This window comes from Acomys minous, assembly GCF_964271855.1.
Source record: "Acomys minous genome assembly, chromosome: 14".
Taxonomy (NCBI): Eukaryota; Metazoa; Chordata; class Mammalia; order Rodentia; family Muridae; genus Acomys; species Acomys minous.
The window spans coordinates 49534886-49595406 of record NC_140496.1 but is presented as its reverse complement, the minus strand read 5'-3'; the positions used below and the strand labels follow the sequence as shown (position 1 = coordinate 49595406).

General features: G+C 46.0%; 1 protein-coding gene across 11 annotated transcripts; it reads right to left on the bottom strand.

Moving 5' to 3' along the window:
- Positions 1-2688: 2688 nt before the first annotated feature.
- LOC311582549 (transmembrane protein 184C-like) lies at positions 2689-52763 on the bottom strand. 11 transcript variants are annotated; one of them, XM_084755711.1, is made up of 16 exons: positions 46779-46875; positions 46038-46672; positions 28452-28585; positions 27747-27905; positions 21345-21523; positions 21104-21252; positions 20563-20779; positions 16466-16596; positions 16339-16375; positions 14335-14540; positions 12398-12472; positions 10893-10986; positions 9593-9705; positions 6134-6233; positions 5361-5532; positions 2689-4931 (listed from the first exon to the last, which is right to left on the bottom strand). In XM_084755711.1, exons 6-16 carry the CDS (start codon positions 21133-21135, stop codon positions 4528-4530), a joined length of 1581 nt encoding a protein of 526 aa, XP_084611837.1. In that variant the 5' UTR covers positions 21136-21252; positions 21345-21523; positions 27747-27905; positions 28452-28585; positions 46038-46672; positions 46779-46875; the 3' UTR covers positions 2689-4527. The 11 variants fall into 11 exon arrangements, with proteins under 11 accessions (XP_084611837.1, XP_084611840.1, XP_084611834.1 ...); XM_084755714.1 differs by lacking the exons at positions 46038-46672; positions 46779-46875 and adding an exon at positions 52708-52763; XM_084755708.1 differs by having other exon boundaries at positions 46038-46884.
- Positions 52764-60521: the final 7758 nt, after the last annotated feature.

The window sequence follows — 60521 nt, the reverse complement described above, 5'->3', positions numbered from 1 at the left end:
TGTCCTCAGGACCTGATATTGTTACCACTGCATGGCCCTTTGTATTGCTCTTTCCACAAGTCTCTTTATTTCAGTTACTGACATTTTCATTTCTGTTGTTTGGGTTTTTTCACTGTTTCTGTTTACTAGGTTCCATTTTCATAGCTTATACTGACCTTCTTTCACTCACTGTTTTCTCGGAATTCAGGAATTTGTGTCTTCCGTTTTGTTTTGTTTTTTGATAATGTATTTGTAATTATTCATTTGAGTTCTTTGAGGTTTCAGTTAATGTGCTCTCACTAGGTGCAGTTACTGTAGGTTTGGTAGTTTTTACATAGCTTTATTGCCTTGTATTCCAGTTTCCTGTGCTTTTGCCTGAACCTAAACCACTGTTGTTAGGTGGTTGGCTGATCTTTTCCTTTTTTGGTATTGCCTTTGCGCTGGAGACATGGTCCAGCAGTTAACAGCACTGGGGTTCTTGCAGAGGACTTTGGTTCCAAGCCTAGAACCTACATGCAGCTCACAACAGTCTGAAATTCCAGTTCCCGAGGATCTGATGTCATCTTCTGGCTTCTGTGGGCACCAGGCACGTGCATGTGCTTAGATTTACATGCAGGTGAAATGTCCATATACATAAAATAAAAAGTACGACTGGAGAGACAGCTTTGCAGTAACATGTGCTGTTCTTGTAGAAGACCTGAGTTTGGTTCCCAGCACCCACACGTGCCTCACAACCATCTGTAACTCTAGGTTCCAGGGGATCTGACCCCCTCATCGGACCTCAAGCACCAGGCACACAGGTGGTGCACAGTCATATGTACCGTCATAAAAATAAGCTTAATTTTTTAAAAATTATGTCTTTATCTGGGTGTGGTGATTCACACATTTACTCCCAGCACTCAGGAGGCACAGGCAGGCAGTTTGAGGCCAGCCTGGTGTATAGAGTGAGTTTCAGGATAGCCAAGGCTACACAGAGAAAGCCTGTCTCAAAAACAAACAAACGAACAAAAGCTAGGTGCTATCTTTTTCTGCTAGATTGCTGTTGCTGGCCTGCTCCCCAGAGTAGTCCTCTGACAATAGTGTCTACAGTAATGGCTATCAAGGGGTAGGCCAACTGTGAAAATACTGTAACAGCCAAATAAGAACCAACCATCCCTTAAACGCCATTTTATGAAGTAGAGCGGCACGGATATTTGCTACCATCAGTATGAAGCGGGCGGAAAAGAGCAAGAGTAGTGTTGAGATTTGGGTCAGTAGAGGTAGGGGAGAGGGTGATGAGAACAAGAAGGGGGAGATGACAAGGTTTGTATGAGGTAACAGGACAACCCCAGCTCTTAGGAGGCCGACACAGAGGCCCCACAAACCTGCTCAGGCCGTGCTGTGAGAAGGGAAAATACATAGGAAGGGGGAAGGAGTAGATGCAGAACAACAGCAGAGTTGGCAGGAAGTGATAAATGGTGCGGTGCGCGATGGGGGCAGAGGATGGATGAATGCCATCTGTCCCGTTGGCTGGATCCAGTCTCGTCTAGGCATTTCTGTCCTGTTTGCAGAAGCCTGCTGCGCTCCTGCGTCCTTTCACTGCTAAGTCCTAGCTGTTGGCCACAGGCCTGCGTGTTGCCCTCCACCCCCACCCCCACCCGCGGGGATCTTGTTTGGAGTGCTGCTCTTGCTTCTGGGCGTCCCTTTTGCAGGCTGGGTTACAGATGCTCTGGTCAAGCCTTCGGGAACCTGGTTGCCAATATTGACCCTGTTCTTGTCTATCCAGTGTGCAGCATGCTTATTGCGGTTAGACCAGCCCCAGTCCCAGCTTGCCTCCGCTGCTTGTAGTTAGTTCTTTGTGTAGGGTTGAGGCCTTATGGGCTTTTCCTTGTCCAGTTTTGTCTGTTGTTGCTCAATTCATGTTCGGGCAGTCAAGCTGATGAGACTTGACATTACTTATTAGGAGACACAATCGCACAGCGAACTCCCAGGTCCTCTGCTTCCTACAGTCTCTGCTTCACAATTCTACTATGTTCCCTGAGCCTTAGGTGTTTTGTAGATATATCCTTTGGGACTGGGCTCTACAGCTCTGCATTTTGATTGGTTATGGTTTTCTGTAATTGTCTCTGTCAATTGGAGAGAAGTTTCCTTGAGAGGTAAAAAGGACCCTGATCTATGGGTGTAAAGAGAAAGTTTTTATATATATATATATAATATATATATATATATTTTTTTTTTAGGGAATATGATGGCTTAGTAAATTAGTGTAGATTCTCCTCCAAGAATCCCGAGCACTAAGCAGTTAGTTAGGTTTCCAGTCCAAGGCAGGTTTTCCTCTTGTTGAGCAGGTCTTAAGTCTAATTAGAGAGCTGTTGGTTACCGCCAAGGTGTGCATGCCACCATTGCACCCTTTGGGCTATCCTGGCACGCTAGCTAGTGATGTAGTTCTGTCCTAACTGTGTAGGACTTTGGAAGCTTGCATGGTGCCTTCTGGTTGTGTGATAGTCTGAAAGTCACTGCCAAGGCCAGTGGTCCAAGGGCTTCTCTTCTCGATTTCCCATTTGTGTCTCTTGCGCAGTGAGTTGATTTTGGTGTCTGGTGTAAAATAGGGGTCAAGTTCCATGTTTTGGTATGTGGAATTCAGATTTCCTGGGATAATTCTCTTGTTGCAAGCTGCTTTTTCTTAGTGTTCTGGGGTCCGCTTGGATCCAACACAACTCAAACACCAAATCAATGCAGAAAATAAAAGTTTATTGTAATCAAGCCACTAGTGGATCACATGCAGAACAGACTCAGTAGCCAAGCTGTGACCCCAAGCCAGACTGCTGTAGAGCCTTTAAGCACAGACGGCACAAAAGCCACAGTCATCTGTGCCAGGTTAGTTACATTTTCCACCAACTGGGTTCAGGGATAGGGGACTTTGCTGGGGACATGTCTTTGTGGTGCACTTATCCTGTTCTCATTGGTTTGCTCGACTCTCCTGGGATGCCTTGCCCAGCATTCATGTCTCAACTTGCCAACCAGAATGTCACTCATCCAGGAAAGTCTTGGGGACTTCAAATTTGTTTGAGCCCTATTTGCAATGGAAGTTTATTAGTTGCATTAGTATGCCCACTTGGTGCTCTGGTCAACGATTCTGAACTTCCCATTCTGTACCTTTATTTTTGTTAGCACCACACTTTTTTCCCTTAAAATATTCAGTTTTTATTATTTGGTTGGGTGATTTGCCTATGTGTATGTCTGTGCACCAGTGTGCATTCCTGGTGCCTAAGGTCGAAAGAGGACATTTCCCAGACCTGGAGTTACAGAGGGTTGTGAACTATCATGTGCTGGGAATCAATTCTGGGTCCTCTTGAAGAGCAGCTAGTGTTCTTAAATGCTGAGCTGACTTTCCAGCCTGCCATATTGTAATCAGTTTTTTCTTAAGGCAGAGGGTTCTCTGTTGCTTAGGCTGATCTCAAACTTTTGGGCTCAAATGACTCTTGTGCCTGTGCCTCATAAGCTGGGATTGCACCCAGCTTGTATTTCAAATGAGGCAGTGGTCCAGCATTTCCTCAGAAGTGATTTGGCCATTCTTTTATATTTCTATATGAATTTAGGATTGTCCTTTATCTAAATAATGCCACTAGGATTCTGATGTCTATATATTCATATGAGTAGTCTGAACATTCTAATAAAATGATTGATTCTGATTCACAGGACATCCTTTCATTTATTTTCATTTTCTGTTTTTTTGATCAGTGTTTCCTGATTCTGTTTTTTGCCTAGACCAGGTTTCCTGAAACACATTGAGATCTGCCTGCCTCTACATCCTGAGTGCTGGGTATAAAGGTAGTATACACCACTAAGTCTAGTTCAAATCTTTTTAAAATTTTTGTTGGATTTCTAATCAAGCTATTTTTGTTAAAGTATTAAGATTTAGTTTGTTTAAGGAATAAGACACACACACACACCAGAGTAAGACACAGCTAGATGATGGTGGTGCACACCTTTAGTCCCAGCATGGCGGAGGCAGAGGCAGGTGGATCTCTGAGTTTGGGGCCAACCTGGTGTACAAAGTGGGTCCAGGACAACCAGAGCTACAAACCCTGTCTTGGCAGGGGGTGGGGGGTGGTGATGGGAGAAAACAAAAGAGCAAGACACGTTAAGAGTTTTAGATTTTTGAAAGTATAATTACATAAACTTAAATGGCACATGGTTAGGATTACATTAAATTCAATTCATCTGAATTTTATATTTACATTTTCAGTCCAGAGCATTGCATTCATGCAGTGGCAAGAAGCACTGATTTTCTTTTTTTTTTTTTTTTCTTTCTTTTTTTGTTTGTTTGTTTTTTTAAGTCTGTACTTTTGAGAAATTCAAGAGAATTTTGCTAAAGTTGTTACCTACTATTTGAATATATGATATTCTTAAAAGTTTAAGAAAGCTAAAGCTAAGAAATTTAAATGTTGTGATATAGAAAACATATATGTATTAGTAAAACCTGTATGTATTAGTGTTATAGTTGTATATTATATATAGTAGTTATACTGGTTTTGCCTGTATTTTGAAAAATGTATTGTGGCAGGTTTAAGGGTCTGTGGATGATTCAGAAGGTACCAACAGATCTTCTAACATGCCTAGGATAATGTGGTGACTTGGCTTGGTTGGAACAAGTATGATCTGTGTGTCAGAGTCTGAGCCGGAAGTCATCTGGTCCTCTTCAGGCATGTTAATCCTGATGCCTGCTGCAAGAGCCTTTCTGTTCTTTTCTTGGATATCACTCATGAAATCTTCATATAGGCGGTCTATAGAAAGTGGACGTGGTGATGTAATTGTATGTCCGAAGCCTTGGTACTGGCCCACTGGCGAGGATGCTCTTGAACTACTAGAAACTCTATCTTGCGGAGAAGAAGAAAGAAGACTTGAATGCTCTGTATCATCCGGGTCGCCAGGAAAAAACTTTTTTTTTGGATAACCTCGCATTGTCCTCCCTTTAAGACAATATAATTTTATTAGCCAAAAGTTATTTTTTCTATTCTAAACATATGGTTCTTTAAAAAGCTCCCCCTTTCCCCTTTGTCTTCCCCAAGTTTGAAGAGCCTGCACAATGATACTACTACTTTAACTACTGAACGGCCACAGCAGGAGACGTACAAAACCTGCATATTTGGGCAGGGGTAACACTGCAGTCTGTAAAGAGCTTGCCACACAAACACGAAGCACCTGAGTTTCCTCCTCAGCACAAGTAAGAAGCTTGGCCTGGCTTTGTGGTGTGGTCAGACAGGAGGGTCCCTGAGGCTCCCTGGCCAGCCAGACCCTGTTCTAAAATCCAAGCTGAACAGCTCCTGAGGAGCCCTGCTTAAGGCTCATGCCTGCCGCGCCCCCGCCTCACACTAACAAGTTGAATTGCTGTTACTTACCCACACGTCTCACTTGTTCAGAGATGTCATCTCTGATATCCGACTCATCCCACATAGGGAGTAAGGAGTCGAAGCAGGAGCCCTCCTCTGCTTCGTGCACATACGGTTTATAAGAAAACGAGTAGTGATGGGCGATGGCTGCTAAGAACATTTCTACGCAGATTATAAAGTCCTGCAAACAGTAACCAGCACACCAGGCATCTTTGGGATTAAATCTAGTTTTCCAAACTACAAACTTCTTCAATGTTATTTAGGGTATAAATTTCTTTTAAAAGTTTCAGATTATATTCATTTTTCAAACATTTTTTCATTTCTTCAAAGTATGACAAGCCAAGATTTATATCTCTTGCATTTTCTCAGTCAAGTATTTTTTCTTCTGTTTTTAAAAAAGATTTATTTAAGTATACAGTGCTCTGCCTGCATGTACACCTGCGCACCAGAAGAGGGCATCATATCTCATTACAGATGGCTGTGAGCCACCATGTAGTTGCTGGGAAATGAATTCAGGACCTCTGGAAGAGCATGCAGTGCTCTTAACCTCTGAGCCACCTCTCCAGCCCCGCTCAAGTATTTTTCAATCTGTTACCCAACAGCTGCAAGGTAACATGCAGTTATAAGTGAACCAGGAACAGAATAATTACCAGTCAGTACCTATAGCTCATTTCTCTCAGTTTCCTGCCCCCATTGTTTGCACGTTGGCCCGCTCAGGGGCAATACTGCATCAAATGCCTTCACAGTAAAATTCCTTGAGTTTCAGAAACAACACTACTTACCTGCAGGCCTGTGGCCACAGCTTCTGGGCTTTGCCAGTCCCAGGTACGCTTTTCTGAAATAACGCCAACTTTAACCAACAGAGCAATAACTACTTCTTGCCTGTATGTCAAGAAAAGGTCAGTGTCAAATCTAAATAATGAAACGACCAACTGTTCTAAAAATATGCAACTAGGGGCCGGGAGGTGTCAGAGCCCAGGTAAGGCTGTGGTAGCACACATCTGCAATCCCAGTGCTCCTCATGTTGAGCTGGGAAGTAGCAGAGAGGCTCCCAGGCCGGCCGCAGGCCAGCAAGCCTGATGTATGTCTGCGGAGTGAACACTTAGGAGACCTGTGTAGCTGGCCTTGGCTACTTTGTGGCTGCTTCTTTCTGCCACCCTTCTCCACCCCTTTCCTTCTTCCCTTTCAACCCCTAACACTAGGAAGAAGGGAGGAGGGAGAGGAAAGGAAGAGACCCGTGAATAAAGCCAAGGGCTGGAAAGGGGGCGGCATTATCATTAGACGACTGCCTGCTGATTAGGGGCTTTGAGCTCCTTGGGGCAATTTGGTCTTTGCCATCAGGATATCTAATTTCTTCTTGTTTCTTTTCACACCAACAGCGACTAGCACCCCCATCCCCACCCCCAGCATTTATATATCCTCCGAAAAGCCCCTAGAATTCCAAAGGTCACACAATCACAGACACTATCTGCAGTTGGCAAAGTGAAGTCTGTCGCCAGCGCACCAGACACATGAGTCCGCTGCTGAGAAGCAGCCCCATACCCGACACCTGGGGCTAAACGAGAACATATTCTTATAATATTTCTCTGTTTCAAAGGAACCCAAAATTCCAGGATTCTCACTACAACCCTGTCTCAAATGAAAGGCAAGGACTGACCCCCAGAGTTGTCCTCGGACCTCCACAAGCACAGACAGCATGTACATGCCGCCGTTCACACAATAAACACATATCATACAAAAAAGATTTAAAACAGCTAATGCCTCACTGCACCCTAGGGCTCCCCATTATCCTGCCTTCAGGGCATACTCCCAGTTGTGCTTATGTTAAGTATACTCACCTTGCCTTACAAATTTATTAACTTCTTAAGATGAATTTCATGATATGTTCTTGGAACTTCATTATTTAGTTTATTTACCCTTCCTCCCACTTTGGAACCATGTACAAAGAATCAGATTCCAAGTTCTAACAGCTTGTCAGTAAAGGCCTGATACTCCAGTATGTTTACACGTGTATCAACTACTAGGATTTTTATTTTATTATTTATTTATTCATTTACTTATTTTGAGACAAGGCTTTTCTATATAACTCTGGTTGCTCATAGAACTTGCTATGCTGAGCAGGCTGGCCTCAAACTCAGAGATATGACTGCCTCCACTTCCCAACTGCTGAGATTAAGGGTGTGTGCCACCATGTCTAGATAATTAGGTTCAAAGAAATTAATTTTCGGCTGTTTACGTACACACATGTAACATGTCTTTGTGTGTGTGTGTGTGTGTGTGTGTGTGTGTGTGTGTGTGTGTGTAGGTCAGAGGACAGCCTGTGGGAGTCAGTAGTTTTCATTGACCATGTGGGCTCTGAGATGGAACTCCAATTGTTGACACTTGGTGACAGCAGGCATCTTTCCCTACTGAGCCACCTCATAGGCGCCATTGTTTTCCTCTGCCCCTTTTAAAACCTTACTTCTTTACATGGGCTCTGGGCATCAAACTCAGTTCATTAGGTTGCAGGGCAAGTGCCTTTCCCTGCTGAGCTATCCTGCCAGGCACAGATTATCTGAACTATAATACTGCTGAGTCCCAGAAATTGTTCTAATATGAGCTACTTCTATAGAGGACTGTGTATGATGTGTGCCCCCAGATGCTAACATAACTTCTGGCAGTGCAGTTTCATGAATTCTTTTTTCTCCTGACTGCTTTGCTAAGCTAAATATACTTAACTTGTTACCTACCCTGTCACTAACCTAAGGCCATGTCTAGTTCTGCTTTGTGACACTGAGGACAGACAGTAGGGCCTGTAACACTGCAAACACACACTCTACCTCAAGGCTGTATCTCCTTGTGCTTACTCACTGATAAACATTTCCTCACATCATTAAATGTTCTCCCAAATTGATACTATTTTATTTACGGCAGAATCATAATATTAAGTAACGTTTTCATTTTGAGGTAGGGTCTCTGGCTGGCCTCAAACTTGCTATTATAGACCATGCTAGCCTTCAACTCACAAAGATCTGCCTGCTTCTGTCTCCGTGGGAGTGCTGGAATTAAAAACACCACAACTAGCAGAACCTTCATTTTAATGATACTATCAAGATATTTAGGCTATCTCAAATGATCTTCATCTTTTAAATGTCAGCCATCATCTGACTCTCTCTTTGATTGATCAGATACAAGATCACACAGATTAGAACTTGTTATATAGCCCAGGATGTCCTCACACTCATAATTTGAGATACTCTTGCCGAGTGCCACAACTACAGGTACGTACCACCAACACATGGCTAAGAATATTTGTTTTTGTAAATCTTTTTAAATGGTAACATTTATTTTTATGTGTGTGAGCTTTGCCTGCATCTATGACACCTGTGCAGTATTTGCAGATGTCAGAGGGGCATTAGAACCACCTGGAATTGGAGTTACACAAGGTCCTGAGCCACCAACCTTGTGGGTGCTGGAAACTAAATCCAGGTCCTCTGCAAAAGGAGCTCTTATCTGCCGAATCACTTTCCCAGTCCTGTTATTATAAATCTTACAAAAGACAAATTAAAAAAAAAAAAAGTTTTTCCTTAGCTGAGAGACATGGCGCACACCTGTAATCCCAGCACTAGGGAAGGGGAGGCAGACAGATCTCTGTGAGTTTGAGGCTAGCCTGGTCTACAAAGTGAGTCCAGGATAGTCAGGGCTACACAGAGAAACCTTGTCTCAGAAACAAACAAACAAAACAAAAGAAGACAAAAAGATTTTCTTATTTATGTGTATGTGTGTCTGATAATCTGAATATGTGCATGTGCCCCAGAGGCTAGGAGAAAGTTCCAGATTCCTTGGATGTGATCCGGGTGCTGTGGACCTCTGGATATGTAGCAAAGTCTCTGAAACGCTATTTCTCTAGCCCTAAGGACTAGCTTTTGTTGATTTTGTTTTTTAAGACAGGGTTTCTGTGTAGCTTCTGTTGTTCTGGAACCTATGCAGACCAGGCTGGCCTTGAACTCAGAGATCCACCTGCCTCTGCCTCCTGTGTGCTGGGATTAAAGGTGTGTGCCACCACTACCCTGACATAGGGCTAGCTTTTAAAAGTGTGAGTAATAGCATTTTAGTTCTCCTCCTATATTAACACTTGTAGTTTGTAGCTTCATAGCTCAGGCTGGCCTTGAACTGGTAGTCGTGCCTCTCAAACTCTCTTAACCAACAGTTTAATTAGCATTTAATATTGAAATATTCTCGTAAGAGAAAGCAATACTTACCAAAAGGAAACGAAAACAACAAGTTTCACACAGAGAAATTTGCCCACAGGTTCTATAGGGCTGAGCTCTTCTTTTAGCACTTGATAAAACAGCAGAAGGCAGTACATGGCAAACTGGAAACAAAAGCAACAGTTAACATTCTGCAGTAGAAGACAGTAGCAGAACTCTTGAAGCCGAAACCAGAGCCTGCTCTACAGTGGCGCTCCAGGCACAGCTGAGTGCTACTCGGCCAGTGGTTTAGATTAACAACAGGCTTTTAGTGTTTTGCTGCAGATGCACAGAAGTGGAATTTCGCAAGGGAGATATGTAATGTTTCCCCTAAATATGTTTCTACATGTTCACTTACTGGAACTAAAGCAATATACAAATAATATGAATGGGACAAAAGGTTTCCTTCAGTCAAATAAAAGCAAACACATCTATTATGCTTTTAAAGACAAATCACTACTACTTTTATAAGCTAGTCTCTTGCGTAACATTTATACCACACAGTTTATTTAATTTATTTAACTAATGCCAGGTGGTGCAAGCCTTTAATCCCAGCACTCAAGAGGCAGAGGCAGGTGGATCGCTGCGAGTTCGAGGCCAGCCTGGTCTGCAAAGTGAGCTCAGGACAGCCAAGGCTACACAGAGAAACCCTGTCTTGAAAAACAAACAATTAATTGTTTTTTGCAAGACAGAGTCTCACTATGTAACCTTGGCTGTCTTGGAACTTGCTCTGTAGACAAGACTGGCCTCAAACGCAGATCTTCATGCCTTTGCCTCCCAAGTGCTGGGATTAAAAGTGTGTGCCACAACCAGAAAATTCTTCCTTTACTTAGAAACTCTATCCTATCAATATGCCAATTAGACCTTTTCTTCTTACGGAGTAAGTCTCTGTACCTTTTGTTTATTTAGGAGGTACACAATGCATATACTCACAGCCATGCAGAAACGACAGCAAACAACAGGTCTGTGTGTAAGTCACTAAATCATTCATAAACATACTACTATATGTTTATATTGTATAAAACTATACATTAAAGCTGCCTCAGATTCCATGTACAAATTAAAAGGTAATATTTGTTCTTAAGAAATAGTGCCTGATAATATTTAGTAACAGAAACTAATTCAGTACAATTAAGATCATTATTGCAGGGTGTGGTGGCACATACACACACTTCACTTCCAGCACTCGGGAGGCAGAGGCTGGCAGATCTCTCTGAGCGTGGTCTATAAAGTGAGTCCAGGACAGCCAGGGCTACACAGAGAAACCCTGTCTCAAAAAACAAAACAAACAAACAAAAGAGTATTTACTCACCAGTTGTGACAAATTATTTATTATAACCAGGTAGGTCCAAGCATTGGAGAAGCTAAAGTTTCCCTCATCATATACTCCAACGAGCTCACATACCCTGAAAAGTGACAAAAGTCAGGCAACTTTATGACGAACCAAGGAGACCTGTATCTTAATATATATCCTTTAGAGATTTATTTTTTTTACGTATGAGTGTTTTGCTTGCATGTACGCCTGGCGTGATGTGCATTCAGTGTCCCTGGAGGCCAGAGGGGGACACTGGATACTCTGGAATTGGAACTGGAATTAACAGATTGTTGTGAGCAGCAATGGTGGTTCTAGGAACCACATCTCTGCAAAAGCACCAAGCGCTCTCAATCACCAAACACCTTCCAGCCCTGAATACACACTTAGGGCACAGCGGTAGTAAAACTTAAAATCTATAACCAGTTTATCTCAGAAAGCCTAAGGACGACCACTTGCCTTTGGTCACAGATGGTGGAAAAGCTGACACGAGTCACATCTTTCTAGAAATACATGGTATGATCATTACTTTTAACTTAAATTATAAACAACCATTAAACCACAGAACAATCATGACTTTCCTCATTTTAGAAAGCTTGGTTGATAAACATGACTACAGCTCACTTTCCCTCTAAATTAACTTAGCGGTAAATATTTGAAGATTCAGATCCCCCGAGTAAATTCTAATACAAGTATTAAGTTATATGCTCACCTAGTTTCTAAGCAGCAAAGCAATAAAACATACTTCTATAAGTATTTCTGGCACAGGCAGGATAAGAAGTATTGTTACATGGCTTGATTCTACGCTGTGGTCTGCAGAAACTCACATTTTGGAATTTTTATTGAAACTTTAATATTTTGGCATCACAGTTTGTGTGTGTGTGAGAGAGATGTAGTCTCTCTATGTAAACCAGGCAGGCCTTGAACGAGATCTACTTGGCTCTGCCTCCTCAGTGCTGGGATTAAAGACCTGCACCAGTTTAAAACAGTATTAATAAACTCTTAAATTAACAACACACACACACACACACACACACACACACACACACACACACACACACACACACACACACACTCTGTGTGATTAACCCAACTAAAGTGTTTTCCTCTGATGATTTTTCTCATGTCTGCTCTCAAAAGGATGTGAATCTTGTGGCAATGCCTTGCACTGTTTGTTGTTACGGAACCCAGCTTTTATATATGTGGTTTTGTAGCAGGCTAGACTTACGCTATTAATCAATACCCTTTTCCTACTTGCTTTCCCATGTAAGAACACAGATCTTTAAAGACAGGGCCCCAGGTGGCCTTAAATTCTCAATTCTCCTGCCTCTACCTTGCAAGTGCTTGGATTATTTCTCATGAACGACTACACTTGCCTTCTGAGGGGCTGGGGATTAAACACGGGGCTTTGTTCATACAAAGCAGTTACCAAACTGAGCTACATTCCCAGGCATGTAGCATGAAGATTTGAAACAATAAAAAAAATAAAGGAGAGTCATACTTACAAAGCAGTAACAGTGGTGACTGGTCTGACCACAGTATACTGTAACACTCCTAGTTTGCATCTAAAGAGCAGCATTCTGCAAAAGAAAGAGACCATCTTAGCTATTCAGTGGCATCAAAACATCTCAAAGCCTCCAAATGGAAATGACTCGGTCAGATGACAACTATATTCATTCAGCCAATTTTGTCCTAAATGACAGGCGGATAAGAGTGTGGATGGCAGCAAGGAAATCTAAAGCCCACTTTGAAATTATTTAAAGACTTATTTATGTATTACTTAGACAGTGCTCTGCCTGCATATACACCTGCAGGCCAGAAGAGGGCACCCGATCTCAGTATAGATGGTTGTGAGCCACCATGTGGTTGCTAGGAATTGACCTCAGGACCTTTTCGGAACAGACAGTGCTCTGAGCCCTCTCTCCAGCCCCTGAAGTTATTTAGTAACTTTATCTCTGAAAGACACCCCTGCCCAGCTCCACTGAAGCACAGCACAGAACAGTATTGGGAACTGGGGCTTCCTGCCATGCTCACCTCAAATCGACAGGACCAAGTGAAATGAGTCTGTGAGCCAAATAAACCCTTTGTTTCTTAAGTTGCTTTTGTCAGTTATTTTATCACAGTAGTGAGAAAAGTAACTAAAGTTCTTTGGGTAAAATATGCAATCTTAACTCTTTAAAGACTTTTTTTTTTTTTTTACATTTACTTCAAACTAGATGAATGCAGATGGCCAATTCACTATGAATGTAACATGTATAGAACTCATTATTCTCATGATTGTCACATGGTTCTCTGTGCTGTATGTAGTTTGTTTTATATATGTGTAATAAAATAAATGTATATATATATAAAAAAGACTCAGAAAACAGAGGCCACGTGGATCTCTGTGAGTCTGAAGCCAGCCTGGTCTACAGAGTGAGTTCCAGGACAGCCAAAGCTACACTGTCTTGAAAAACCAAAATGAAAAGGGGGAGAAAAAGCAAAACAAACAAACAAATCCTACTTTTTATTTTTACTTATTTATTTTTTTTGAGACAGGGTTTCTCTTTGCAGCCTTGGCTGTCCTGGACTTGCTTTGTAGACCAGGGTGGCCTTGAACTCAGAGATCCACTTGCCCCTGCCTGAGTGCTGGGACCACAGGCGTGTTACCACCTCACCCAATAAAAAATCCCACTTAAAAAGGGCTCATTTATTTTCCTTTATGTGTATGAATGTTTTGCCTGCATATATGTGTGTGCACCACACATGTGCCTGTTGGATCCCCTGGAACTGGGGTTTTGGATGGCTGGAATGGCTAGGAAATCAACCTGGGTCTTTGCTTTTTGTTTTTGTTTTTCGAGACAGGGTTTCTCTGTGTATCCCTTGCTGTTCTAGACTCACTTTATAGACCAGGCTGGCCTGGAACTCACAGGGATCCCCCTGCCTCTGCCTCCAGAGTGCTAGGATTAAAGGCAATACATTTTTAAGATATAGATGTTGTGGGTTTTTTTTTGTTTTTGTTTCACTTTTACATTGCTCACCCAATAAAAAGTTTATCAAGGTGAGGCCAGCCTGGTGTACAGAATGCAGGACAACCAAGGCTAGAGACACCCTGTCTCGAAAACAAAGAACAAAACAAAATATGTATTTTGTTAGCTGAGCATGGTAACACATGAATGCAATCCCAGACTTGGGGAGGCAGAGGCAGGTGAATCTCTCTCTGTGAGTTCAAGGACAGCCAGGTCTACAGAGCGATTCCAGGACAGCCAGGGCTACACAGAGAACCTTGTCTTCAAAAACAAAAACAAACAAAAATGTATTTTGTTGTCTTTCAAACTGTACTCCATGCTAAAGTCTACTTACTGTTTCTGTTTACAGAACTGTCTTGCAGAGAGCTGGCCCAAACTGAATAATTCTGCTTCTGTAAAACCCAAACAGACACATGAAAACCCGATTTACTTACTCCCCCATTGCCCATGGCGGGCAGCAGCAGAGTGTAGTGAGGTGGTTCTGCTGGTCTTTAGCTTCTAGGTACAGCATCAAGTTTGGGAATCGGATGGTGAGATAGTTGGTAAGGAAGATCATAAAGTTATAGATGACATACGCTTCGTAGCACTCCCTGCAGGTGTCCACGTAGATGGCAATTTGGGGATAGTTCAAAGCTATCCACTATGGAAAAGCACAGACATTAAAGAAGAGTTGTAGCCTGAGGAACATGAATTACTGCTCAGATTCACAGGACAATAACACAGAACCTGGGGAACCCGTCACAGACTTGCAGCAAACTCTCTGAAGTACCCCGAGTGGATTTACGGGGAGGGAGGCAGGGACTGCTGAGGATTAAACAGTGCAAGTCCACCACTGAGCTACATCCTAGGCTCTGCAAAGCATGCTTTAAAATGCAACGAACTTCTCTGATACAGGTAAACAGAAGGGCAAGTGTTTGGGGAAGTGATGAACATAAAAAAGAAAGTTAGTGAGTTCTCAAATATAATTTGAAATTAAGAAAAAAATATGATCAGAAAAAAATGTTACTGAAGACGTTTTATTTCCTAACACAGTTTCTCTGTGTAGCCTTGGCTGTCCAGAACTTGCTTTGTAGACCAGGCTGGTCTCTGCTGGAATTAAAGGCCACTAAAGCCTGGATATTTTGTATTTTTTGAGACAGGGTCTCATTATGTAGTTCTGGCTATCCTGGAATTCACTATGTAGAACAGGTTGACCCAGAACTCATAGAGAGCCTCCTGCCTCTGTCTCCTAGGTGCTAGGATTAAAGGCATGTGTACCACTATACTTGTTTTTTAATGTTGTTAAGACAAAATATGACTGTAATGACAAATGCAGATATTTGGAACATTTTTAGTGTGTAGTTACTCTCCTTGCTTGGCTGCTTACATTCTCAGATTAGTGGCTTTTCACCCGTTAAAGACTGTAATACTGTAAGTTACCCTCATCCCTAAGGGATGGGCCACCCCAGGCACAGACTGCTGCCACCAGGTCCCTTATACAGAAGGGGCAGCATCAGCACAGACCAGGTGCAACACACGACCCAAGTGCAGCTCTCCTAGACTTAGTCATCTCCAGACGGCTTATGACACCTGATGGGATATCCAGAGTGCAAACCTGGGGTCTGGGCTTGTTTAAAATAGATCTGCTCCAGGCTTGGCTGAACCCATGGGCGCAGATTTTGATAAGGATGCAGATTGCTCACTATCACACATTTTAGTTATCAAGTACAAAAAAAAAAAAAAGAAAGAAAGAAAGAAAGAAAGAAAAAGAAGAAATGCAGGAAAGTAGGGTGGATGCACAGACGGACACTTTCCACAGAGAATACAACTACTGTGATAATTAGACAAAGAAAATGTCTAGCCGGGCGTGGTGGTGCACGCCTTTAATCCCTGCACTGGGTGGCAGAGGCAGGCGGATCTCTGTGAGTTCGAGGCCAGCCTGGTCCACAAAGTAAGTCCAGGACAGCCAAGGCTACACAGAGAAACCATGTCTCGAAAAACCAAAAAAACCAGGTGTGGTGGTGGTGCATGCCTTTAATCCCTGTCCTCAGATGGAACTCTGTGAGCTGGATACTAATCTGGTCCACATGGTAAATTCAAGAACAGCCAGGGTTACATAGACTCTATTTTAACAAAACAAAACAAAACAAAACCCAAAAAGGAAAAAAGAAGTCTTCAGTAGGGGGCATGGAAGTGTACATCTTTAATCCCAGCACTAGGAGGCAGAAGCAGGTGGATGTCTGAGTTCAAGGCCAGCCTGGTCTACAGAGTGAGTTACAGCAGGACAGCCAGGGCTACAACAGAGAAACCCTGTTTAAAAAAAAAAAAAGGTGAAACATTTTTCCTATTAATCTCTCCTTGTCAATACTGTGTGCTCTTTACCTTATTAAGCATTCTCTAGTAAACATAGTTAAGTGTCATAAAAGAATCCTTAACAGAATACAACAAAATATACTTACACTATCCAAACTGTATATCGGAACCATCCAAAGAATCCTATGGAGAGTAAAACATAAAAACCATTTAATGTGATGTTTATGAGTTAAGTCAGTCAATACTAGTAATAGAGATGTGTGAGGATGTGACCTTATGATGGGCTTTTGAAGTTTAGACTGTGTATAATGCACTAGATGTTGGAGAATCCCCCACACGGACACAGGTATGGTCATCAGCAGGAATATTCCAGCAATAAACCAAGCTTTGGTGTGGATCCCAACCTTAGAAGAGAAAAGAACGTGTGAGCTTAGACTCTCATGTTATGACTATAAAAATCAACATTTGTTTTATTTTCATTTGATTATTAGCACTGCTTGGTATTTTCCAAATAATTAGTAACAATTTAAAAAAATATTTACTTAAAAATTATGTCGTCGAGCATGGTGGCACACACCTGTAATCCTAGGACTCTGAAGAGAGAGGCAGGTGGATCATTGTGAGTTCGAGGCCAGCTTGGCCTACAAAGTGAGTCCAGGACAGCCAAGTCTCAAAAAAAAATTTTTTTTTGTATGTGTCTGTGTGTGGATATGTGCATGTGTGGGTGTGAGGTTAGAAGTGGGTACTAGATTTCTTGGAGGCAGAGGCAGGTGGATTACGATGAGTTCCAGGACAGCCCGGGCTACATATATGAGACCCTGCCTCACAAAAGAATGAACCCTCTTCAAAAATGAAACAAGAGCCGGGCGGTGGTGGCGCACGCCTTTAATCCCAGCACTTGGTAGGCAGAGGCAGGCGGATCGTTGAGTTCAAGGCCAGCCTGGTCTACAAAGTCCAGGACAGCCAAGGCTACACAGAGAAACCCTGTCTCGAAAAACCAAAACCAAACAAACAAACAAACCAAAAACGAAACAAAACCCGAGACATTTCCGTAGTGCCTTCACCCATTCCTAGCCTGTTACTTCTTTCTCTCTCTGATTCTTGTGAAGTGGGGGCCTAGTGCTGACAACTCATGAAGGCCATGTATCCTCACATGGTGCTGTGGGGGAGTTTCATTTCAGTCGTTCATAAAGTGACCAGAAAAATGACTCACTCCTGTAGTCATATCCCCATGGCCACTTGTCTCTCTGCTTCAATGTCCCCTCATCTGTATGAAGAGGGACTTTGCTCTATTATGCCTTTCTAAAGAATTAAGTAAAATTATAGTTACATTAAAAAAAATAAAGCCATTTTAGGAATGTGCTCTAGTTAATGCCTCTAACCTTAATAGGAAATGACATAAAATCAAAATCTTTCCTTGTCTCCCAGTCCTCTCTACCTATGTGCTATCACTTCCCAGCCTCCTTCAGAGTCAAAATCTTCAAAACTCATCTATTCAGCCGGGTAGTGGTGGCGCACGCCTTTAATCCCAGCACTTGGTAGGTGGAGTCAGGCAGATCTCTGTGAGTTCGAGGCCAGCCTGGTCTACAGAGTGAGTCCAGGACAGTCAAAACTACACAGAGAGACCCTGTCTCGAAAAACCAAACCAAACCAAAACCAAAAAACCCTCATCTATTCTCCTGAGCCTATGTTTCCCCCACACACTCCTACTTAAACAATTCTGTCCCCCTCCAGTGCGCTCACTAAGCTCCCCAATGACCTTCCTACTTGTGAAAAGTGACTGACCAGGTGGCAACAGTGAACACTCTTCAAAATGTTTCCCCTGAAACCCTCTTTCCAGGGAGGTCATTATCTGCCCTCTTTGTAAATCCCTGTGAAATACAGGTGCTGGGTCTTTTGCTATTGTATCCTTAGTCTCAAGTTCTTTTTGTTTTTGTTTGGTTGGTTGGGTTTTTTTTTTTTTTAAAGCTTTTTTGAGACAGGGTTTCTCTGTGTAGCCTTGGCCGTCCTAGACAGGATAGCCTTGAATTCAGAGATCTGCCGGCCTCTGCTACCCAAGAGCTGAAATTACAGGTGTGCGACAACACACCTGGCTTCAAGCATTCTTTTAACTGTGGAGCCTGTCTGAAGTTTGACCACTAGTTACTAGGTTGTTCTCTCCTCATTTGCTGAAACTTAACCCCTAATGCAAATGGCCATATTTGGAGAAAAGGCTGATGGGAAATGACGTAGGTGAAATGAGGTCATAATCTCACAGCCCTGGTGATCTCAGAATTGTCTGTCAGCCATCTGAGGGCTCAAGAGCATGGCCTCCTGCAACGTGAGAGGACCTTCCCTAGACTGCCACCCCGCTGGTCCCCCCCCCCATGATATTTGACTCCAAAATAGTTTTCAACACTGTGAAAAAAAAAAAAGTCTTGTTGAAGGCCCTCAGTTTATTTTATGTATACTTAAATGTGTTCTTCTATGCGTGTGAGCCCAGGTGCGCATGCATGGAGTCTGTTCTCCTTCCATCTTGTGAGGCACGGTCTCTGCAGCTTCCGCTGTTACATGTCACACAGCAGGCCAGCTGGCCGGCTAGCGTGCAGACAGTTCTGTTCCTGCCTTCCATCTTGCCTAGACACCACTCACGAGGGTCAGAGATGGAACTCAGGTGGTCAGGCTTGCGTGCGTACTGCTTTACCACTGAACCCTTTCTTCAGCTAAAGCGTGGCATTTTCTTATGGCAGAGAAAGTACATTAAGCAATACTCTCATACCTGTCTCTGCAGTTTAAGTTGTTCTGAGGTCTAGACTTGGCAAATGCATTACTTTGGTTTATTTGCACGCCCCATTAAATATCCTTATCAGAAAGTGAGGGGCTTAGGATGTTAGCAGTTCACACTGAAGATTAGAAATGGTTTTTTAAAACTACAGTTGAAGCTCACAATTAAGGGAATTCTTAAGCAGAAATGATACACATTTCATTTACCTTTCTATACTATATCCTAAGGAACACTAAGTGAGGACATTATATTTATGTTAAGATTGCTATACCCAAGTTTGGGTGGACAAATTTCAAATAACCTAAAAACCTATAATTATTAAAAAAGCCAACAAAAAATTTAGTGATTAAAAGGATCCTACAAATGTCTGACACATTGTTTAAAATATTTTCCACAATCAAAAAGGGGGCCATCGGCATGGTCATAACTCTTCTGAGATAAAGTGTTTCTCAATAAAAGTATTTCTGGTTATTATTAATTGATAAATCCAAATTCACTTTATGCATAGATTGTAGATTTATGGTAGTTATTCAGTTTGTAATACTTCACTACTGTCACATGACGTCAACAAACAGTAGAAAGTGGGCCAGAGAGGGTTCAGCAGGTAAGGTGCTCGCCTCCAACACTGGCGACTTGAGCTCCATCCTCCGCACTCCTCATCCTGGGAACACAGAAGCAACTCCCCTAAATTGTCCCTCCACAACTGGGCCATCCCATGAACACAGCAACGAATACTTTTTTTTTTTTTTAAGTAAGGAAAGAAATACAACTGGCTGTGCATTAAGGCAGCACTCAGGGAAGCAGAGGCAGGCAGATTGCTGTGAGTGGAGGTCAGCCTGGTCTACAGAGTGAGTTACAAGAAAGAAAGAAAGAAAGAAAGAAATGAAGGAGGGAGGGAGAAAAGGAAGGAGAGAGAGAGAGACAGAGACAGGGAGAGATGGGGGGGGTGAGAGGGGAAGGGAGGAGAGAGAGGGAGAGAGACTGAGAGAAAGACAAGCGACAGACCGGAGGGACTTTGTAAAAACGTGTGCTTCGATTAGGGAGTAACTTCAGGTCTGGAAATGTAGCTCAGTTGGTAGAATGCTTGCCTGCCTCAAATGCACAAAGCCCCGGGTTCAACTCCAGCACTAAACAAACAGAATGATGGCTACATCTATAATCCCAGCGCTCGGAATGTAGACGGAGGAGGACCATTCTAGGTTACAAAGCATCTACATTAGAGACTTTATCTCATTAAAGAAAGAAACAAAGAAAAAGATGTAACCTCAAACGTAAAAACAATTAACAAAGTCAAATGAACAGGAATCCTTTAGTTACAGGAGGCGGGCTAAAAGCTTATAAAACCCAGAACGTAACTTCCAAGGTAGTTTATTTGATCTGGTCAAGCCCCAATGTCTGCACAGCAGCTACTATTTCAAGAATAAAGTTCTTTCAGTCCATCCTGAGCAGCTGCCTTAACTATTTTCTCCACCAGGAGGTAACTCCACTTGTAGCGGCAGAATAAAATCAGACCAAAGACGAAATGTTTCGCAGACCACCAAGAAGGCGGACAAAGGGACTCTGTCAAGCAGCGTTAAGAAAGAGGAGAGGTGCTGGACCCTCTTACCTTGAATTTCTTTCGTTCCCAAACACATACAGGAATGGCTATCAAGATGGAAACTCCGTAAATAAGTACGAACAGGGGTCGGATCCATCTCCTCCAGCTGTTCCGGTTGCATGCGCAAGGCTTTTTCATAAACAAACCAGCTTTCAACAGCTGAGTAAACGAACTAAACCAAGATCTTTGCTGGTTCGGTTCTTCGGTTGTTTCTTGTGCTGACTCACTATAAAGAAAAATTTACCAGCCGCTGGCGCCCCGTCCTTGGGTCGCACTGTGCTGCCGGCTGCCGCAGCGGTGGCCGCTCGGGATGCTCGCAGGTGCGGGCTGCATCCTCGCCGGCCAACCCGCGTGCACTCGGTGCTGCCGTGGCGGAGTCGCCGCCTCACCTGGGGGTCACCCAGAGTCTCGGCTGCACCATGCTTCCGAGGACAGCGGGGTGACCCGGGGATTCTGACCTGCGGCGCGTAGCCGGCCGGTTCCCTCCCTCCTGCTCTGGCAGGCGAGTCTCCGCCCCCCGGAAGACCCGGTCCCGCACTTCCTCACTCACTCATTCGAATCTTCCTCTCTAGAGGAACTCATCTTCAAAATATAGGAGGTCACTTCCGTTTCCGTTCAGGTCCAGGAAGCGAATGATTTGCAGCGAGGTTCACGCTGGGCAAACCTTGTCCGGCAATGCTCACCTTTGTGATTGGTCAGCTACGGAGGATGGGTGTGTCTGTAACCTAGGTTACTCAGGGGGCGTGGCGAGGGAAATGGAGACTTCAGGATTGCTGGCCGCGCTAACTTACCTAGTCTTAGCGTCTCGGAGAAGGGTTCTGGAAGTTGGAGGAACTGGGCACGTTTCAAAAACACCTGCTACATTCTACCTAAAGTCTTAGTGAGGGGCAATCGATGTGGAGCGGAACTCAAAACAGCCTTTTTCTTAGAATGCTCCTTACTTGTCTTTATGGCTGGAATTGGAAGCCGGCTGGAAAAAGATAGAACAGGAAACCTCCGATTAGATGTCAGTCAGTTGCTAGAGTTTAGGGCCTTACGGAGGGATTTCTTTGCATAATTTCTGGACCCGGCAGAAGAATCATTCTAAAAATAGCTTATTTGAAAGTGACAATATGAAATGTTCACATTTGGGGGAAAAAGCCTTAATGATTTAAGTTTCAAAAGGCCAGCTTTCTGACTCGGAATGCTTTTAGCTGTAAAGGTTTACAGATCAAACAAGTGGCAAATGGAACCTTAAAGTGTTTCTAAATCAAGGGAGCAAGCAAACATCTGTGTCCCGATTAAACACACGAACAGGGGCTATCTTGTGATTTTCTGAAGTAACACTTAAAAGTACTGAAAACTCAACAGATGAGAAAAATTTCACAGATGAGAAAAACTTCAAGTGATTAATTCACTCAAATATTGGCCTACTAAGCAACACAATTGTTTTCTCTGACCATGGACTCTGCTTGGTTGTTGAAATATTTGCCATCACCTTCAACCAGGGGAATTCTGCCTATAAGGCAGGTGGGCCAAGGCATGGGCCAGAGTCTCACCGAGATCAGACGAATCATATATCGTTTTCCTCTGTAACCCCGAGCGTGGACTCTGATGTCTGCAGTCTTTGCCCCATGCTGTCCTGATCTCCGTTTTGCAACTTTCCTTAAAGAGGTTGTAGGACTTTTGTTTGGTCTACGCCAACTTTAAATTAAGATAATTGGTCTTAGGGAAATTCCTGATCACTATCCTGGCATATGCGTATCCTGGCATACTGTTAAAGTTCCGAGAACAAGAGAAAACTCCTGCTTTACAACTAGATATCACTATATCACTATTTCTTGGCCAACGACAGTCTTTTTAAACAGGCTGTCTAGCATGGCTTGTTTCTGCGTGTCCAGCCACGCTCTTATTGTTGCCTACAGCTGTCTTCCCTATTCTTTCTCATAGGAAACCAGTCTTGACTTAATTTCTGAAATCTATTTTGGTACTCTAGTAGCACCATCCTTTATGTTTCGCTATTGCCATTAACCTGAATGTTTGTTTGTGTTTCTTATACTGTGAGTTCCCCCAGAAAAAACTAAAATCCTTGAACCATTAAGAACCACTATTAGCTGGGCAGTGGTGGTGCGTGCCTGTATTCTCAGCACTCAGGAGGCAGAGGCAGGTGGATCTCTGTGAGTTCAAGGTCAACCTGGTCTAGAAAGCAAGTCCAGAACAGCCAAGGCTACACAGAGAGACCCCTGTCTTAAAAAAAAATAAAACCAAAAGAAACAACAAAAAATAGTATTATGAAGGCAATGAAAAGACAAGTCAAATGCAGACATGACTGCACATGTTTGTGAGCTGGAATTCATTTTTGATGAAACTTCTACACAGAGAAATTAGAAACAGTGAGTTTTTCATTTAAACTTGTTCACTCATAAAGATGCTGCTTTATTTTGAAGATGTCCTACTTCTCTCCTTTCTTCCTTCCCTTCTTCCCTTCCTTCTTTCCCTCCTTCATTCTTTCCTTTCTTCCTTTCCTCCTTTCCTTCATTCCTTCACTTCCTTTCTTCCCTCCTTTTCTCCCTGCCTTCCTTCTTTCCTTCCTTCCTTCTGTCCTATCTTCCCTCCTTCCCTTCCTCCCTTTCCCTCCTTCATTCCCTTCCCTTCCTTCCTTCCCTCCTTCAATTCCTTTCTTCCTTTCTTCCTTGCTTCCTTTTCTTTCTTGACAGAGTCTCCCTGTCAAGATCCGATTGGAACTCACAGGCATCCACCTGTCTCTGCCTCCCCAGTGCTAGCATTAAAGCTGTGTACCCCACAGTTGATGGTTTAAAAGCAAGATCCACTGAGTTTAAAGGGCTCTGCAGTGAATCCAGAGAGAGAACAAGGGTCTGGAAAGCCAAAGGATGAAGATGAAGACCTCACTTGTGTCACTAGGTCCACAGAGGCTGGAGGTCCTGGCCTTGCCTTTGTTCTCTTCTGCTTTCCGTGAACTCTTCTAACTCTCTCCTGGGTAGCTACATCTTTGCCTCTGCTTAGCAAGTTCCTAATGGAGAAATTCTCATTTCCCCCTCAATATCCTCAGCAAAGAAATGTCTTTCTTATCTTGTCTTTTCCTTCCCTTCCCCCTCCCCCAGTTGTATTTGGTGCTATCCTAGGTCTCTGGGCTATCTAGCCTCTGGTTCTTGGCCCTCCAGGCAGTGTCAAAGGTAGGTTCCTACACGTCCCTCAACCCAAGAATGGATAAAGAAGCTGTGGTACATTTACACAATGGAATAGAACCCAGCTGTTAAAAACAAGGACATTATGAAATTGGTCAGCAAATAGGTGGAACTAGAAAAGATCATCCTGAATGAAATATCCCAGACCCAGAAAGACACGCTTGATATATGCTCACTTCTAAGTGGCTATTAGCCATGAAGTACAGGACAACCATGCTATAATCCATAGACCCGAAGAAGCTAAGTAACAAGGAAGGCCACATGAGAATCACTGTGAAGGGGAAATAGAATGGATGGGGGTGGGGATGAGAGCAGGAGGGATCAGGTGGGGGGAGGAGGGAGGGATCAATGGGTTCACTTTATAAGATCCTCATTTAAACCACTGAGATCAACATTTACATGAATATTTCAATCGCCCTTACTCTTATTCGCAAAGATGTGTTACCAGAGTCATCCAGTTGATGATTCTCAGGTTCTCCAGTTTCCTCACAAGAAAAGCAACAGAGTGTCTTGTGTCACCCAAGAGATTTCAGTAATGAAGGGAGGGACGGGTACTCTGAAAGGAACGCCATGTCCCGGGGCCTTTAAAAATCCTTCCATACGACGGATGGATGGATTGAGCTAGCCAATACGGGCCTGTGGAGAAAGGCTTCTTCCTCTGTGTTTGGTGGCAGCTACACAGACAAGAGCATTAAGGAACTGTGTACTCTGTGTACTCTGCAGGGCTCTCACTCTGCCCAGACAGATGAACTGTGAGACTGGAAAGGACAGGCAAATAAAGGCAAATCCCATGGGGATTCAAGTGCACCATGCGGCAATGACCTGCGAGTCTCCAGAGGTGCAGCCTACAGCAAGCTTGAACATCAGGAAGTCTCCATGTGTTGGTGAGGATTCTTGGTGTAGACTCTTTGGGCTTCTTCTCATTGCTGGAGTCCAGAAAGCCAGAAGAAGAGTTCCTGACACCTAGTGGACCAGCAGCCTGGACCCCAAAAAGCACAATGAGATGCAAGGGCCTGACCCCAGCCACCTGTGGGAGCCAAAAGGCCACAAAACCCACCAGGCCATTCTTTTTTTTTTTTTTTTTAATTTGTATTTATTTTGATTTCATGTGAATTGATGTTTTGTCTACATTTATGTCTGTGAGAGGTGTCAGACCCAGTCTGGAACTGGAGTTACGGACAGTTGTGGGCTGCTGTGTGGGTGCTGGGAACTGTACCTGGGTCCAACTATACAATTCTTGTTGTGCGGCAGAATGTTCTGCTCTGCTGATACTGCTAATCCAAGCAGTGTGTGTAGATCACACCTCCAGCAGTTCAGTTCAGAAAGCCCCAAAATGTTTGTGTTGTAGTAATTGCTGCTGCTGTAAAGCCTTGCCAGCAGGGAGGGTGACACCTGCATCTGCTTAGAATGTGCTGTTCAAACAGTAAAAGACTGATGGGCCTGGCACGTGACAGGTGACTGACTCAGTGCTTAAGAGTGCATGCTCTTGCAGAGGCCAGAGTTCAGTCCCCAGCTTAATAATTGCAGGGACAGAGGAACTAACTCTCTCTTCTGGACTCTGTGGGCAACTCATGTGCACATATGACCATAATTAGAATAGCAATAATAACAACACTTAAAGATGATAGGAAATAAATGCTATAAAAGCCCAGGGCCCGACCTCTCGGATGTTTCCAGTAGTCCAGGAGTCTGGGGAACCCTGGGAAATCCTTTCTATGGAGAAAGGCAAGTAGCAGCACCTCCCACAATCTACCATAAAGAGATATAGCAGGTGGCGGGCTTCAGAACAGAGACCACGTTCTCATCAGCTTGGGTGCTTTGCACTGAGCTATAAAGCCACATGACAGGCCTGCTTTCAATGAGCCCTGACGCAAAGAGACACTGTAGTGTCTGACCCAGCCCACGTAAGTTCAGTGGGTGTGCATGCTGCATAAGTGCTGCTTGTAGACTGCCAAACCACAGAGAAAGCACTGCTGGCTTTGGGAGCAGGCTTGGAAGAAGGCCACATTGTCACTATTCTTATTTGAAAAGCTGTCCTTAACTTCGCTGCTGGGTCCCGAGAGAAGGGAAACATCAGACTTGGGGACAATAAGTGATTAGGCATCCTGAACTGCCCATTATAAACAGTGCTTTTATGGTAACTAAACCATACAACTGGGCACACTCACCAACATTTCATTATAGGGCAACCCTGGCAGACCCAAAAAGTAGCATATAACAACGCGCAAGCAAATGAATAAACTTGTGACTTGTTGGGAACTGATACAGACTGACTTAAAATGTCAGTCACTGCAGGCTGACATTACATACAAGCTGGAAGAGAGAAAAAGAAACAGCCGAAGAGCATAAACCGTGGCTGTTCCAATCCTCCAGGTGGCATGCCCCAGGAACTCTGTGCTCCCCGACAGGGTCCGTGAGTATCTGTGATACTGTGGCCCTTTGTCACTGCGCAGCTCCACCTTTCATAGGTGCTGCGAGGAAACACCATAACCATGGCAACTTTTTTTTTTTTTTTTGAGACAGGATTTCTCTGTGTAGCCCCGACTGTCCTGGACTCGTTTTGTAGACCAGGCTGGCCCCAAACTCACAGCGATCCGCCTGCCTCTGCCTTCCCAAGTGCTGAGATTAAAGGTGTGTACCACCATGTCTAGCTCTCACGGGCAACTCTTATAAAAGAAAACATTTAATTGAGGGCTGGTTCACAGTTTCAGAGGTTTAGTCCATAATTGTCATAACAGGAAGTATTGTAGCGTGCAGGCAGACGTGGTGCCTGAGAGGGAGCTGAGAGTTCTACCTGTGAGGGCAGGCAGTGAGGAGAAAACTGGCTTGAGCTTCTGATACCCACCCCCTAGTGACACACTTCCTCCAACAAGGCCACACCTACTCCAACAAGGCCACACCTCCTAGTAGCGCCACTCCTTGTGCTCCTGTACATCCAATCACCCCAGGTGCGGTTTCCCAGAATATGCGGTTCTTTCCCGAAGGGACTGTGCTGTGCTGTGTGGTTCAGGCCACTGGATCTAGTGCAAATGGCAGGTGTTACCTCAGGCTAAAGTATTCCATTGCAGGTGTAAGCCTCTGTCCTGCTTTGAGTCTGATGTCAGTTTTGGGTGTTTGGCTCCTGGCTGGTGGCGGTATTTGTTGGGAACTCGTGGAGCCTGTAGGAAGTAGAGTCTCCCCGGTAAAAGCAGGTCACAGGGGAGGGTCTTTGAAGGTTTTACCCAATGCTGACTTCTGCCTGCATTTTGGGGTTCCCACCACACATTTCTGATGCCAAAAACTAAACTATCCTACCATGCCTTCTGTACCCGGATGGAGAGAAACCCTCATGAACCAAAGTAAGCCTTTCCTCCTGACCTCAGTTCCAGCAGGCTTCGTGGTCACAGCCATGTGACAATAACCAATTGACCCTCCCAGTACCCTCTTCCCTGACTCCAGCAAGCCACGCTAACTGGAGCAGGTGTCTCCGCATGGAAAGTCAAGACCTGACATTTCCTTCACGTAACGTAGAGGGGAGGAGTTATTTGATTTTATTTCTTATGTGTGGGGGTGTGTTGTCTGCATGACTGTTGTGCATCCTGCCTGTGCCTGCTGCCCATGGGTATCGGAGTCCCTGGAACTGCAGTTATGAATGGTGGTGAGCTGCTGTGTGGTTACTGGGAGCTCTAGAGCAAAGAACTCAAGAGACTTAGAAGGGAGGGGCGTGGGAGTGGATTTTTCACGTGTTGCTTAGAGAGGCATCCAACTCCCCTCTAAGCTTTATTTCCCTAAGTGGTGCCAGAGAAAAGCATTCGTAAAAGAAGTGTTACTGCTTCTGTACTGCTTTCGGGGCCACTTCTTGTGGTTGTAGCTGCTACTGAAAGAGGGAAAGTGGTTACAGTGGCACAAAGGCAACAGACCTGATACAAAATGACCCAAGTTCAGCACGGAAAATAGTCAAAGGACTCCATTAGTCTGGGGCGGACTTGGCCCTGTGTGTAAGCCAGGATAGCTGAGTGGTGAACGCACCCCGAAGGCCTGTGTGTTGAAGGCCTTGGCCTCTAGGATGGTTCCACTGGGAATGGCGGCTGGTCCTCGGGTCTCTGGGGCGGGCTCTCAAGCGTCCCCTTCCTCTTTGTCTTTTGCTTCTCGGCCACGACACCAACTGTTCTCTGCGCCCTGTGCATCCTGGTGAGGTTGTTTTGATAGGAATGCCAGAGGCCCTAAGTTTTATGGGTCTGTCCAATCCATCTTGTAATTTGTGAGCTAAAATATTTTGTTTTGTTTTTGTTTTTGGAGACAGGGTTTCTCTGTGTAACAGCTCCGGCTGTCCCAGAACCCACTGTGTAGACCAGGCTGGCCTTGAACTCACAGCGATCCACCTGCCTGTGCCTCCCGAGTGCTGGGATTAAAGGCATGCGCCACCACCGCCTGGCGTGAGCTAAAATATTAAACTCGAAAACCAGACTACAGACAGGCGTGGTGGCACACACCTTTAATTCCAGTACTCAGGAGGTAGAGGCAGTCGGATCTGTGTGAGTTCAAGGCCAACCTGGTCTGCAAAGAGAGTTCTAGGACAGCTAGGGCTACACAGAGAAACCCTGTCTCGGAGGAAGAAAGAAAGAAAGAAAGAAAGAAAGAAAGAAAGAAAGAAAGAAAACCAGACTTACTTGCATCTCTCTCCGACTCCCTCTCCAATCCCCCCTCCCCCTCCACACTACAGTTGGAGGATACAGGGCCAACTTGAGCCAATCTGTCAGAGTTGCTTGCTTTCTCTCCATTCCTCATTAATAAAACTGAGGCCACATAGCCTTAAAGAAGAGTCTAGAGACACCAGAGGCACAGTCCTCTCAGGCTTCTCAGGGTATCTGCAGGGTAAAGACAAACAGTCACACTTTTTTGTTACTGCCAAACAACAGTTTTTGAGTGAACACTGGTTGCCACACAGCATCAAGCATGATTTCTGACTAATCTAGCCAGGGTTTCCGCTAAAAACACATGATAAATTAAGTCAAGTGCGTCAAGGAAGAGTTCAAGAGAGGGACCACTTACAGCAGGTGTCAATGAGGAGCACAGAAGCCGTTTGGGATAATTCTGCAATGAGTCTCTAGACTGTGGAGTTAGACAGGCTGTGGGCAAGACCGTCAGCACAGAGCTGTACGTGGACGCGCCCTCCAGGGGGAGTGGAGACAGTTAATTCTCCCCCCTTTCCCACCCACTCCTGCCCTGCAGAAGCCGGAGGATGAGGGAACCTGCTGCTGTGGGCCAAAGTCAGCCTCACTGGGCAGGAAAGAGGATGAGGATGAGCTCAGCATGCCAAAGAGAGGGGATCCAGCCAAGAGCAGGAAAGCCAAAAATATTAGGAATAATACTTACCCTAAAACATCCCAACTCGCCGGGCGTGGTGGCGCACGCCTTTAATCCCAGCACTCGGGAGGCAGAGGCAGGCGGATCGCTGTGAGTTCGAGGCCAGCCTGGTCTACAAAGTGAGTCCAGGACAGTCAAGGCTACACAGAGAAACCCTGTCTCGAAAAACCAAAAAAAAAACCAAAACATCCCAACTCCTCACTGCTTCCATCACTGGCTAACTTTTTAAAACTCTTATTCCGAGAATGAATGAACTAGAAAGCAGCTATTTGGGGCAGAATTCTGCGTACACATACACTACACAGTATTGCTTATTTTTATTCTATACCTGTATAAACAATGATTTATGAGCCAGGTGCAGTGACACATGCCTGTAATCCCAGCATTCAGAGGCAGAGGCAGGTGGATCTCTGAGTTCAAGGCCAGCCTGTTCGACAAAGCAAGTTCAGGACAGCCAAGGCTACATTGAGGAATCCTGTCTTGACTTTAAAAGCAGCCCAGCCTGGTCTCAAATGTACTACACAGACAAGGCTGACCTTGAACTTCTGACCGCCGCCCCCGCAACCTCAGCTCTGGAATGCCAACACATCCTATTTTTCATGAAGTGCTGGACACAGTGAACGCTAGACGAGCAGCCTTCCAGTGAAGGCCGTCGATAGCACCCATGGGTTCCATGTTATTCTAACTTTTCTTTCTAATATAAACTTGAAAAGTCCGAGCATACTTATCAAACAGAGGCCACAAGCTGGCCAAGCCGACCCGCGCCTTTCACTCTCACCGACCCTCCTGCACTGTCGCATGCACAGCGCCTTTCACTGTCACCGACCCTCCTGCACTGTCGCATGCACAGCGCCTTTCACTGTCACCGACCCTCCTGCACTGTCGCATGCACAGCGCCTTTCACTGTCACCGACCCTCCTGCACTGTCGCATGCACAGCGCCTTTCACTGCCACCGACCCTCCTGCACTGTCGCATGCACAGCGCCTTTCACTGTCACCGACCCTCCTGCACTGTCGCATGCACAGCGACGCTTGCGCTGCCTTCCACTGTGGTACCAACTCCCCACTCTGTCCTCACTTCGTGTATTAAACTTAGGTGTTTCCACTCAAAATGACACTCAGTCTTAAGGTTTGGAACTTAAATTTCAAACCACAACAATTCAAAATTCTTTCGCAAGCTCGCCTCTGTTTTCTAGACACCAAAGCATTTCTTTAGATCCTTTTTGGTTTTACAAGGGTCGGGATAAAGCAGGTAGGCACTTGCCAAAAAGGCACTCAACAGTGTTATAGCAAACAAAGCCCTGTTAACTGTGGCTACAGGGTACATCCGGTCTCTTCACGTGTGGCTAAGCTGCGTAGCCATACAAGCCCTTTAGACAGCCATGACGACAAGTGGCAACCTTAAAGGAGCCCAGAGTTTACATAACAGCTATTCGGGCTCTCCGTTCTCCCCAGTCCTCACTTCAGATGCCACGCAGCACACTCAACACGAAAGCTGATGAAAGGATTCTCAAAAGACGGCAGCATGACCTCAGGAGAAAAGGAGGAAGGCTCCTCCCCCTCACACTCCTACCTCAGGGCTAGTGGCTATGGACTAAAACCATAAGCCTTAACAAACCTTTCCTCGTTATAAGTTGCCTTCGGGGGATGGAGAGATGACGTAACGACTTGCTCGGTGGGTAGAAGGCTGTCTGTGAGAACATGGGGACCTGAGTTCGAATCCCCCATACCCTTGTAAAAAGCCAGATGTGGCACCACATGCCTGTCATGGGGACTACGGGGAGCAGAGACAGGAAGAGCACTGTTATCTCAAGGAGAGACTTTGCCTTGAGGGGGTGTGGCAAAGAGCAGTATGTCAGGATACCTGATGTCCTTGTCTCCAAGAATCCTGCTCTCCACTCCTGCTCAGGCACCTAGGCTCACCTAGACTCCCCAAAAGTCCCCATCTTACTAGTGAAATGACACCTGAACTCTGAAGTCCGGCCTTGGCTGTTCTCGCCTGGCGTCTGTGACTCTCTCCAAATTCATCTGCTTCCTCATTCCTATTCATTTACTCTTCACCCCATTGTCTCTAAGTGTGACCCCTCTATTGCCCTTCCTAAACTTCCTCCTACGATAATGTAGTTTAAATGCATGATGTCCTCCACAGGGTCATATGTCTGAACACTTGGTCCCAAACTACTGACACCATTTGCCAAGGCTGAGGTACCTTTAAAAGGGCCTTGCTAAAAAAATAAAAATATAAATAAATAAATAAATAAAAGGGCCTTGCTAAAAAAATAAAAATAAAAATAAATAAGTAAATAAGTAAATAAATAAATAAATAAATAAATAAATAAAAGGGCCTTGCTGAACAAAGCCACTGGGATGGCCCTTGAGACTTTACAGCCTGTCGCACTTCTTCTTCACTCTGTCCCTAAGTATAGATGTAACATGGCCGGCCAGCCTCCTGCTCCCTACTGCCTGCTGCCATGTCTTCCTGACCCTGACGGACTGGGTCCCTCTGGAACTGTGACCCAAAATAAACCCTTTCTCCTGTAAGTTGCTTTTGTCAGAGTTTTTTTTCACGGCGATGATAAAATAGCTACAACACTCAAGGCAGGGGCCTCAGGGTCTGCCCTGAACCAATACTGTCGTTCTCCCAGATTCCGCGGTAGGCTCCCAGCATCATTTCCTGTCTCCAACTCTAGTATCTCTAGACTCATTAGCTCTGCTCTCTCTCCCCGAAACACACAACCATCTCAACACAAAACAACTAAAACCCACCATCCTTCCTGCCAAGACTGTTCCTCTGCCAGCAGCCAGAACTCGCCGCCCACAGCCCGGAACCAAAGACCTCACCTCGCCTGGATCCCCACACCCAGTCACCAACCCCTAAACTGGGGCACTCCTCCTGCCACTAATCCTGTCCCAGGTTTGACCTCCAGCCAAACTCCATCCTTGGTCTCACAGACAGAGGACTGAATGCATACGTTGTCAGTGCCCTGCTCAAAACTTCCCTCTGCCTTCACCTACCCCACATGCCCTCACAGACGCCCTGACCTGTCTGCAGCCTCGCTCCCACAGCCACTCAGGAACAGGCAGCCACACTCGCCCTTTACCTGAAGAATTCCTCTTCCCCACTCAGCAGAACCCCCTAGCCCTCCTCTGGTCTTCTGAGTTACTGCAGAATGAGTGGGTGGCCCTGTTCAAAACGCTTGGTCTACAAAGAAAGTTCCAGGACAGAGAAACTGTGTCTCTAAATAATAAATAAATAAATAAATAAATAAATAAATAAATAAATAGGACCAAAAATGTTTCAGGATTTTTAGATTTGGGTTGAGACCCAACTCAAAACACCAAATTCGGGGCTGGAGAGATGGCTCAGAGGTTAAGAGCACTGACTGCTCTTCCACAGGTCATGAGTTCAATTCCCAGCAACCACATGGTGGCTCACAACCATCTATAATGTGATCTGATGTGCATTGTATACATAATAAATAAATAAATCTTTAAAAAAAATACACCAAATTCATTAGTTCCATATTTAAAAAAACAAAAACAAAAAACCTATGCATGTGTGCAGAAGACAATTTTAAATAATTTTATGCAGAAAAAAAAGTTTCATAATGTAGAATTTTCCACTTGGAACCTTGTCAGCACTCTAAATATTTCAGGATCCAGATTCTGGTTAGGAAGCTCTGTGTCTCTGCTGTCTCCTTTCATGCCCTGGAACCAATCAGTCCTGTTAACTACGGCAGAGCATTCTATACTTCAACATAAATGAAGTGACCTTTTAGATAATTTCAGTAAGCATCACTGGAACTCTACCTTGTGTGTAAAGTCTCCTCTAGCAAGGAGGTGGCACCAGCAGGCCTCAGCAACGCCAGGTGACACCTCTCCCCTATCGACACAAATACATAGGATAAACGAGCTTTTAAACTTTTTAAAAAAGATTTATTTATTTATTAAGTTTACAGTTTTTTTGCTTGCACGTACCCCTGCACACCAGAAGAGAGCACCAGATCTCATTATAGATAGCTGTGAGTCACCATGTGGTTGCTGGGAATTGAACTCAGGACCTTTGGAAGAACAGGCAGTGCTCTTAACCTCTGAGCCATCTCTCTAGCCCGCTTTTAAACTTTTTTGGGTTTTTGAGACAGGGTTTCTCTGTGTAGCCTTAGCTGTCCTGGTCTCGCTTTGTAGACCAAGCTGGCCTCGAACTCACAGCGATCTGCCTGCCTCTGCCTCCCAAGTGCTGGGATTAAGGCGTGCGCCACCACGCCCGACCCTTAAACTTTTTTATACTGGCAACACATACCAAGTTCACTACTTTTCCCAAAAGTTAAAAAAGAAGACTAAAACGCTGCACGGATCGAATCCGTTCACTTTACCTACCGTCCGTATACTACAGAAGAGGAAGACCAGGCAACTTGCCTGAGGCCACACAGCGAGCAAAGCTGGCTTCTGTCACTGTGACTTGTGACTTAATACCTCTGCTGCCTTTGACCTGAATGTCACAAAACACAGCAAAGCCATCTGTCACAGTGACAAAAGTACTATCGGTCAGATTCTCAAATAATTATATTAACATGCCCATGGTACTCCATTCCCAGGCACTTTAGGCTTTATCCTCAAATCTTGCAAGTTCTTTTTTTCCTTTTTTTTTTTTTTTGGGGGGGGTTGGTTTTTTGTTTTTGTTTTTGTTTTTGTTTTTTTTGGTTTTTCGAGACAGGGTTTCTCTGTGTAGCCTTGACTATCCTGGATTCACTTTGTAGACCAGGCTGGCCTCGAACTTACAGCAATCCGCCTGCCTCTGCCTCCCGAGTGCTGGGATTAAAGGCGTGCGCCACCATGCCCCACTCCAAGTTCTTTTTTGGTTTTGGTTTTTTTTTCTTCTCCTCCCTTTGATAGAACGAGATTGTACAGTGGCTGCTAGACAGGCTGCAGCGACCATATAATCTGAAAACCAGAAGGCGCTGGCGCTATACAGGGGGTTCAGTGTGTGACCGTCACCTGTGACTAGGCAGAAATCCCTTCAGCTGGGCTTTCCTATTTAATCAATGAGAGGCCTGTATTCAGCTCTACACTTCAAAACGTTGTCAGCTTAAAAGAAAAAACAAGCCCATGACCATGTCATCATCTTTGCTGGTAATTTAGGACAGTTTGTTGTTGTTGAGCTGGGGTCTCACTATGCATCTCTGGCTGGCCTGGAACTCACAGTGTAGACCAGACCAGCCTCTTCATCGAAGTGATCCTCCCGCCTCTGCCACCCAAGTCCTGGAATTAAATAAAGGCTTACACCACCACACTTGGCTAGACCGAGTTCTCTTAATAATGATTATAAACAGTTACCCAAAGGTTTTTTTTTTTTAATGTTTGATGTGAGCACTAAATACTACCACTCACCAGGCTCAGAAGGGCCCCCTGCAGCCAAGGTAGTGAGGGGGCTTAGGCAGGGGGACCGATGAGGCCAGCCTGACCCACACAGTGAGTGCCAGCGAATCAATGAATGAATGAATGAATGACCAACCAATGAGAGTTCTGACTAATAAAGAAACCTTAGGTGCTGAGGGCTTAAGTTAAGTACCAGCTGCTATGTGATGACGCCAACTTCACAGCCTGAGTAAAAAGCACTCAATTGTCTAGAAACCATTACACACCCTGCATGCAGGCCTGAGGGGACACCGCCCCAGCTAATCAAGTTCCTCCAGCTACCCACCTCAACACCACTTGCTCCCAGACAGCATTGCTTCAGCACCCAAGGGCAGAGGTGCCTGTGGGTGAGCAAATCAGTGAGTGAGGAGGAACCACACTCCGAGATGAAATACCGAGTGGCTCAGGATTAGTTATCTTCCTCAGGAAACAGGGAAGAAATTCTAGTTGGACCGGGGAGGCCAACCTAGCTAGGTCAGAGGCAGCTGAGATGGGTGTGGCTCCTGCCTCGGAAGGTGAGCATCCGAAGTTTCTGTCCGGTTGTTTCTCAGAAGGTGAGCATCCAGAAGTTTCTGTCTGGTTGTTCAGGAACAAGGGCGCTGATGCAGAAGCAGTCCTTTGGCCAATCGAGGAACTATGTTCCCATATTTGGAAAACCAAGCTGAGTAGGCCATGGGTCTATCAGCCGTGAGGGGATGCGGCTCCCGGCAGCCATTTCCAGCAGCCTGAGGGTCGTCTCTAGTCATGCAGTGACCCTGACTCATGACTTCAACATGGAAAAAAATTGCAGGCCCGTGGAGAGGTTACGAAGCAGAGGCGGGACTCAGTAGAACTACTGTAATGTGCCGCCCGCCAAGCCTTAAGACGTGACTCGGGGACAGAAGGTTGGCAAGGGTGTGGGCTTCTCCAAGAGAACTGCAGAAAACGAGACTGCAGAAAGGTGGGGAACAGAAAACGAGGGGGAGGAGGCACGGATAAGCAATTTATTAACTCTCTCAATACTAGCCATTTACGTGTGCCACTCTGGTGACTCTCAGGTTACATCTCAAAAAGGTGCAGAGGAACCCTTTCTCCCTTCTTTTTTTTTTTTTCCCTTAAGATAAATTATATATAAGTGAGATAAACTAGGTATGTCGTGACGCAGGAGGCACTGAGGCCGTACAGGGGCTCCAGGTTCACAGCTAAGAAGGGAGACAGACCCTCTATCTTGTGCTACGTGCAATTCTTGCTTTGCTGCAGGCAAGAGACTTGAGCTGGGCTCCAGGTGAGGGGCTCCTTTTCCTTCTCCTGTCTCCGTCATCTTCCTGGCTCTCTACTTGGCTTCTGTTTGTACTCGCCTCCCACTCACGCACCTCCCACCTGAGCGACTCACCCTCACACGCCTTCCACCTAAGCTAAAGTTTTTCATGTACAAGGTGTTTAGAAACACAACTAACAGGGGCTGGAGAGATGGCTCAGAGGTTAAGGGCACTGACTGCTCTTCCAGAGGTCCTGAGTTCAATTCCCAGCACCCACATGGTGGCTCACAAGCATCTATAATGTGATCTGATGATCTCTTCTGGCCTGCAGGTGTACATGGAGGCAGAGCACTGTATACATAATAAGTAAATAAATAAATATAGAAAAAAAAAGAAACACAACTATCATTTTGCCTTTACATTCTAATGCTCAAAGTCCAAGTTCAATTTTTAAAAAAAGTTCTCAAGGTTTTTTATTGTTGGTTCAGACCAGTCAGTCATTTCTTAAGTCATGAAATGTACACTGGTTTTCTCTGCTTATAGCACTGGGCTAATAACTCAAAATATGGAAAACACAATTTAGTCCTAGAGCTGTGCCTAAGTAGTACAGCACTAGCCCTGCGCACACACACAGGCCCAGGGTCTGAGCCTGACCGCCTCAAAAGTCTTAAGAACTCCATGGATTCATTAGTTACAGATCATTTGCAAAGGTAGTGTTTGCAATTTCTCACACTAAGGCTTTTGTAATGAACGTTCTCTACAGGTAAAGGCCTGGGGCTGGGATACATAAATATAAAGCAGATACAGGATGCAAAAACAGTAAAACTGTATGAATGTTGTTCATTGTTCAAAAATACAACAAAACTATCAGTAAGCTAACTCTCCCAAATGGAATCTATGTATAAGACCATCACGCAAGTATGACGGAATTGCGGTATTAAACTACTAAAGGTCTAGCGGCCAGCATAGTGTGTCGACCTTTGATCAGGAGGCAGAGGCAGGAGGACCTCTGTGAGTTCAAGGACAACTTCCTCTACAAAGAACGCTTCAGGCCATCCACAGCTGCATGGAGAGTCCCCGTCTGGGGTTTCTCTACGTTATCTTGGCCATCCTGGACTGCTTTGTAGACCAGGCTAGCCTCAAACTCACAGCGATCCAACTGCCTCTGCCTCCCAAGTGCTGGGATTAAAGGCATGCACCACCACGCCTGGCTAGTTTCTGCTTTTCAGGGAGATAAATACCAGCTGGTATTTATTTATTTTATCTTTTTTTTTTCCCAGAGCCGAGGACCAAACCCAGGGCCTTGAGCTTGCTAGTCAAATGCTCTACCACTGAGCTAAATCCCCAACCCCTATTTATATATTCGTCTGTTTATTTATTTATTTTTGAAGCTGGAAGACAAATATATGGTGGCAATTATAAAGTTCTTTGTCTTTTTATACTTCGGGAACATTTTGAACTTTTATTTCCAGTGCTGGGGATTAAACCCTGGACCTCACGCACACCAGGTAGCACTTTGCCAAAAAGCCATGTCCTTGGGTCTATTTTGAAATTTTGAAGTTAAAAAAAAAAAAGTGTTAAAATTTTCTCAACTAAAAGGTAAAATAAGAAACAGGAGGATCTGGCTATGGTTGTGCAAGGCTTTAGTCCCAGCACTTGGAAGACAGAGGCAAGCAGATCTCTGTGGATTCGAGGTCAGCCTGGTCTACAGAATGAGCTCCAGCACAGCCAAGGCTAGATAATAGAAATTCTGTCTAAAAAGAAGATATTCCTGTCTCAAAAAAAAAAATAAAAAATAAAAAATAAAAAAAAGAGGAAGGAACAAAAAGGGAAAAGATGCAAATAAAGAGAAGAAAAAAGAATTTTGAGTGGAAGTCTGTGCTTTGCAATGGATCTTGAACCAAAATAATTTCTGAATATCTACACTTATAAACTGTCAATTTTATTTACAACAATGACCACAATGGTCACAATTTGAAATTTACATCGTCACTGTACTGAGCTAATAAGGATATTCTATAGATTATTAAATGTGCACTTTCAGATAACCAGGGTTTATCACTGTAACATTCCCTGCTAAAGACCACAGTTACACACGAGTTACATCCCCTTATTTTGGGATGCCTTGTTAATTGTGGTCTGGGCTGGGGAAATCAGACAAAGCCACGGCTACATCCCACCTCCACGCAACTGTCATTTGGATATGCAGCTAAACCTCTCTAAACTGTTTCCTAGCCTCTAAGTCATGACAACACAGCACAAGTGTTAATATATAATAGTCACGAGTTAGCATCAAGTACAGCAGATAGTCAATAAGTAACCATTAGCTATTACCATGCACATTTAAATAAGAAATGTTTGGATTTTTTAGATTTTCTTTTGTTTTAATGTATGAGTGTGTCTTTGTGTGTATATGTGTGCCGTGTGCATGCCTGGTGTGCACATAGATCAAAAGACGATGTTAGATCCCTTGGAACTGAGGTTTCAGATGGTTGTGAGCCACCATGTGGGCGCTGGGAACCTAGCCTGCGTCCTCTGCAAAAAGTCACATGTGTTCTACTGAGCCCAAGGAAAAGTTTTTTAAGTGTACATTTAAATAAACCTTGTCGGGACTGGAGAGATGGCTCAGAGGTTAGGAGCACTGACTGCTCTTCCAAAGGTCATGAGTTCAAATCCCAGCAACCATATGTTGGCTCACAACCATCTATAATGAGATCTGTATACATAATAAATAAATCTTTAAAAATAAATAAATAAATAAAAATAAACCTTGTCCCCGAGGTTTCATTTGTAAAGGAATCAAGTAAGACATTCAAGACACTTTTACTCAGAATAATCCGGGCAGTTCAACACTCCTCCTCCAAAATTGAAACAAAAGCCAACTTAGCAATTTTCCTTTAAAAAACAACAACAAAAAAAAGCTTTTAGAAAATCAAAGGCGAAGTTGAAGGACACTGAATGCCAGAAGACACAGTCTTCACATTTAAATTTCTAACAAGAGACTTCGGACATGACAAAAGACACTGTTACCTTAAAGTGTGGTCAGATGTAAAGTTGATGAATCTATACAAGGTCACATCCGCACTCATTCAAACCTTGATTTACAGTAAGAGCACACACCTGGTGCAGGCCAGGCTTGCCCAACAGCTCCCAGGACAAGCTCTCTCCCAGAAGTCTCCAGCTCTCTCTCCTCTGTGAAATTCCTTTAGCAAAGACAAATACTGCCACTAATGGGCTATGGTCTTCCAGCATGAGAGAGAATGACTTAATGTCCCCAAGCACAGCCCAGTGATGTGAAGTATCTAATGTTCTGGTCACTGGTGTCACCATCTCAACCTTCAGCAGCTGGGGACAGCCCTATCTGGCTGCTGGCACCTCGGCTGTGCACGGTCCATTCGGGGTCTAACCACAGCCTTTGTGACATCTCCGACTTGACACTCACATCACTGTGAATCGGGTTCCCACAAGGCATCAGTGAGCTTTACTTATTTTATTTCTAGAACGTTCCAGCATTGTCAGAATGTGGTTCCTTCCAGAGTCTGACAGTTCTATGTTCTTGCTAAGCAGTAACAGTGATTTGGGCAAACACATTGTTTAGGAGTAGTGAGTACCAAAAAGTTAGCTAAGTGCTCCTCTTTACCCGAAGAAAAAGGCCCTATAGATGATATAACCTGGTTTTTATCTTCGAGTTTATTCTGAACACTTCTGCATGTGTCAACCCAGCCCCTGTAGTAACCTAATGAAACACGTTCACAACTATACTGAGCTGGACCCGGGCCCGCTGTTACCAGGTGGCTTCATTTGGACCGGGACTGACAGGCCACACTGTCTGTGTTTGATTCTTTCAGCCGGTTCTGGTTACTTTTGTTTTGTTTTGAGACAGGGTAACCCCAGCTGTCCTGGAACTCTCTAAGAAGGCCAGGCTGGCCTCAAACTCAAGGGTCACTTGAGTCAATCTTGCCTCCTGAGCGCTGGGAAGAAAAGCACAGCAGCACCAACACCTGGCTCAACAGCTGCTTTAAAGAATAAACACCAAGGGGGCTGGAGAGATGGGCCAGTTGTTAAGAGCATTGCCTGCTCTTCTAAAGGACCCGGGTTCAATTCCCAGCACCCACATGGCAGCTCACAACTGTCTGTAACTCCAAGATCTGATACCCTCACACCAGCACACATAAATTTAAAAAAATAAAATAAAGAAAAAAAAAGAATAAACACCAAAAAGCAAAGCAAGGTCCTCCCTCCCTCCCTCCCTCCCTGCCATGGTCATCAGAGGAAAGCCTGTGAGGAGCCAGCACTCACAAGGCTGGGGGAAAGGTCATAGCCTAGAGGCCAGCCAGGCTGCTCACCTTGACTGCGTCTCAAATAAACAAGCAAAGGTAAAGAAGCCCCAGGGAATGGGACTGATGAGTGGCCGGTTCACAAAAGCACAAGGACATCAGCTCACCGAACAGCCCACACTCCCAGGGAGCAATGCCCTGCCACTGGTGGACCCACTCTAAAAGGAATCAAAGACCACCTGTGATGAGAACAGCCTTCCTAGCCAGTCTGCCCTTCTCCCAGCTCAAACCCCATCCTAATTATTTTCCCAGCCACCCTACTTTCCTACAATGGACCAGGCTGCTGAAATAGACTCCAAGGGCAGGGCAAGCTGAAGGCTTATCCCAGGCGAGGCCCTGACCACAGTGCGAAATGGGGGTGGGGTGGGGGGGTCCTTGGTGAGTTCTTCCTTCAGGACAAAAACCATGCATGAACATTTTTCTATTCAGGGAAAAGTTAAACTTTTTTTTCTTTTCTTTCTTTCTTTTCTTTTTCGAGACAAGGGTTTCTCTGTGTAGCCTCGGCTATCCTGGACTGGCTTTGTAGACCAGCCTAGCCTGCAACTCACAGTGATCCACTTGCCTCTGCCTCCCGAGGGCTGGGATTAAAGGCGTGCATAACGACGCCTGGCATAACTTGTAATTTTATGAGCTTTTCAAATACTTTACTTCTATACTGCTCTCATTTCCACTTAGTAGCCGCATTAGCACAAATCTACAAAACCAATCCCGACAAAACAAACAGGAGAACACCAACACAAACTGTCCTACTAGGATTTAACAAATATTCAGATGTGGCCTCAGGCCTAAAACAATCCATGGCCCACACTGACTGCACCATGAACGCAGATGTAATTAGTTCAGTACTCTCAGATGGGTTCCACTCATGGTCCAAAGTGGCTTTTTGGTCCTCTTGACAAAAGGCAACCTCCTACCCGCCACCCCCACCCGAGCAGGCTTCCTGTCAGTCACCTGCACCAGAATTGGAATCCCCACCCTTTTATGTGTCTCACATTGGCCTAAAACCTGCTGTGTAGCAGGGAATGACCAGGAACTTTTGATCCACCTACCTATATCTTTTAAGTGCTGGGATTACGGCCTATGCCACTAAGCTTGACTCACTGGTGTTGGGGACAAAACCTCACTCTACGGACTAAACTACATCCCCAGCCCTTGGAATGCTCAACAATAAGACAACTTGCCAGACCAAGAGAATGGATGGCGCTCCTCAGCCTGCTCTCGGTTTCCACAAGCCCGGCCTCTCCTGCCTATGTCCTAGGGCCGGGACTGAGCCAGAAGCAAGTGACATCAACCAAAACCATCCCCTAAGTTCCTATGTCTGAGTCACCTGGACAAAATCGGGACCAGTGGAGGGGAAAGTGTCTCCTGGGTCAGTGGGAGCCTCTGCACAAGCACCTCACGGGCTCCAGCACCTTCCACGCCACTTCAGTCAGCCTCCTGCGATCCACTGACACTCACGTGCACACAGAGAGCTGACTGTCTTTCCAATCTCTCAAATCTCAGCATAACATGTACGGGCAACATAAGAGATTTCCCCAACCCAGCACACAGAAAGAAAGATGCCAGCCCAGGCAGACCCGTTGTACACAGTGGGGGTGGGCAGCTCACACTGAACCAGACCATCCGAGCTTGCTGCGGAGCACCTCACCAATGCCTTGGGGCTGCTGGCTGATGCTGTTCTCCCTACAGGCCAGGCACTCTCCATTAAACACACAGGAACGTAAGTGTTACAAGCACCTAAAACCAGGCACTGCCTGGAAAGCTCACGGTCCTTTACAGTGCTCTGAAAGAGGACACTGGTCACGCTACACGAGGGGAGGAATGACAAAAGCAAGAACTAAAAAGCCATTGGAACAAAGAGTCCATTGAAGTGAGTGGATGATCTCCTGATCTCCCACATAAGTCACTGACTCTCTGGAGCTCCTCCAGCCCACCCCCCATGCTGTGTCCAAGTCTCTCCCCCACCACACACACACACACACACACACACACACACACACACACACACCACATGCCCCTACTCTAACCATCTCTCCCCTTATGCAGCGCTTCTGTCAAAGGCCTGTGGCTTTCCGGGGGGAGCACTCCCATCCCCACCTGTGGCTTTCTGGGAGGAGCACTCCCATCCCCACCTGTGGCTTTCCAGGGGAGCACTCCCATCCCCACCTGTGGCTTTCCGGGGGGAGCACTCCCATCCCCACCTATGGCTTTCCAGGGGAGCACTCTTATCCCCACCTGTGGCTTTCCAGGGGAGCACTCCCATCCTCGCCTGTGGCTTACGGGGGGGGGGGGAGCACTCCCATCCCCATCTGTGGCTTTCCAGGGGAGCACTCCCATCCCCACCTTGGCTTTCCGGGGGGAGCACTCCCATCCCCACCTTGATCTGCAATCAGACGCTGACCTTCTCATTCCTGTCAGTCAAACTGGCCACCTCATTCTTCCCCCACTGCAGATGTTTCGGTTTCTTCTCAGCTGTTTCCAATCCGACATGGTTCTCTTCCTTATATAAAACACCGATGAGTTCTAACACTTCTAGCAGTCTTTCCCCTGCTGTGCCCTGCCACAAACTTGTTCTGGGAACAAACGTCAGGGTATTTACTGCCACTTATTCTTTTTACTCCCTTCAGCTTCTTTTTTTTTTTAACTTATGCGTATGTGTCTGGGGGGAGGGGGAATGTACGTGCAGGCAAATCCAGGTGCCACAGAGGCCAGAGGTGTCAGATCCCCTAGGAGCTGGAGTTACAGGTGCTTGCGAGCCATCTGATAGAGGTGCTAGGAACTGAAGTCTGGTCCTCTGGAAGGGCAGTGTGTGCTGCTCTTACCTGCTGACCCAGCTCTCCAGGCCTTCCACGGTTTAGCTTTTTAAGATAGGGTCTCACTTTGTAACCCAAAGTGAGCTCAAATTTGCAATCCTCCTGCATCAGCCTCCAGACCACTAGGATGGCAGCAGGGCACTGCCACTTGTCTTATTTCGTATCCTTTATTTGAATAACTCAGCAGAGTACAAATAATGCAAAAATGTCCCTCAGACTGGAGTGAATTCGCTGCAGAAAGTACAAGCAAGGCCAGGACTTCTCTGGGGTGCCCACACAGCATTAAACTACAGTATTACTTCCTGTTGCAGCCATGGAAGAGAACTCACCAAGAAGCCTTTGGGCCTCCAACTTCCTGGAACATTTATAGAAGGATTCAAAAATGGTTCGAGGGGCTGGAGAGATGGCTCAGTGGTTAAGAGCACTGTCTGCTCTTCCAGAGGTTCCGAGTTCAATTCCCAGCAACTACATTATGGTTCACAACCATCTATAATATGACCTAAGGTACACTGTATACATAATTAATAAATAAACAAATGAATCTTGAAAAAATGGTTCGAGATACTCAAAAGTCAAGACAAGATGTCTTCTTGCAAGACAATGAAGAACAGAAATCATTTAAACACAAATTCCAAAGAAAAGCACAAAAGGCCTTGTTCTGCAAACCGATATATAGAACAGAAAGAAACTGAGGCAAACTGGCAGTCTTGACCAGCTCAATGACTGCTCTGCAGACCCTTCCTTCCCCTTAATAGTCTTCCTTGCATCCCTAGAATCCAAAGTTACGGAAAGACAACTGGTTACCTGACCTCATCGGCATGTTTCCAAATGCTAGGGAACTTGACTGATGCTGCCAAGTGGTGCAGTGCGGGAGGCGGGGCAAGAGCTGCATGACCCACCCAACCCAGCCAGACCCCATAGAGAGAAGCCCAAACCAGGTGTCCTTACTTATGCTCTGCCCTCTTAATCTCTGCTAAGAACGAGAGGACCACTTTCATGGGCCAAGTGGGAAAAGGCCAGGGTCCTTCCAACTTGCCAAAAAGAGCATCCTCTAAAGCTTTTATTGTGGGAAAGAACCTAAGGTTATGGATGAGGATAAAAAGACACTACTGTCTAGCTGCCCTCTTAAAGACAATGATCATCCATTTTGTTTCTCACCTTTGACCCCAAGCACAAGGATTAAGACAGCAAGCCACAATTTCCAGAGGGTCTCCCTTCTGAGGAGGCAAGCTAATACACATACACACACACATACACACACACACACACACACACACACACACACACACACACACACACACACTGGCTGCCTCAGGAACATGAGGCATGCTTCCTGCCAGCGGAGCAGCTTACAGTCACAGAAATAGCTTCCTACCCATGGCCAAACTGACTCTGCCATCTGCCCCTCTCCTCGTGTCCCTACTAGCCAACAAACCAAGCTGGATAGAGATGACCAAACCCTGAACCCCAGAGCCCACATAAACACAGAAAGGGAGATTCAGCTCCACAGACCTAACCTCTGACCTCTGACCTCACACGTGCACAATGGTACAGGAGCACACAAACACCTTTTTGAAAAGGTACACGTATGTCCCCATGTAGTGATGCTACTTAACAGTGGGCCACAGAAACCGGAACACGAAGACGTCACAGGCCATTGGTGTTCCCCACCCCTCTCACTGTCTGTGGTCATTGCTCCCTGTTTACAGACTTTCCTCCCGTGTCCCGCCTAGCACGGAAAAACTCAAAGGCAAAGGCCTGCACGGCCACCCGGCACATGACCCATTCATCCCAAAGGGCTTCCCAAGCCAGCTCCGCAACACTAAGAGGTCACAGACCCAAAGGTGCCTTGGAGAAGGTCCAGGGAAGTTGAGTGACTTGCTTCCCAAATTACAGGGATGGCTCCACTAAATTCTTCCCATTAAAAAACATTTCAACTCATTCATTAAGTGCATATTAACTGGGCCAGGCACTTGACCGGGTGGATGGAAGGAAGCCTCAGTACGTTTTCATCTTCCTAGATGCAAAAACGGTGTGGTGAGAGTGTACGTGTCTACAAGCACACGGAATAAATTCCCGAGGATGGCGGCGACTACTGAACCAGGAAACCTAAGCACCATCTACCCGAGGGGCTGGGGAGTAGTACCCCTGGGGCTTGGCTCCTGCCCGCTCAGGTGTTTTAAGGGGAAACAGGGTGCTCACAGTGGCTCAAGAAAGGGACTTGGGGTTCCAGCGTGGCCTGGATGCCAGTGCCTGGCCCTGGAAAACTAATTTCTCCCCGTCTGTGGAGCATTACAACTGTTTCTGCACCGGCCTCTACTCCTAGACTCATTAGGACTCCAAAACACTGCTCTTTCTGTTGCTGTCTTCAGAGGTGGCTTGTTGGGTTGTTGGATTGTTTGTTTGTTTGCTTGCTTGCTTGCTTGTCTGTTTGAATACTGGACTGTGGTGGAAGGCATCAAGCCTGAAGAGAGTGGAATTTCCTACTTACTCACAGGCACTGCCGGCTAGAAGCAGGGGGCGGTCTGCCCACTGACCCTTTCAATCCCCAATCTTTGAACTCGCTTCAGCACAGTACAGAAGGAATGTGCACAAGGCAGCACAAAGCCAAGTAGACTTTCTGGTTTAGCACATGAGGGACTCAGGTCGGGACAGTCGCACGGGGTAGAAAAGGGATATCTAAGAGTTAAGTGTAACTTCAGGAACTTTTGAAGAACTCAGTTACAAGCAGGGTCTCCCAAGAATCTCCTAGAAAGTTCCTTGGAAAGGTTACAAGACAAAACTGTCTTAGCTGATTGATGTCTCGGATTTGCCGGAGGCTGGGGGCAACGTTAGGGCGCACTAAAGCCTGACTCCGGCCGAGTCTCCTCTGGGTCCTGCCGGCGCCTAGGCGTGCTCCGCCCGGCCAGGCGGGAGCCCCGGGGCAGCTCCCACGCACCGCTCCTGGCTCCCGCGCCACCGAGGGGCCGGGGCGGGAAGGAGGACGCGCCCGAAGCGCCTAAGGAGAGGAATGTCCTGGAGCTTCTCCCCCTAAGGAATCTCCAATTACTCTGGTCTAGGGGCACAGAGCCATCCCACACGGGCCGGGAAGACGCTCCTCCCCGCCTCCCCCGCCACGCCGCAGCCCGAACGCGAGAGGGCCCCGCTTACTTTTGGTGGCAGCGATAAGGTTCTTGCCGTCCTTGATGAGCTCTTTGATGAACTTGTTGGTCCTCTCGAGCTCCGCTTCGTGCGCGCGGATCCTCTCCCGGAACCACGGGCGGTCGAGGTAGCAGTCGCTGAACTCCAGGGGCTGCAGCCCCATGACTGCGGCGGAGCGCACGGGCGCAGGCCGAGCTTGGGCTCCGAGGCGGCGGCAAGGTGCGGGGCTCCGAGGAGGCGGGCGGGCGGGCGGGCGGGCGGCTAGCTGGGCTGAGCGCGCGGCGACAGCAGTTCGCTCATGTCCCGCCGAGCCCAGCGAGCCAGGCGACTGCACCGCGGCGCGGATCCCCAATCCCGGCAGCCCCCAGCAGCTGCAGAGCCCGCCGCCCCGCCCCGCCCCGGGCGCGCCCGCCCCGCCCCCGCCCCCACGCCCCTGCTCTCCCTCCCCAGCGCCTTCGGCTCTCCTCCCTGCCCTTCCCCGGACGCCTCTTCCTTCTCTTCTCCACGCGCAGTTGCCCCTCCTCTTCCTTCCGAGGCGGCCGCCGTGGAGAACGTAGTCGGTGCCCTCCACCCTCGGGCGCCTGCGCCTCCCTGGTCTCGGCTCGCCCGATCCAGGTGACTCAAGCGGATCCTCGAAGTGGGCTCTGGACCGAACGGGAAGGAGTCTTAATAGCAGGCCTCGGTCCCCGCGGTCAGACGACTTAAGTCAGGACGGACTGGCGGGCGGGCGGGCGGAAATGATTGACTCACTTATCTGTGTACCCAGGGAGGGCGCCTCGCGGTGCAAGGGCTCGCACGCCGGGCGCTCGCTCTCCTCATCCCACCCGCCGCCTGCGCCCGAGCGCTCAACATCTCCACCTCGGTGTTATCTTGGCAGCTTCTAGAACATTGTTCATCCTCTCTGTGCCGAATGACTTAGGGCAAGGGAGCGTGTAGCTAAAGCGCGTTGACCCTGTTTCTGTCCTGTTCCGCAGATTAAATTTACACGGGTAGAGGAGGCGACCTTTATTCTAAAAATAGGCCGCCGCCTTAAGTAGATGCCAGACTTTAAGTGGTTTTTTTTTCACCTGATGGAAGGGAGGCGGCAAAGACAAGTGTGAATTCGTGTCCGGGCGCCCACAGAAATCCTTTCCTATTCCATGCGTTCTAAAGCAGAACTCAGTATCTCCCCCATGTGTACAGCAGATCATACACTTGGGAGACACTTTCATCAACCAACAGTTTATAAAGCAATTACAATGTGCACACATGGCATGCAAACTCACAACACATGTTTACATGTAAAGGCTTAATGATGGTTGTAGTACCACCGGGAAACTTAAAAGTGATTCTTTAAAAGGTTCAGACTGAGTGCAGTAATTAAGAGACTGTTTGGCCTGAAAGCTGTAAGCTAACCCCCTGGGAACAGCTAACTAAATCTGTAAGTGCTCCTGTTAGAAATGGCACCATTTGCGTGCCTAACCCAGAGGTAAACATTGTTTCAGTATCCATCCTCTGGGTTCAAAAGCCTTTCCAAATAACTTCTAGGCACTTTGAAAGGTTCACTTCCTACTGAACTCCCTACTCAGCAAGGGAGTCTACACTGGAGGGAGAGAAAGGCAAAGGGGAGGAAAAACTGGAGATTGAATTAAAGCCAAACACTGTAGCACCACAGCCAGACATAGTGCCTGAGCCTCCATAATCCCAGAATCCCATAAGCTGAGGCAAGAGGATTGAGTGTTTAAGGCCAACCTGGACAGCCTGGTGAGAGGCCAGGCAGGGCTTCATAGCAAGATCCTGCCTCACAAGCGAAGCAAGGGCAGTGAATTGCCTTGAATGAGAATGACCCCCCCCCCCCCAGAGGCTCATACAGTTGAATGCTTGATTTCCAGTGTGGAACTGTTTGGGAGGGATTAGGAGGCGTGGCTTACGGCAGGAGGTGGGCTTTGAGGTTTCAAAATTCCAAACCTGTCCCAGTCTCTCTTTTTCTGCCCCATGCTTGTGAAGTAAGATGTGAGCTGTCCATCTACTGCTCTGGCACCATGCTTGCCTGCCACCATGATAACCCTCTGACATGGACCTGGACTGACCCTCTGAAACTGTAAACACCCCCACCCCCACCCACCCCCACCCCACCCACCCCCACCCACCCCCCGATCAAATGGGTGTCACAGCAGTAGAACCATGACCAAGACAGCCAGGTAGATTGCTCAGTAGAAATAATGCCTGCCTCCAAGCCAGATGACCTGAGTTCAATGCCCAGGACCCATGGGAGTGGAAAGAAAAACCACTCCGGAAAGTTGTCCTCTGACCTTCATTCACACGCATGCCTATATGCACTCGTATACACACGCACGCATTCTCACACACACACACACACACACACACACACACACACACACAGAGACACGAGAAATACTTTTTTAAAAATAAACTGAGAATACCCTCCAAAAGAGAGGTTGTGGAGGCTTCCACAAAGAATCCAACATAAATATATAAATATATATGTATATTTATATATTTATACATATATATTATATGTTGGACATAGATACTTCCAAGAGAAGGTAAATAAAGAATAAAAACATGCACCCACAGCATGCTTGTGCATGAATGTTCATAGCAGCATTCTCTATAACACCCTAAAATGAGTCAACCCAATAACCACCCGTAGTTGAGAAAGTAAGCACAGTGCAAATTAAGCTACCATGAGAAAGAAGGCAGGACAACATGCCCTGCAGAACAATGAACTCTGAACTCATGATGCCAAGAGGGCAGTGACAAAGGCCACATGTGATATCATCCATTCATATGGCATGCCCAGAACAGAAAAAACCCCCAGAGACAGGGAGTGCATTCACAGTTGTGGAGAAGTGTGGACAGGGCCCAGATATAAAGAGCCTCCTAGGCTGTGTTAGCATTGGCGGTCTCATCTCCACGCTAGTACAAGCCGTAAAGGCGTGGTAGGAGTATGGTCTGGCTTGATTGAGATGTCTCTCTTAGCTGTGTGGAGGAGGAGAGTCCTGTAGGAAAGCCATTAGAAAAGAAATGGCATAACCGAGCTCTCCAAGGTGACACTGAAGACACAGCTAGGTCTTACAGGGAGTTTCTGGGACTTGAGAATTGTCTGGACATTGGAAGTGAGGAAAGTGTCAAAAAAGAACCCAAGCTCTGGGCTGGAGAAATGGCTCAGTGGTTAAGGGCACTGCCTGCTCTTCCAAAGGTCCTGAGTTCAGTTCCCAGCAACCACATGGTGGCTCACAACCATCTATAATGTTATCTGATGCCCTCTTCTGCAGATAAAGCACTCATATACAATAAATAAATCTTTAAAAAAAAAAAAACCCAAGTTCCCGGCAAAATTGTCAGGATAGGTGGATGGAAATGTTACTTACTGAAAGCAGTGTGCCAGTGAGAGCGGTGGTACCTGGAGAGGACAGGGCCAGCGTCAGAACATGACTGTGACTCAGAGGCATCTGAGAAGATTGCAGCATGTGAGGACAATGACACGATCTAGAACAGAGTTGCTAGGCTTTGCTGGGTGCCTGGTTAGTTACAGACTCAACCTGCTCAGGTTCCAGCCGGGGTGAGAGAGGTTAACTAGGACGGAGCCCTTACCTCTGTGCTGATTCCAGTACAGACTGCGTATCCCAGGTTGAGGCCCAGAACTGCCGCCACCGTAAAGCCAAATGCAAGTGCTCCTGGACTGCACACAGGGTTTCAGGCTGGGAGTCGGAACTAGACTCAGATAAACTAGCAGAAAATCCAAATGAAGAATGGTTTTAGCCAAAAGAATTTCTCTGTAAGGCAGCCGGGAAAGGTCCCCCTATCCTTCCCTCTCTAGTCCAGAAGACAACAGCCTTAACAGGATGCCATGATGCCTTGGGAAGTGTTGTTCCACCTTATACGACCTTACAGTGTAACATGGCTCCCAAAGAGCCTCCGGAGGGAAAAAGGTGAAAAGACCAAAGGACCTCAGCCCCAGCCACCCCGGGCCAGCTTCTCAGCATTCCTGTGCATATCATAAAAAAGGTTTTTCCTTTTTATGTCTTTGGCCAGAACTTAGTCATATAGACAACATATTTTGCTGCAATGGGGAAAAAAATGTGGCTTTATCAGTTAGATGGCCACAGAAAGGTAAGGGAAGATAAATATTGAATAAAAACAACAGTCTCTAACACAGGCTGACACTTTTTTTGAGTGACGTACTTAAGCGACAACCATGCCAAAAAGAAGCGATAGAGCAGGAAGAGATGAAGGTGTGATCGCTGGGTATCGGTCAATCTACCTGAGGCGGCTTCTCACAAGACGGACAACAGCAATGAAGAAAATGCCAAAGTGGCTTCTGGGTAAATCAGTGGAGCGCAGCACTGAAAACCTCAGGCCCTGAGACAGTGTTGACAGCCGACACTCTGGAGCCATTATGTGGCCAGAGGACAGGTTAACCCCCCCCCAACGTGTGCAGCACTGAATTATTATCACCATTCAATAAAAAGGTGATGCTTGCACAGGATGTAAATATACTTAACTGCGCTGAACTGCATACCTACAAATCATTAGAGGTGGTACACTTTGTTACGTTTATCTTATAAACATAAAGAAAAGTATAGTGAGGGGAGATTGAGGGACCCCCCCACCTCTCCTCCCTACACATAACTACTGTTAGCAATCCTCATTACATCTGTATTTCTTCACCAAATACTAATTAGAGTTTGTGACCTCAGCTTGAGAAAGACTGTGCTGAAAGCATAATGCTGGGCTAAGTGTTATTTCAAGGCACTGTTCCCCAGTCTCTGGACCTCCAGGATTGCAGAGGCGGCACCATGAAACATGCAGCGCTGCTGTTCTTGCTGCCAGAAGTGCCTGACGACCTAGGACTTGAGAGACACTGTGTGAGTTCTCAATGGCAACAGTGAGCCAAGCAAGCATGGCTCCCACCTTCATGGGCCAATAACCTTCAACATACAAAAAAGAGCAGTCAAGCAACCTCGAGTATAAGTGTAAGTGAAAGCCAGATGGTGGTGGCATACGCTTTGATCCCGGAACTCAGGAGGCAGAGGCAGGCAGATCTCCTGAGTTTGACGCCAGCCTGGTCTCCAGAGCAAGTCCCGGGACAATCAGGGCTACACAGAGAAACCCTGTCTCGAATTAAAAATTTTTTTAAAAAATAAATAAATAAATAAACTGAGCAAATGTTAAGTGAAACTCCGAGTAGAGCTGAGAGACTGAATATGGTGCTACGGAGGGGACTTTGTGCTATGCAGAGACATCAGTGATTATGTGACAGATCGGTCAGCCTCAGGAGGCCTGTAGGATTGCAGTTAGCGGCCGAATTGCAGATGTTACGTGGAGACAAACACTCACACGGAGGAGTCAGCTTTGGAAAGGGCCTTGTGGCTGGAGCACTGTAGGCTGAGGAGGGACTCAAGAGCAAGTGGCACAAGGGGGCAGCACAGCCCATGTGCTTTGCATCAGGCTTGTTGCTTTCCAGAAGAAGTGGAGCGTGGGTTTCAAGCTGCCCTGATTGTTTCTAGCAATCTAGAGTGCTTTTTCCACAACTCCCAGACATCACAGCTTCAGAGAGCTTGGGACCCTGAAAACAATGAAGCCAGCACATACTAAGGACATGAAGCAGGCAAAGCACCATAGCACCACAAAGTCCCTAGCTGGTTGGAAGTACCATCTGGTACACTTGAACCAGGAGGAACAAGCTGCCCCATGGGTAAACAGCACACTGCTGCTTGCTCTACCAGCCTGGTAGCCTGGCAGCCTGGCTTAAAAAGTGACCGCTCCTAAGGAAGCTGACGGGTGGGGTGGAGAAACGAGCTGGGTGAAGGGAGCCAGACTTTCTCACCCCACCCACACTTAAATTCATATCCTCTGAAAAAAAAAATCTGGTACTCCTGACCTGTTCAAATTTGAATATACAAGAACCTGGCAGAAGGAGATGTAGGTCAAGGCGCACACACTAGCACCTTCCCTCCCCAGGCGGAGGCCCCTGTCATTAGAATAGGTACGGCTTCTCCACCCATGCCGGGCTTTGAGAAAGACTAGGAAGGTAGGAGAGGGCACTCGCTAGGCACGTCATAAAACTGTCTGAATAATAAATCAGCAACCATTCCTCCGATGCCCACAGACACCCCCCTGCCCCAGGCGAATGCTGCCCTCTTTCCTGTGACACAGGAATGAACTAGCCTAAGAGGTGACCTTGGAGTTTGTTTGTCCAGATATTACTAACAGCAGGGATTTCTAACAATGGGCATATAACTAAGGTTATATGCATATGCTCGTCAGAAAGGAAAAAGAAGGCGTCTGCAAAGAATGCGTTCCCCAGCACCCAAAGTGTCGCTGGTATGACCTAGAGAGGTTTCCGTAGCGTGACCTTCAAATGGGCAAATTACCACACCCTGGAAGTCAACCTCCAGCAATTGAAGGCATGTTCTGAGAGCCACTTGGCACTTCCGGGAAACAGAAAACAGAAAAAGAATAAGCACTTGTACTCTCGGCCTTCGGTCACGCGAAGAGGATTAACTTCAGATCTGCACTTTGTCCAGTGGAACAGTGTTTTTAGTGTGTATACTTAAGAGGAGAAACACATGAGGGAAGAGGAGGCAGAAAAGGGAGGAAAGACAGAAGGAGGTGGCTGCCACCTCCTAACATTTGAAAAGCCCTAAACCAACCTGCACCCACCAACACTCACAAGGATCCAATGGAATTCCCACTCCTTGCTCTCAGCGGGGGATGCTGGCATTTGCTGTGCGCTCCACGCATTTCCACTTCCCAACAGCAACCTGGTTTCCACCCGGTATCTATTTTCTCAGACACCGTGCCCGCCTCCAGCTGGAGATCTAAATAGCTCTCTGGAGACTCTTTTGCTGTGAGTCTTGCTCTGAGTTGTGCCACAGCCAGGCTCTGGGAGTGTGACCTAACCTGAGCGAACCAGCCCTGCATTCCCAAGACTTTGACTTCTGAACCTAATACAAGCCTGGCAGAGAGGCAAAGTTCGTGTACTCCAGCCAAGCGTGTTGAAAAAGAAAGCCCTAGCCGGGCGGTGGTGGCAAACGCCTTCAATCCCAGCACTCGGGAGGCAGAGACAGGTGGATCACTGTGAGATCGAGGCTAGCGTGGTCTACAAAGCGAGTCCAGGATAGTCAAGGCTACACAGAGACACCCTGTCTCGAAAAACCAAAAAAAAAAAAAGAAAGAAAGAAAGAAAGATAAGATGGGCTGGAGTGGTTGGGAGCACTGACTGTTCTTCCAGAGGACCCTGGTTCAATTTCCAGCACCCACATGGCAGCTCACAACTGTCTGTAACTCCAAAATCTGACACCTGTAGACATACAATGCACATAAAATAAAAATAAATTAATTTTAAAAAAAGAAGAAAGAAAAGAAAAGACAAGAAAAAGAAAGACCTGCTTCTTCCCGGGCTGCCTCCTCCAGGCAGGCTCCGCTCCAAAAGCTTCCTTAGCCCCTCACAAACTGAATAAAAACGGTCTTTCTGCTTTAGTGACCAGAATCTATGTCTTTGTTTGTTTTTTGTTTTGTGACAGAGATCCACCTGTCACTGCCTCCTGAGTGCTGAGATTAAAGGCGTGCACCCCATGCCTGGCCTCAAAATCTGTGGCTTTTACCTTGCAACTGAAGTATATCAATAGATATACTTTAGGGAAATAGTATACTTCAGGGAAAACTTAAGGCATTTTCAATTGGTTATCTTGCTATAAACATAGCAAAACGGAGCGATATTCTATCTGTATTGTGAGAGGAGCCCCTCGGGACCTATGGGTATGACACAGAAACCAGGACCCAGCTGTCACTCACCATGATCACTCACTCTAAGCAGCCAGATCGTCCTTCCCTTCTGCCTAGAGTTCGGCTGCTTTATTCCTAGTATTCTTTTTTGTTTTTTAACATAAATTTTATTAATTTATTCATATTACATCTCAATGGTTATCCCATCCCTTGTATCCTCCCATTTCTCCCTCCCTCCCATTTTCCTCTCATTCCCCTCCCCTATGACTGTGACTGAGGGGACCTCCTCCCCCTGAATATGCTCATAGGGTGTCAAGTCTCTTCTTGGCAGCCTGCTATTCTTCTTCTGAGTGCCACCAGGCCTCCCCATCCAGGGGGACATTCCTAGTATTTTTTTATCATTCCCCTGTAGAGTTTTCATTTTTAAACGAAATGTCACCATAATGGTCATAACCAAAAGATTTGGGGGCTGGAGAGATGGCTTAGCAGTTAAAAAACACTGGCTGCTCTTCCAGAGGAACAAAGTTTGAGCCTCAGGGCCCACGTGGTGGCTCACAGCCTCCTGTAACTCCTGACCCAGGGCATCCAACTCCCTCCTCTGAACCCCAAGGGGCACTGCATACATGTGTTGGTGTAACAGACATATATGTAGGCAAACACTCATACATATAAACATAAATAAAATAAGCTTGGATGAGTTGGCTAGGCCCCTAGTCTGAATTTCCAACTTGTCCAGTAGCATTTGAGACAGGTGGACAGTGAACAGAGTTCGTGGACAGGGATGACCGGAAACATAACCAAGAATGAGTGACTCACCTCTGTATGTCCACCCTTCCAAGAACCAATGAGAACACCGCACGCTTCCAAGAACAGCACGAAGGCCACACACAGTGTCACATGCCTCCAATCCCAGCACTCCAGGGGTAGATGTAGGGTCAGGATTTTAATGCCAACCTCACCTATATAGCAAGGTCAGGCCAGCCTGAGCTACAGGAAACCCCGTCTCAAAGATTCCAAAACAAGGGGCTGGAGAGATGGGCCAGCAATTATGAGCAATTGCTGCTCTCACACAGGACCTAAGTTGATTGCCAGCACCCACATCAGGTGGTTCACCAGTGTTTTTTGTTGTTATTGTTGTTGTTTTGTTTTTTTTTTTCCCCTGAGACAGGGTTTCTCTGTGTAGACCAGGCTGGCCTCGAACTCACAGCAATCCGCCTGCCTCTGCCTCCCGAGTGTTGGGATTAAAGGTGTGAGCCACCATGCCCAGCTGGTTCGCCAGTGTTGAGGCCTGCTCTTTGTTACACAGCTGAAGCCATTTTCTACCCATCTTTGTTCATAAGGTGAAGTTAAGTTCAACATTTTTCAACTCTGCTTCCTAGAAAGAGTTATTCATAACTGATACTAACAGACCTGCCAGAGGGTCAAAGCTAACCTTGTATTTTACTGTGACTTAATGGTGTCATAGTTTATGCTCTGTGATCTCCACACGTGGCTACACTCCACTTACACTCTCTGTTATCTCTGTACTTGGCTGTACTCTTTAAAAAAAAAAAGATTTATTTATTCATGCATTTTATGTATGAGTACTCTGTCTGTCTTCATGAACACCAGAAAAGTTGATCAGATCCTATTGCAGATGGTTATGAGCCACCATGTGCTTGCTGGGAATTGAACTCAGGACCTCTGGAAGAGCAATCAAGTGCTCTTAACCACTGAGCCATCTCTCTAGCCCTAACCTGCTCTTGACATAGCAGTTCCAGGCCAGTCAGGGCCCTTGTCTCAATGATGATGATAATGATAATGACGATGATGACAATAAAATAAATCACTTAAAATTCAAAACAAACAAAAATTGGAAATAGTCTAAATGTGTAACAGTAGGAAACTAAAAAATTATGTTATAGCTAGATTGCTTTGTTTGTTTGTTTGATTGGTTGGTTTTTCAAGACAGGGTTTCTCTGTGTAGCCCTGGCTGTCCTAGGCTCACTTTGTAGACCAGGCTGGCCTTGAACTCACAGTGATCCCCCTGCCTCTGCCTCCAAGTGCTGGGATTAAAGGTGTGCGCCACCACACCTGCTTGACACCTGCTTGACGATCATTCTTACACATCATACTTTGCAAATAGGAAGAAGATTCCTCATGTGCTGTCAGGGGTTTAGGTCCTTTAGTCTTTGCCAGGTCAGGAGGCTGGGCTGAGCCGTATTTTGGAGTTTCCCAGGAGCTTCTTATCAGTTCTAACATGCTTGCAAGAGCAAGATAGAAAGGGCTTGTCACAGCCAGGCAGTGGTGGTGCACACCTTTAATCCCAGCAGTTGGGAGGCAGAGGGAGGAGGATCTGTGAGTTCGAGGCCAGCCTTGTCTACAAAGTGAGTTTGAGGACAGCCAAGGCTAACACAGAGAAAGCCTGTCTCAAAACCCCCACCAGCCCAGAAGAAGAAGGAGGAGGAGGAGAGAGAAGAAGCTAGAATGGGGGGTATGCTTGTCCCCCTAGTTACTTCGGGGGCTGGAGCAAGAGGATTGCTTGAGGCTAAGAAACTTGGGAAGACACCTATCTCAACCTCTCTTAAAAAGCAATCTGAGTGGAAAAAAATCTTCTTTGGTTTTTGTTGTTATTGTTTTTATGTATGTATGTATGTATGTATGTATCTATCTATCTATCCATTTACTTATTTTTGGGTTTTTCGAGACAGGGTTTCTCTGTGCAGCCCTGGTTTTCCTGGCCTTGAACTCACAGCAATCTGCCTGCCCCTGCCTGCCCCTGCCTGCCCCTGCCTCCCAAGCGCTGGGATTAAAGGCGTTTGCAGCCAATGCCCTACTGTCTTCTTTGTTCCTGAAAGCACAGACATTTCCTGAACTACCAGCTCATGTTTTCTAAAGAAGTTAAACAAGCAGAATACAAAGCTACCAACGAGGGGAACGAACTGCAAAGCTGCTCAAACCACCTGGCAAACAGGGCTGTCGGTCTCGTGTTTTGTTTTTGTTTTGTTTGTGCGTTTGTTTGTTTTTGCCCAAATCTAGTGACCAATGTGAACAGCCGAAGGGTTCAGGAACACAACAAACCAGATCATCCTCATCTGCAGCCCAAGACTGTGTTTCATCCATCCACTTAGATTTGACATAAGGCAAGGAGGTGAAATACCCACACATTGATAACAGGAGCCTGACATTTATAGGACTTCGGTTGCGAAGGTAGAAGTGTGTTAGAATGCAGCCACATTGCCTGTTTGTAAATTCAACAGAATTAACTGAAAAAAGACCAGACACCAGACAGCTCAAGATTCTCCTGTGTGTGCCATGTCCTGGTGCTCTCGAGTTTTTCAGCTGCTTTGGTGTTCTTTCAGAACAAGACCAGGGTGGAACAGAAGAGGAAAGTGGAAATAACCAACCTAAAAAATGAATATCTAAAATTTAGGAGATTAAGACCACCTGGACCACATAGCCACGCCTCCTCCCCCAACCTAATCACTCTCGTAAAAAAAAAAAAAAAAAAAAAAAAAAAAGATTCTTACCAGAATTTAGTTGATCTCCAAAGATGTGCATATTTATCACATTAAAAACCTGACTGTTAATGACATCTAAATTCAAACAAACACCTATATGAATAAGAGTACAAATAAAAAGAAAATCATTTGTTACTAAATATTCTGTCAAGGCTAAGGTGGAACTTCTCCCCCACCTCCACCCCCCATTTTTCCAAACAGGGCCTTTTCTCTGTGTGGCCTTGGTTGTCCTGAACTCGCTTTGTAGACCGGGCTGGCCTCGAACTCACAGTGATCCGATCTGCCTGCCTCTGCCTCCCAAGTGCTGGGATTAAAGGTGTGCACCAGGACCTGGAGCTTCTTTCTTTCTTTCTTTCTTTTTTTTTTTTTTAAATTATTTATTTATTATTATGTATACAGAGCTCTGCCTGCATGTACACTTGCAGGCCAGAAGAGTATCAGATCACATCATAGATGGTTGTGAGCCACCATGTGGTTTCTGGGAATTGAACTCATGACCTCTGGAAGAGCAATCAGTGCTCTTAACCGCTGAGCCATCTCTCCAGCCCCTGGAGCTCCTTTCTTAACATACACTACAGAGCTCTCCTTCTCATTGGAGCACACACCCACCCACATAGAGGGGGCAGGGGGAAGGAGGGGAAAGGAGGGGACGGGAGGGAGAGGGAGGGGGAGTCTTTCAGTTCAAGGCCGACCTGGTCTCCAAGAAGTTTCAGGACAGCCAGGTCTATAGAGAGACCCTGCCCACAAACAAACAAACAAAACCCAAACAATGGGCACTTGTTTGTCAACACATGGACCTCCAAACTACTCAAATAATTAACTCTGTACATGCCGAACAGCCTACAGAGAGCCGCTGGGCACCTCCTGAAAATGTCATGGGCTCAACCAAGGAGGGACGGCTGCTGGTTTATTGTCACTGTAGGAAACAGTGCTGCCTCAGTCTGCTGGTCTCTTCTGGTCTTTGGCCCCTCCCATCTGCTGCCTGTCTTTCCATTACTTTGGTGTCACTTGGTCAGATCCAGGAAACCTTGGAATGAAACGTCCGGCAGGGCAGGAGATTGTCCTAGTCACTTTCCTCAGTTGTCTCCGGTGGAACCTGCTGTCCTTTCAGTTGACTGGACAGTAGGCAGGGGTACCACCCTTTCTTGGGCCCCTAAATTCTAAGCACGTGACCTTGGATTCTCTTCTTCCTCTTTGCAGCAGGTTGGACCTTTATTTCCTTTTTTGATAACCATGAATGCTCTAACTGCCAGCCTGCACAAAACAAGACCCTCTCCATTACCTCTTTCAAAACAAAATAAAAACAAATGCGGTCCTTATTTTTAAAAAAAAAAAAAAAAGCTTTCAGTTGCATCTTTGAGTTTAATTTTTGTTGTTGTTAATTCTCTTTTTCTTTCTTTCTTTTTTTTGTTTTTGTTTTTGTTTTGTTTTGTTTTGTTTTCAAGACAGGGTTTCTCTGTGCAGCCCTAGCTCTCCTAGACTCTCTTTGTAGACCAGGCTGATCTCGAACTCACAGTGATGCTCCTGCCTCTGCCTCCTGAGTGCTGGGATTAAATGTGTGTGCCACCACACCTGGCTGTTGTTAATTTTCAAGACAGGGTTTCTCTGTGTAGCCCTGGCTGTCCTGGAACTTGCTTTGTTGACCAGGCTGGCCTTGAACTCACAAAGATCAGCCTGCCTCTGTCTCCCAAGTGCTGGGATTAAAGGTGTATCCCACTACTGCCAGGCTTAACATATTCATTTGGTAGGTTTTGGTTTTTGAGACAGGGTTTCTCTGTGTAGCCTTGGCTGTCTTGGAATCACTTTGTAGACTGGGCTAACCTCAAACTCACAGAGATAGCCTGCTTCTGCCTCCCAGAGTTCTGGGATTATAGACATGAGCCACCGCACCTGGCTATTAACATTTTTAAACACTTATTTATTCATTTCTTTACTTGTGGGGTAGACTATGTCAATGTACAAGCGTGGGGGTCAGAAACAAAGTACAGGAGTTCTTTCTCTCCTTTCACTCTGTGGGTCCCAAGTATTGAAATCCAGTCATCAGCATTTGTCCACTGAGCCATTTTGCTAGCTCTAAGTGTAACATTTCTCTGAGCAATGCAGTTGTCTGTTCTTGGCTTGCACCCTCACCCAGAAGCAATAATGCTCTTGATCCCATATGTGATAAGGGAGTTTAACCACAGATTCTCAAACCCTGATCTCTGTAGTAAGTCCTACCACGTATCAGAAAGTGTGCCTCTTAGCAAATATGTACGACACAGCAATGAGCGCCCTCTGGTGGGCACTGAGAGATGTTCGGGTTCTTTTCAGGAGTCATAGTGTCAAGGATTTGGTGCGGGTGGAGTACAGGGATGGTAATTATCCTACAGTTTGCAGAACACTTCTATACAAAGTGCCAATGGTACAAGAGTACCAGAAGCCCCAGACGTGGTGGCACATGCCTTTAATCCCAGCACTCGGGAGGCAGAGGCAGGTGGATCACTGTGAGTTCGAGGCCAGCCTGATCTAGAAAGTGAGTCTAGGACAGCCAGGGCTACACAGAGAAACCCTGCCATAAGGAAACCAAAACAACAACAATAACAACAAAATGATGATAATGCAGCTCCACTGGTAGAGTACACACAGAACCCTGCCTTTGACTCCCCTGCACTGGTTAGAAGCCTATGGAGGGACTCAGCACTCGGGAGGTAGATGCAGAGGGACCCGAAGCTCAAGATCACAGTACATTTTAAGTCAGCCAGGAACACATGAGATCCCGTCTCAAAATAAGCAGGCATACTGACACAATGAATTTACTTATTTTTTTATTTTTGTTTTTTCTAGACAGGGTTTCTCTGTGTAGCCTTGGGTGTCTTGGACTCACCAGGCTGGCCCTGAACTCACAGTGATCCACCTGCTTTTGCCTCCTGAGTGCTGGGATTACAGGTGTGTGCCACTTCGCTCTGCTGCCCATGCCTCATGTATTAGTTCATTTTTAAATTGCTTTTATAAAACACCATGAGCAAGGGGATTTGGAGAAGAAAGTTTATTTGGGTTTACTGTTTCAGAGGAGTAAAGTCCATGATGATGAGAGACTGGAGAGATGGCTCAGCGGTTGAGAGCACTGGCTGCTCTTCCAGAGGATCTGGGTTCAATAGCCAGCACCCACATGGCAGCTCACACATGTATGTGACTCCAGTTCCAGGGGACATGACATCCTCACACAGACATGCATGCAGTCAAACACCAATGAACATTAAAAAAAAAAGTCTGTGGTGAT

Bases quoted from the DNA above. Each gene is read 5' to 3' on its own strand.
- LOC311582549 (XM_084755714.1), bottom strand. From the start codon at position 21,135: ATGAGTTCCTCTAGAGAGGAAGATTCGAATGA. The intron at 14,541-16,338 runs GTAAGTATATTT...GCTTTTCCATAG, and splicing joins CGATATACAGTTTGGATAGT to TGGATAGCTTTGAACTATCC. The intron at 4,932-5,360 runs GTAAGTAACAGC...ATTGTCTTAAAG, and splicing joins TGAACAAGTGAGACGTGTGG to GGAGGACAATGCGAGGTTAT.